Raw genomic sequence first — 72,089 nt, forward strand, 5'->3', positions numbered from 1 at the left:
GTAATAATATATGAAGAGTGGAGTTCATCATGAAAGAATCCTAAATCATCTTTTTTCCTCTGCTTAAGTAGTATTCCCAATGAGGTGAAGTCATCCGCTTATTGTTTGAATATAAAATAAAAGTACGGAAACTCATACAAAATCATGGCGACAGGATGGAAACAGAGTATGATCTAAATGTCTTTTTTAAGTGATCAAACAGGTAGTTGTTAATGATAAGTTCCCGAAAAGGCGATTGTGTTGTTGAATCACTATCAAGATGTCTTACAACATTCTATCAATCGAAATTTCCTTGCCCATGTGTGGTTATTACAAGAAGTGGTGAACCATTCTAGATAATGAACACAAAACGTCGGGTAGCTGTGGATTGTCCGCTCCGAAGCCTCAAGATTTTGCAAGTAGTTCAGAATTTAATTCATAGCGATTAAATCACTCACCAGGTTTTTTCTCTTTTGTACTAGTCTATACTACAGAGTTACCCACTATTCTACCATACATGGAACTCAAAACTAACATGAGCACCGCGAAGCCTCAGAAACATACAGTTTATCATTTGAAATACCAGATCAGTTCGAGCTCACCACTCAAGATGTTGTGGATATTTGGAACTTAACAACGGCATTTTCGTAACAACTTCATGATCAGGGATCCTTAAAACAGTCAATACAAGAGTTAGGAATAAAAACATTCGTTGATATATGTGGAAGACATTCGATGTGTTGAGAAGCGTAATAACCTGAGAGAGGGATGAGTTACATGGCATACTTAATGGTGGTCTGGGTTACTGTGTAAATGTAACAGGCGATAGTTACGCGCATTTATGAGTACCAAATCCAACATTTTGTTCTCCATGAGATCTCCAGATTGAATTATCTGCAAATTTACCAGTGTACAAGGTTATACTAAACCACATCAAGTGTTATGTGAAGGTAGCAAGTACATTTATTGGTCTAAATTGCACTATGCTTTGCATATGTTTAAGCATCACCTGGTTGTATGATATGAAACAAACTTTGGTAACCATAATGATCTTAGTAGGTCAATCGTCACTTGTCAGCCAAATCTGTAATAGCCCCAGTAGTCAAATGTAATGTAGCCGATTGTAATGAATGCCGTTGTTGATCTTAACTCTTTAGCAGCAATAAAAAGTAAATTGAACGAAATCAGTTGATTTAACCTAGGTCAACAAATGTATATTTGGTGCTTGAAATTCTCGTATGACCTTCAGCTCCTCAGGATTGCTTTAAGCGCATATTTTAAAGTTTTTTACACGAGGACGTCGGTAGAATCAATGGTGTCACACAATGCAGTTCTCAAGGGTGATATTGTTTATTATCTGCATAGGCCGACAAAAAGTGCATACATTGGCTCGGTTATAGCGTCAGATGTTCATCCAGCGAGAAATAGTAATGAAGTTACTCATGACAAATGTGAAAATGAAAACACGGTAATTTGTGATCTTTACAACACTACAGAGGTTTTTTCGTCTCTGGGTTTTTTTATTTAGGAAGTCGTCTGCTTCTTGGTTTGGCGATTGATCTAGGTCCGCGACCACTGTTCGCATCGGTACATCGATCATATTGACTATAGTCAATAGGGGGAATCCCAAGTGAAAATATTATTTATGGACGACCTTTGAGTGACGCTAAAGTGGCCTTGATAATGTCCACACACTGAATAGTGTTAAATGAAGTCTTTAAATCCATTTGAAAAATAAGGATTATTCACAGTTGATGGTTAGGGATTAGATTTAGGATTTTCATCACGAACTGACATCATTTACAATACCAAGACGTTATTTAACCAAATGGATAAATAATTTCGCGCCGAAATTCAAGACCTGATATCGTAAATTACATTGGTTCGTCCACAATTCATAGTCTTGCCGAATACCAATCTTCCTATCTTAAGAAAAAATGTCTGTTTTGGGTAAATGGCAGAAAAACCCCGAGAATTCGGAGATTCCCCTTAAATCGAGAGATCGGGATTCCGTAAAATTGAGGCGATTTCAGGAAGATATATGCAAAACTGGACACACTCCCCTGATCTCTAATTTATATGGAAGTAGATATAGAGCGCACACTTGGGATGTTGAGAGACGCACTAAATAAACAACTTGTTCTGATCTCTTTATCTTCGTCCACATAAAGATTCACACTTGGTTATGCTACTTTCTAATTGATGAATATAGAAAATTAGTTGTGTACAGATATTCGGATACGCATGCCATTTTCAATACTGAGAAGAGAGATAGAACAAAAACAAAGCTTTACTGAGCGTAAATAGGAGCATCTGAACATGACGCTCAAGACTTCATGAATTTTTACCAGTCAAACGTAGTTGTGAAATTATCAAAAACGTTTTGAAAGGCAGTAGTACCCGTATTAAGTCGACAGTTAGCCTTCTGTAACTTATCCTTGTCAAATTATTTTATCATCCCAATCCTATATGTTGTTATAATTATGTACTAATTTATAATAATGATCTAGGTTAAAGTAGATTGGAGGACGTTTGGATTTAAATCTAATAGTAGCTCCATACCACTCAATTTAAAATCAGATGAAGTTCACTTTTTGGACAGAAGTTATATGCCTGGAGAGGTCGTTCAAAACTTAGAAACCAATATGATTGGAACGATCTCAAATGTCTGTATGACAGCCCATGCAGAAATACTAGACCACCAGAAGGTCATGTTCGATATTCAGTGTGATCATTTAAGAAGTGTATATGTAAGCGACCCATTTTATTTTATTGACACCGTCATTGTATTTTTCATTCCCACAGCGTGTTTGTTGAATAGATTTGACATAGCTTATGTCCATGTCTGTTGTAAATATTCCGTAGTTTGGACAGCTTATTTACTTTGAAACTTATTTTTTTTTAAAAACCTCGAAAACCAAGGGATATATTATACAAAATGGCATTACGTTGTTATAATATAAAAGCGAACGTATAAATAGAAGTAATCTTGTAAGATGCATTCAAGAGGCATAGTGCTCAAGGGTTTACATAGAAATGTACACTCAATACTGCAGTATAACCAACATCTCTACTGGATGAAGTGACTCATGTTGGTAAACTGAGATCAACTTCTGCAAACTACTCATTAGTGTCGAAAATTTACCGGAAAAGTAATTGATATAGATAAAATTTAGTATGGGATTGTTTCACTAATAGTGAAGAGTTGTGGATGGTTTAACTAGGCGTTCCTACATATTGATTCGTATCATTGGATATAAAAAGAAGTCTTTTAAGTATTTCAAAGAAAAATTATTTTATTTAAACACATAGATATTGTCAGAATGGGTTTTGTGGAGAGTTTTAGAAATTTTCACAGGTTGAAATCATGAGTCAGTTGAAGCTAGACCACCATTGAAAACCTGGAAGCACTGGACGGCCGTTTCGTCCTGGTATGGGACTCCGGCAGTGCGCATCCACGACCCCGCACCACGCGGGGCTCGAACCCAGGACCTACTGGCTTCGCGCGCGAGCACTTAGCCACTAGACCACTGAGCCGGCATCCAACGGTGTTAATGTCTAACTTCAACCAAGTGCTCGCGCGCGAAGCCAGTAGGTCCTGGGTTCGAGCCCCGCGTGGTGCGGGATCGTGGATGCGCACTGCTGAGGAGTCCCATACCAGGACGAAACGACCGTCTAGTGCTTCCAGGTTTTCAATGGTGGTCTAGCTTCAACTGACTCATGATTTCAACCTGTGAACATAGATATTGGTACAAGGAGGCAACAAATACATATGCGCCACACAAATCTCATTCGATATGTGTGAGGACTGTGATACTGCCCGGGTGCCCAAACCGAAACAGGTGGTTTTCTTAGGGGACCACTGCCCGAGCCTTCGACCTAAAGGTCTAACCCACAAGGCAGTGAAGCATCGTAAGGAGATGCAGTCCCATGGAAGCCGGTGACCAACAACTGGTTCATACGCCATTTGTTCCTTCAGGATACTGGAGCCCATGTGCACCATTGGTTTGGGATCCGGTTAAAGCGCCGGAAATTCGCTTTTCACCCTTTCATTTTCGTAAACACCACGAAGGGACGAGAAGGCAATGAGTAGGACTTCCCTGACAGAGGCTGTATACGCGTAGCAATGTGAGAGCATTTCGAGAGGGAGAGCGGACATTCCCCACTCTCAGTCGTACCAGGGCATTTGGGGGCATGGAGGTGGTTACTTCGTCAAAAAAATTTCAAAGAAGAAAGTTGAATTTAATTTGTCACCGCTTCCATAAAAGATCGATTCCAAGCTTATTGAGTCTGGATCTGTAGTTTAAGGTGTAATCACCTCCAAGACTTCGAAGTGTAAATCGCATCTGGACGAATTCTAGTCTTAATTTAACCTCCATGCAAACGATAATAAGGATAAAAGTTCAGCATTCTAGGAATAGTCGAAGACATCCCGGAAATCATTGAGATCGGGGTCTGTTTAGAGACCTGTTTTGAAAAGCATAAAATATGAGACTACCTAGGTCGTAAGTCGACTACTGTATAAAACTCAGATAATACCTCACTATTTATGGTAAGGCTTAGGTTAAGTAAAAGATTACCAAACCAAATCCAACCACGTTTAGCAGTGTTAAACTCACCTTTTAGTTGTCAATCAGTAACAAAACCACTATTCATATGAGCTACACTATTATCTCATTTTAAATAAATTTACCTTTTAGCCATGGACCACACATGTTGACGAAAACTATGTGATTTGGAACAGTTGGCTCGGTCGGGTGTCAGATTGTCGTCTTATGGCAATCATCCGATTTTTGGATGGAGCACGGTAAATGATATCTGAAAATCCTAAAGTTTTCAGAGTAACTGGTAGTGTTTTCAATCCCAAGTTGATAAGTTAAATAACATAACTTTTAAGATTAGGTAGCTTCATTATCATTAATTAATATCTTTAAATAACTGGTGTTTCTACTTTCTAAAAGTTATTATATTTCGACACATTTCATGGTATATTTTTACTCGTTTTCCTAAGTTGCCCTATAAAATGGCTTGTAAACGTTGACATTGTGCATGGCAGTTTTGTCTGAAAAACGCCTAAGAACTATCATTTTGCACGCAATTAAATCAATATATATACTGTTTTATTTTACTAATGCCGTAAGTTTCATGTACAGCCTATAGCTTAAATTATTTATTTATTTGAACACACAAACATTGGTAAAAGGGGGCACCAAATACATTTGCACCACACAATAACAATGAGGCCAGTAGTACTTATCACTGATTTGTGTGAAGGCTGTGATGCTACCAGGGCGCTCAAACTTAAGCAGATGGTTTTCTTAGGCAGCCACAACCCGAGCCTTTGACCTGATGGTCTAATCCACAAGGCAGTGGAACAACGTCAGAAAATACAGTCCCACGGTAGCCGGTGACCAACAATAGGTTCGTACTTCATCTGTTCTCTCAGGATCCTGGAGCCCATGTACACCATTGGTTTGGAATCAGGGTTTTCCAACTTCCCTAGGTAGACCTTCCATATCCACCAACCTGGTGAAAGTGCCGGACATTCGCTTTTCGTCCTCTCAATTTCGTAAACAACACCCCCGCCACGAGGAGGCATTGAGTAGGACTTCTCTAGCAGTGGCTATATACTCGTGGTCATGTGAGAGCATTTTGAATAGAGTGGACTCTTCCCAGCCTTGGCCGTACCAGGACATTTGGGGGCATGGCTTAAACTAGTAAGTCCACAATGAACTTGTGATTTCAAATTATTTTAACCGTTGATCATGCGATATAGTACAGCACGACTAGGATATAAATGAACGGTAGCTATATAAACTTCTATACTTTCGACCGACAGATCCGAGCTTTGACTGTAGCTTTAAACAACTTGAAAGCATCTAATTATAACACGTGTTATTCGAAATTTCAAGCTTTGTGGAATATGGGAAAAGTTGTTAGGCCTCTAATTTTATGTTGATAATACAGCACATATTGTTTATTATTTAAATGAATAGCTTGGTTATTGAGTGTGTTTCTGCTTATTGCTAAGTTACCCGGATAAGTACGTAAACAGCGTTTGTACCCGCAACCCAGTTGTCAACACCTTATCTAATTCTGAATTTTCAGAAATTTACATTTGTGTAATGTTGAAATTCATATGGAAAAATCCTCACAGCAAATTTTTGTTCTTTTGTGAAAACGTAACTAATGGTTAAATTTACCCCTTCCCTCTTTTCGTGAATACTACATTTATTACTTGTCATCATGCATTGAAGCTTTAAAATGAATGTTTTGTCAAATATGACCCATGTACTGACAAAGTAGATCCGCTCACTGTCGATGATAAATTTCAGTTTTGAGTGAGATATTATTATTATCAATAATTATAATCTTTCCTGGTGTACTTGATATGAATAAGAATTATTTCGAAAAAGTTTTTTCAAATTTTTATGTTTTTTTAACGTAAAAAACTTTTTAATAGTATATTTCACTTAACTCATAGATCATAAGACCTATATATATATATATATATATATATATATATATATATATATATATATATATATATATATATATATATATATATATATATATATATACCTATCAACATTTTTTTCTCTTGTAAAAAGGAGCTATACAATTGAGACTTTTTTCAATTTTAGTGGAAATATTTGTGAATCGGTCACAAGGAAATCATTAGTTCACTTTCATCACTTGAGATTATGTTTTTTCATGTGGCCAACAATCATTTCGCTTACATCGTATTCAATTTCTCATAAAAGTTGTTCGAAAAAAACATCACATGGAAAAATTATAATGTATGATTAAGAACGCTTATTTTCTTTATAGGGATGTAATTGTTACCGAATAGAAGACAAATGGTCAAACATATTGGCGAAATTTGTTGCTTAACAAAGAATAACGAAAAACTGACACAAAAGTATAAAGTTAATGGTGACACTAAGTTTAGCTTGTTAATTAAAATACACTTGATCTTCAAACGTTTTACTTCAGGTTGGAATTCTGCTCCACATATTTTTTTATTTGGGCGATCGAAATGACTGTCGAATAGTGTATGTGGCCGTAAACTCCCGGCATAATTCTGTACTTCAGTCAGTCAATCTTAAGTAATGTAGAACCTACCATATATGTGTACAGGTTCAAGTTGACACCATAATAGTTCAGTGAGATTAAATTATCAATTCAAATACTTGAATAGTAGATGTAGTAACAGTATTATTGTTCGTAGAAAATATTAGGAATAGACAATACAACTTGAGAAGAATGAGTTTAAGCAATAAAATATCCAAGATAATTTTAAAATTCAAGATCTAAGGAAACACAAAGAAAGAACATTTGCAGCATTGAGAATAATTCTGGATCACGCCATCCAATATCTTCAATTATTCGTTACAATAATCGTGTTGACCCCAACTAGGTAGTTTATATCCACCTGCACAATCCAGTTTAACAATTAATAACTTCATGGACTGATGCCATATTTGGGTTTGGTCCTCCCTGACTTTTTAAAATCGTACTCTTGTCCTTTGTAAATCAGTTACATTATTCAGTTCAATTCAACAACTCATCGAAATGGTACATATATGTTAATTGTTTATCATTTCCAGAAATCTTATTCTCTTTACCTTTTAATTTCTTTGTGTTTTTAAGCGATAACATTACAGCTTGAATCGATCTTCTGTTTCGCGATATTATGAATATTTTTGTCTCTATTTAAGAACTTAATTTGTAACTCAGGATATTAGTGTGGCGTATTATAACTGTATACTATTATTTTTATTGATAAATCACTACTCTTAATTTCATAACTGTATTCCATGCATATTTTTATATTTAGACTTCTTGTTGGAGATAATTGCCTAGAATGTTTTGAGTCATTTTTATCAGTGCCAGATGAATATATGAATAACAATTACGAAGGTATTTGGTTGATCGGTGATGCGTTGGATTTAAGATCTAATGCGAATTCATCCAAATCAAGTAAATTTGATTTTCTCAGTTTACCTGTGGATTCGACCTCTAATAAATGTCGTAACACAGATAAGTCAACAAATTCAGAATCAATGCCACCGTCTGATGTATATAACAGTTCACATTCAGCCAACAAAACATTCCCACTTGGACATCCTATTAAATTTCTACAGGCACTTGCACAATATCCTATCACTAAAACATTCTCTCATCATCCTGAACAAATAACATGTCTTTTGAAACGTACACCTATTTTCTTAGTTGAAACACCCGCTCATAATGCTGTTTGGCTTTCTCGATTAAAATCTAGTGTAGATGTTGTATTTTGTGTTGAACATTTTGCTCCTGTTGAAGCCACTATTCATTGGCTCGCTAATCGGTAAGTTCATATATATATATTTAGGGGAGTTTAGATTTAGTTTGTAGAACTTAATTTTAAATTTACTGTCAAAAGTATTTTAAGCTTAGTCATATATTGTGGTAATGCCTCTGGCAAATGTCCTTAGACGACAATGTTCTATGGAAACAGTGAATAACATCTAGAAGACTTAGCTGGTTTAATCATTCTGAAATTATTGACAGATTGTTCGAAATGTATAGCGCAAATACATCACATTCTTCAGATCGACTCCGTCTTCTCATTGTTCTATCGAAATTCAATAATCAATGTAAATAATATTTTTAACCGAGAAATAATTGACGAAAACACCATTGACATTCAATTTCAGCCAACCTAACAGTTGTACTTCTATGTATAAATACATTCTTTCAAATGTTACTAGAAGTGCTTATTGTACTGCCCACAATTAACAGAGTTATTATTTCTCTGAAACATTTACCTACTGTTCGATTCCTCAAATACAATCCATAATAAACTGTATAAAGAGAAATATCAGGGATTTCATTTTGATCACATAAATCGTTTTTTATTTGTATTCTCTAATCCTTTATAGATGTGTTTATGGTATCCGGAAAATAAATTATGCAACTTAATGTTAGTCGGGTTTCTGAAAGTATTAAGATTCTGTCAATAAACCAATTGTTAATGTATTTCGTGTGCAGAAATGTTGTTAAGCCACAAAACTACTGTATTAACAAATTCACGGCTATATTTTCATTTTTTCTCTCTGATAGTCAGATGTTCGATCATAGGTGTCCTCGAAACATTGCTCGTATATCCTAGGACCATCGAGTAAGTAACACAGTTGTTAGGAAACAGGTACTAGGGAAGGATGGCAAATGGATTGATGAAGTGGTGAAACTTCATCAGTTGAGATGACTGGGACACGTGTTACGTACGCCCAACCACCGACTGCCTCGACGTGCTATGTTCAGTGGTATAGGAGTAGGTTGGAAGAAAGCTAGGGGTGGCCAGACCAAAACATGGCACAAGTCCATGAAGTCACTGCCAAGTGGACTGAGTCATGTTGGTAGGTGTAGACTACCTGGTTGGGGACCGCGAGATGATAGCAACCGATGGTTAGAGACCTTGAATGATATGGCTCAAAATCGTTTGCGATGGTGCAGGTGCATTCACTCTTTGTGTTCTCCCAAATTCCAACCTTCTGAATTCTTTATGTCCCTTTTTTTCCTCTTCCCAAATTTATTTCACTGTATTATACTCTTTAAATAACATCTCCAAACCCTAATCTTCCCGATTACTGCTTATACTCTTACTACCTCTACCACTACGGGACTTGAATCGACAACTGCATCTCTGTGCTAATGTGGTGTGGCAACTCGAACTGATGTACGTACGTACGAAGTTCTACGTTGTTACTGACTGACTGATAGTCAGATATGAAAAGAACAAAAAGTAATCCAATCATTTTACCTGGAAAAAATCCATATGTATTTGAAAATTATTCGTGGAAAGCTGATGTTCTTTCTCTTTTTCGTGTTTAATTATGGTGAATATAGAAATGATTTTATCGGTCGAATTCATATGTCAACTAATAGCAATATGTCGAGATTAAATAGCTGTCACTTCTCAGTATGAAGCAATATTCATGCATCATTAGTTATTGAACGGAACAAGAACAACAACGTTTGCAGAATAAAAGTTATATCCTATTTCATGGCTTCTCACCAGCTGCATACAAACTAAAATTACAATTATCAAAATAACGGTTAACAAATGCTTAATTTATTTGTTTGTTTTCCGACTGGTGTTTAAGACTGTGGTTGATCAGTCACTTTTTTGGCACATGTATGCATCCTGTGGGAATTGCCTCGATATTGCCACGGTCACAGGCACTTTTAAGCAAAAAGTACCAAGTTGCAGTGCTAAAAGTCAATGGCAGGATTCGAACAACCAGTACGTACATTAAAATTATTTCCATTGAACAAGTCATTAGCTATTTGGACTCAGTAACTAAGTGAAAAATGCAATGGTGTTTGAACAGAACTGTACTGGATTCCGGTCCTGCAATGAGCATCAGCTGTGGAATGCAGGTATCTTCAATTGATGAGTCCCAAATAAGATTAAGCATGCGTCCTAGATTTCATTGCCACCCACCATCTATCTCTGCTCGAAAATGTTTGACATACTTTGGGGCTGCGAAGTTTAGATGATTGTTCGAAACGGAAACATAATAATAAGAAGAATAGGACACAAAGCGTTTAAATGAACATAGTTAATATAAACGTGGATTTATACATTGGAAAATAGTAATGAAGAGTAGAATAGGTGTTATGATTACCGGTAATTATATTCAAGATGAAAGATTAAGACGTTGTAAAATCGTTCTCTCTGTCCTTCTTATGTACTTGCTACTGTAGGTACATACTAAAAACGATCTTAGTAACCTATGGCTGAAAGTTAGTAAAGCCTTCACAAGTGCAATTACCAGGCATCATTTTGGTAGTGGACACGGAGTCATTATAACTAATGCACTTAAAATGATTAACAGACAAAAAACAACAATCTTACTCCATTTTGCAGAGGCAATTGCTATCAAGCAATTCCAACCTAATGTATGTATACAGAAGGAAAGTGTGATTAGCTTTTCTCTGCCATATTGACTGAGTACTTATTAAATAACCTTTATTAATTTTTCCAACCGTCTCCCCTTTTTTTCATCTTCTGATATTTTTTTCTTACATAATCTTATTGATATTCACATATTTGTTTTGTTTTTCGTTATGTTGAGTAATTACACAATCAGTCATTAATTTCATTACCCTTACATAACTTCTTTTATCTTGACTATGATTACCAGTAACTATAACACTTGTTATACTCTGCATTACTATTTTCCAACATATAAATCCATGTCTATATTAACTATGTTTATTTAAGCACTTTGTGTCCTATCCTTATTATTATTATGTTTTCGTCTCGAACAGTTACAAGTACAAATTATGAGCTATTCTTGAACCTGATTGAATAGACCTAAGACTTAATCCTTTGCCCTTGAAATTCAAGAGATCACAATTCACTTCAGTTTATCTTCAATGGACTAATTGAAGCTGTTCTGTAGTTATTGGTTTTCACTTGGTTAGTTGATTTTAACTTTCAACAAAGGCTGCTCTCATGTTTTGACCCAAAGTTCCTGCTAGATTTAAAATCTGTATCAGATCTTGTTTGTATAACCGTGTACACCGATTCCGAATGCCAGTTGAGATAGGAGTGGGTGGGAAAAAGCCGTGAATGGACAGACATCCACATAGTTACTAACTTTTACTTCAGATCATGTCTGTAGGTGTGTACATTTACAGGTAGGAATTTGTTCATTAATAGTGATCTACGGTCATAGGTGTTAGATGACATTGTGCAGAATTACTCTCATTGGTTCAGTTATGTTTCTTCTCTGTCTTCCTCTAAATATTGAGTTCAGTGTTCTCCCATACTTTCATACTTCAATCTCACTTGTTACATTTGTACTATACTCATTGTCTATATTTTTATAACAGCTGATAATATTTCTTCCCTTCTGCGTATCTTTTGCATTTCCACTCTTGTTTTCTGGATTTAGAATATCTCAACTACATGTACATTCATAATAGTTCAATGCTTAAAAGGTTCGGATTTCAGTTGCTATGTTGGCGCTTCATTACACCAACTTCAGCTTAGAAAACTTCAAAGTATCACTAGCCTTCACATTCAGAGTGTAATTCGTAACCAAATACACGAATTTACATCTTGTAAATGAGTCAATATCTAAATAAATAAAGGGTTGATGACTAACTGACTTACGCTTGTCTACTTTTTCAATAGCATGATTTATATCTGAGAAAAACATTCCGCGATAAATGACGTAGGAAATACCTTTGTAAACTTTCACTTATGAGTCTTTTTTCTTTGTAAAAGAAATTCACAATCAGACAAACCGCCTCCGCGTGTGATTCATGGATTGGATTTGGGAAATTTAAAATCAGTCATTTCAAACTCTTTTATTAACTGTCAAGTAGGTGATATTTGGTACTACGAACTACAGGAATCTGATAAAATTTATAACATGTAAGCGACAAATTTTTGATTTTGTACGATTTTATTTTAAATAATTACATAATGCTATATTATGAAAAAAAGTAGTAGTACAGAATGTAATAAATAATACGGAAATTCCCAGATCTGTCTGGAACTTACTCTAATAGCTACAAATAAACCACCGCTTGTAGACTAGAAAAGATCGTGAACTGACGTGGACGTTACTTTATTGGAATAAAAGGGGTTGCCGTGTGGAAAGCTTGACGAATCGGGTTACGATTTGTTAAGAAGTGATTGGTTTACAAATCCTATATCCTCCATTAGCTTACGTCACTTAATCGTGTTTATTTTGACTATAAATATATTATTTTAACAGAGAGGAAATATCTGCTATTAGCTGTTTTGTTTTTCGATGTCATTTCATTCACGTTGGAAGAGAAGTTTGGATAGTTCGGTATTGTGATTAGTTATCACTCGGTTACATTACCATATCATCTATCAATCTGGACTCTATTTATTCATATTAATAATCTCATTCACCGAATCATCATACTGTAATCCACAACAAATATGTTATTCTAAATCATTACTAGGGATTTCAACTGTTTATTCTCGATTAATACCTCTAATTTATATTATAACTTGGTAACCATGTCTATATCCGTGTACACAGCTTCCAGCTACGCTCTTCGGATGAGATCCTCTTATTTTTAAGGGTTCCATCGTACAAAATAGAAACCATAACAAGAGTGATAAAATATTATTTCGTTGTTGATTCAGTTCATTTTCTCTCGTTTTATATTTTAATTTGATATCGAAAGAATTTTTCTTATAAATGCTATAAATAAACCGTTGTGATATTCACCATCTTGTTTGTGTATACATAATCTGCCTGTTTTAACTGATTTTATGCACAATTTGAAAAACAATAATTTCAAGGAGTAATTTTACTCGACCTGAGCAATTGTTATATAAATGGTTCACGAACGATATTTCCGGTCTTGGAGCAGTGTTTTCACTTCCACTGAATGATGACAAACAGGTGACAGATCAAGGCAAATTCAATGGAAATTGTGTCATTAGTAAAAAAGAACTAGGAAAGTCAATTGTTGAATCCTCATCAGTTACTGGTCTGAAAAGTTCAGGATTATTAGCAGGAGAAAAAATGCCAAGCAGGACAACACCGTTTTGGGTAAGTTTTTCTAGGTTAGAATATGCTCACACCATTCAAAAAACATTCCATCCCCCACTTATATCAGTAATATATATTTTTCATTCACGTTCAGTGTGAGTACGATGTTGCAGAGGTGTTGGATGCTCTAAGCATTCGGCATCTAATTACTAGACTGGAAGTCTCATGCCACGTCACTCCATCTTTGTTGAATGAATATAGATTGAGAGAAAAAAGGAGTATATCAGCTTTCCATATGTCAAGTAATTATGTATTTATTTATAACGAAAGTTTTAGTATAGTAAGGGATGGTTATCGTACAATTAATAGGAAAATAAAGATTAATGGTGTTTGATAAAAGATGCAGGTCAGTTAAAAATACACCCGAAAAAGATTTTTAGTTAAGGGAGCTGTCCTTATTTTCGTGAAGAGCGTGATAGATATTTAAAACAGATGGGTTGTTGCCGACGGTGGAATCCAGGACGCGCGCTTCTTCCTCTTTGGAACTCGTCGAATTGATGTACTTGCGTCCCAATGTTGATATAGATATTGAGACTGGAACTCAGTACCTTTTGCTTCAAACGCCATATATATATATATATATATATATATATATATATATATATATATATATATATATATATCACTATTGATAAGGGTTTAAGCTATTGCGTTGTTGATATTAAGGACTGAAACTAGATATAGTAAATGTAATGTCGTATGTAAGGAGGAAACATCTAGGTAGATGAATATAAGGATAAAAAACCACATAGTGCTTGAAACATTTTCCTAAATCCTGGAAAGACTTCAAAAAGCTTTGGAACAGATCAGCAATAGAGCTAAATTCGTCTGAAACAAGATATAACACTAACATCGACATAATGAAAATTAAAAAAGATTTCTTTTTACCGTCAAAGAAAGACTTAGCTGAAGCCCTGCATATACGGGGACATTCTAAGAATCCATATAGACGAAATAGGTTACAGTTAACTAGGTCATAAAAACCATTGATCAGTAAATAAAAGTAATAACTTAAAATACACTATCGTTTATATGACCATCAATTATTTTCGAAAACCTACTGGTTAACTTATGACCTGTATGCTACTTTCTGTTAACTTTTCCTTCGTCAAGTCTTTCTTTTTTACATTCATCTTTCCTATAGGCACAGGTAAATCTATTTGCTTCGCAACGTCGTCGTAGACGAGTAACTGTGGATCCACGACATCGTATTCCTCGCACAGACATTTTTCATTGGGCTCACAGATTTCATAGATCAACACGATCTTTCACTTCATACATTGATATTAGTGCTGATGTCTCTAATCACGATGGTGATGCCAATGTTGATGAGAACGATACACTAGAACAAACAAAAGACCAGTCACAAATACAAGATCAAAACGATCAACAACATAAAAAAATCGATCATGTGAAAGAGAGTAATCACCAACTGATAACGTTAACTTGTAAACGTATTTCTTGTGATAATTCAAATCTGGTTAATAAACCAGTTTTGAATCCCGTGGAAAATACCACGAAAATTGATTTATCTTTGAAATCTACAATAGAAGCACGTGTAGTCTCAGGAGAAGCAGTACCATCATCACCACCGATCGCAGTAACTCTCACTTCTTGTACCACTAGTACCACTACTACTGCGGTGAAAGATCTCAATGACACTAATAGAAATGGAAATTCTATTCTGTCGCCAGTGTATATTATTTCGTCAGATGCTTCAGTAAACAAATCTACAACAAATACCACTTTACCATCAGATCAAATAAATACTGTTGATGGTGATGATCATAATCATGATAATAACACTCATGTCGAGGAAAAAAGAGAACGCTTCTGCAAAAAAACTAGGTTATCAAAACATTCAAGGCGTCTACGTGTTCTTCGTCGACAAGCGGAGTATATTCAAGAAAAACGCGCTATTCATTTAAGAGCTGGCGATTGGGTACCTGTACGAATATATGCAACTAATTCACTGTATGATATAAAATGGATTGATGGATCTGTATCGAAAGGTGTTGCCTCTGATAAGATAATATCGTTTGGTGGACACATAGAGCATTATTTATTTCCTGGATTTTTAGTTTCTTTGAAAAGTGGTGAGAATAATTTGGGTTTTCTCAATTTGTATGTGTTATAGATTACACTAATGTTGTGTTACGTATATACAAGATATTTTTTGTATCGTCAGTATTCAGTTATTAGTTGTTGGCTAGTAAACACTACAATTTTAAAGCCGAGGGGTTCAAAGTTATCTTATGAAATACCAGTTGAATGGTTTGAAGTTTTCGATTAGACTTTAAAGGATATGTTTGAAGAACCCACCTGTGGTATCACCTTCGTTTTGGTAACTGGTGTTTATTGCTTTTAATCGTACAATATTTTCTATATTTTTCAATAGTCTATTACTTAAACCATTGAGGATGATTCTTATACAATAAATACTCGTAATAATTTTGACTCGTAATTTAGCGTATCAGAAGCTCGGATACTGATATGTTTTCTATATGATGGGACAAGAATTAAACCTGATAATTTGGCATCCATTCCCTTGAAGAATGAATAACCTATACTTCCCATATACTACAATCGTTTATTTGTTCAATGACTTATGGTCACATTTATCCTTGGGTTAAATATTTTGTATATAGCCATGTTATTTTGTTAGATGAAAGATACCTATTCCTCTGACTAGTGATCCTGTCATTGACCTCAGTTCATTCAAGGGTTTGGGTCAGTAGTTATATCTTGTGAGCAGCCATCTATCGGCCACATCGTATCATTGCATTTCATCTGTCGATCAACATTCTGTTTATTTACTTTAATAATCCAAGGCTTGTTCATCAAATCATGAGATTATACCTTAATCAGTTTTACCTTTATTTTGCAACCCTTCTACTACTTCAGTCATCATTATATGCAGGTGTTTGAGGTAACTATAAGTACGTCACTCAAGCCTTTACTACAGTATTTTCTCTGACGAACCTAATAATCGAATTCTGTGTATTTTTTAAACAGTAAAACAGGCTGAAATGTCCTAAAGTAACTTCTGCTTGGGATTCAGAATCCATTACATATTAAAAACGGAATTCAATAAGGGGATCTCTTGTCTGCGAATTTATTATGAAGCCGTATATGTCTGAAATTATAAGGGTAAATTTATTGAAAAGAGATCCCTTAGTTGAATTCGGTTTCCCTATTTTCTTACCTGGAATTATAAATCATCAGATACTGTTTGGGGTATCATTCAATAAAAAATTGGTTTAGGATAGGAAGTGAAAAATACATCATAAATGAAACATGGTTATCTATTAGCTAATTACCTTTGAGTCAACTCCGTCTGAATCCCTTTTATAGTCGATCTCGAACAAAGGAAAAGGTTTGGGCATGGGATTAGGGACCACATCTCGTTGAAAAGAACCTTATTATTATTGAGATAACTCAATATAACCGTTTAAACTCTGTTCTGGGATTTGAATGGTCTTCACTTAGAAGAACTATGTTGCCCTATGATAAAAGCTGAGATTCTTAGGAAATCAAGGGGTCGATGCGCCTTTTGACAACCAAAGCAACAATTAAGATGGGTATATAGAATTTTCAATGCAAACGTCAGAAAAAGTTCTATTGTACGTAGCTGACATTTGGTAAATTACCACAACCATCATCAAAGAAGTATATGTATTTATAAACAGTTATCTGTGACAGACACTCCACATCCTTTGACCAAACTCTAGGCACTCGGGAACAACTGGGAAGAAGAACCCTGGAAAGAGTAGGTTGCAGATCCCTGGTCGACGGTCTATCCCCTACAAGGGTTAACGGGCGTAAGTTTGTTTGAGCCTAAGTGTTGTACACATTTCTCAACATTGAAATCTATACATTGTTACTGTTTCAGTTACTCAGAGGACAAATTCTATTGCGGACCCATCAATTTTTGATTCACCTGTCTTGTTAATTTGAAATATCAAGTGTTTCATTAGTTGTAAGGGGTGTTTCTAATCGTACATTTGTCTTTTTTATTGTCGTTATTTTCACAGGATCTGCCCACACCTGTCTAACGTTTTGTTTATTTTCTGTATATTTTTTCAAGATAAAAATTGCCGTTCACAGCCTATCCCACCGAATTCAGTTGTGAATGACCCCTCCTCAATAGCAGTTACCGAAACGATTGAGAAACTAAATACTGTTCCATCCTCTACAATCGAATTGTCTTGTGATCACCCTAGAGATCTTGGAGTAGCCCTTGCTTATAATACGAATGATCGAACTTGTCTTGTTCAGTGGTTCAAAACTGGAAACTCTGAAACTGGTTCCTTGTAAGTGTGTAAAAGTAATATTAGTAAAAATAATTAACCTATGCAAAAAAGGTGAATTAGTGATTCTAAATCTTCAGAATATATTGAATGTTGCTAACGTTGGAATCCAGGACGCGCGTTTCTTTTTGATGTACTTGCATCCTAATGTTGATGTAGGTACTGAGACTGGATCCTAGTACTTTTTGCTTCAAACACCAACTCTTTATCCACTAAGCTACTGAGTCCTGATAACCACTCACTTGTACAACGAATATGAGATTTAATTCAATTTTTTAATGGTTCGGATTATCCCGCTGTTGATATTTCGACTGAAATGTGATCAGTCTTGACTGATACAAGTGAGTGGCTATCTGTCCTCATTATCTATGTGAATAACCCGGTGGTGTTTGAAGCAAATGGTGCTAAGTTTGAGTCCAAGAGTGAACATTAACTCTGCAACGCGGGTACATTCAGCTGTTTAGTCGCAAATAGGGTGAATCGCACGTCCTGGATTTAACCGCCAACCACCATCCATTTATATTTAAAAATGCTATTGGCATTATCATGGGGATCCTCACAGGATGCACATATGTCAACCAAGGCTGGTAGAATTACAGTCAAAAATATTAACAATCGAATAATCCAAAATCATTTTAAATCGAATATATGGATCTTTATTTGATGTTTGTTTCTCTCATTCACATCCATTTAAAGGTGTTAATTCGCGTTGTATTTTAAAGTCATAATTTACTTCCTGATTATTAGTGTGTCATGATTTGAAACTTCCTATATCTCCCTGCTTGATCGATCTCTTGATAATAAAGTCCGCTAGTCAGCTGATCTCTGTATACCTATCAGACTAAAGATGTACTCGACCAGTAACCTAGTGTTCATGAACAGTGGCTGGACAATCCTAATTCCAATTGATACACGAGTCCTTATCCCCAATAGGTAATCAAGAATCGAAGATGGTAAGCAGATCCACCTTCTGTTATTGTATTTTCCTTATTGTCATCATAACTTAAATATACACGAGCTTACATATATCAATTACATAACCAAAACGCACCACAAATAAGAAATCTCAATCTGTACATGACTAGGACATATATAATGCAAAACCAAGTAATTGGTACGTAATCAAGCAACGGTAGAGCATATAGCATCAGTTACTTCACGAAATGAAATCTTACCGTCAAAAGTGATATAAAATGACCATGACCTTAGGTATTTGGTAACAACACAATGTGTAATGATCCTCTGTAAAATAGTTTTAGAATTTCCATCTCTCAGTTATTCATCCCGATTGAAGATAGTAGCAAACTGTTTACTATGTTTGTTGTACCATATTGAGTAAATATTTGGATATGGTTAATTCTTGCATGAATTGCATGACTATCTATCAGCTAAGTGGGGTTTTTGTTGAACTGTGAAATTGAAAATAGTAAAATGTTTTTTGATAGTTAATTGACTAATGTGTATGATTAATTTGATTGTTCTCTATCGTATTTTATCCTTCCAATGGAAGATGGTGCCCTTTTAAAAGCCCAATTAATTTCAACTCCACTACTATTCCCATTTCTATAATTAACTTTCCATTGCTGACTATCTAAATACGAATTTATGTGACTACATTGAATTAAAGGCCAATGATTCCTCTTGGTTCTCCGGAAGAAATTGGTGTCTATGAAATTTCTGGATCTGGAGAATATCAAATGAATTATGGTGACATCGTTCTTATCAAATCTGCCAGTGAAACTGATTATTCAATTTATCCTGCTGGTGTTTTAGAAGATATTATTCCGGAATCAGGTAAACTAGTAATTCGTTGGATTGATGGAACTTCAAGTGAAGTTTATCGTACCGATTGTTTACAAGCAATTGAAGCTGTAAGTTAGTTCGATTTCGTTTTTGGAAAGCTAATTTCATACTGCACACAGTATAGTTAGTCATTCTTATTCTATGCATTGTAAGGCTTAAGTAAACGTTGTGAATTCGAGGTTGTTAGAATCTTCACCAGATTATAAAGTATATTTCTCTCCAAATAATGTCATGGAAAGTTATGCCGACTTTTATGTGTTGCCCAGTAATAATGGAAAAGTAACCATAAGGTAGAAATTCGTTGATAAACAACTCTAGAACCTGAAGTATTTTAGTATGATGCACATATTATTACACATAGCCAACTCTGAGTGTTTTTATCAGATAAACCTTAAATGTCGTATGGTCGTTTGGAAAACAAGTACACATGGAACTTGCTACCGTACGACTCTATTTAAATCATATATTTGTCAAAATCTTGAAAAAAAAACAATCGCCTACTAGTTGTAACATTCAGCTGTTATTTAGGTGCGACCGTACCTTCACCTACTTCGGTTTTTGAGATGCTTCATTATATTAAACATTGTCATCTATTTATTTATTTATTTGAATACATAAATATTGGTACAAGAGAGCGCCAATATATATGCGCCACACAAAGCAATGAGAATTCGAAGAAAAAGGAAAAAAAGGTAAGGAGCGTAAAAAAAGAGAACAATAACGAAGAGATTGGTGTAAGGTAATGTAGTAATAATAATAGTAACAATGAGGGAACGGAAAGGTACAATCAGAAGAAATCTTTCAGGTAAGGGAGACACAACCACTTTTTATGAAGTAAGTAAAAGAAGGTTACAACAGGATCGCCACTGGCTTCTATGCTGAGCTATATCTGATAACGTCTCTAGCCACTGTGTATTACCATCTCTCGGACTCCATCAGGGGGTCATGAAGGACCAACAGAAGCCAGTCCTTTGCAGCTTTCTTTCATGCCACGACACCATGTCATTCACTGACGACCTCTCTGCTTTTTCCAACCAGTCCCAGAGTCGGCAAATAACGCACGACGTGGAATTCTCTGGGACGGCATTCGTAGAACATGTCCAAGCCACCGAAGTCGATGTTTCAAGATAGTGACACCAATTGAATTATCGTCTCTGTACCCGAACACACGATGCCGAACCTCTGTATTACTGACATGGTGTTGCCACTGGATGTCAGCAATCCTTTGGAGACAACGATGATCGAACACAGAGAGTCGTCTAACTCGGAGAGGCCAGGTTTCACAAGCATAGAGCAAAACTGCTCTCATTGATGCGTTGTAGATCCGACCTTTAACAGCTAGACTGACATCACGAAGGCGCCAAAGATGGCCCAGATTGGCATAAGCCGCTCTGGCTTTCACTATACGTGCATTGATCTCATCAGTCAGGCCACCACCAGCACTTATGCAGCTACCTAGATACACGAACTTCTCGACTACTATCTGCTCACCATCCAGGGTGAGTACAGGATTAGAATCCTGCCAGCCTTGTCGAAGTACTTCGCACTTTGAAGGTGCAAAGCACATACCATACCTACGGACACTGATTGCCAACTGATTAAGTGCGGATTGCATGGCTTTGGCATTATCGCACAGTAAGACAATAGCATCCGCATACTCAAGGTTGAGAAGTCTTTCTCCAGGCAACAGATCCACACCACCATTACTTACATCCATCAGAGCTGTTTCCAGAATGTCATCGATGGCAAAGTTGAAGAGGAATGGTGAGATTGGGCAACCCTGCCTAACCCCAGTGCTCGAATGGAACAATGGAGAAAGGTGGTTGTATGCCCTCATTCTGCCTGAGGTGTTTGTATATAGGGCCTTTAAGATGCTAATGAACTTCTCAGGCACAACCTTCTTCAATATACAATCCCAGAGAACAGTCCTATCCAACGAATCGAAGGCAGCCCTGATGTCAAGAAACACTACGATTGTTGGCCTGTGATAAATATGACGGTGTTCTAACATTTGGAGGAGGGTGAAGATATGATCAATACATACTCGACCAGAACGAAACCTAGCCTGCTCCTCGCGAGTCAATCTTTCTCGGGTTTTGAACAACCTACGAAGTATGACGGAAGCCAATAGCTTGGACGCAATCGGAAGTAGACTTATTCCCCGATAGTTGTTACAGGAACGACGTGAACCCAGACGAAGATGCCACAGGGTCCCCGGATAAGCGCACGTAAAACAAGCTTTTTGAAGTGACAGATGGAGAGCGAATTTGTAGTACTTCACCAGAGTCTTGAATACGGGTCTCGGATAGACAGCAGACATCGATATTAAGACTTTCCAAAGACATAGCCAGCCCTATCTGTTGACCAACCTGCATAAGTGTGCGAACGTTGAAGGTAACCAGTTTGAATGGTGCAAGTGGTTTTAGAAAAACTGCTTCAGTACTCATATTCAGTAGTAACATACAATTTTCAACCGGACAGTGACTCGAGAACGTTTAGATAGAGTCGAATTTCCACCAAAGACGAGCCGCTGTATAAGTATAAAAGAGGGTGAATAATGTGGTAAATAATAATAATAATAATAATAATAATAATAATAATAATAATAATAATAATAATAATAATAATAATAATAATAATAATAATAATAATAATTTGAATCATTTGATCGTTAGTTGAGGCAAGTAAACTAGTTTCCATAATTATAGGCAGTTCATCATATTTGTGTGTGGGCTGTGATACTGCCCGGGTGCCCAGACCGAAGCAGGTGGTTATCTTAGAGGGCCACACCCCGAGCCTTTGATCTAAAGGTCTAACCCACAAGGCAGTGAAGCATCGTAAGGAGATGCAGTCCCATGGAAGCCGGTGACCAACAACTGGTTCATACACCATTTGTTCCTTCAGGATACTGGAGCCCATGTGCACCATTGGTTTGGGATCCGGTTAAAGCGCCGGAAATTCGCTTTTCACCCTTTCATTTTCGTAAACACCACGAAGGGACGAGAAGGCAATGAGTAGGACTTCCCTGACAGAGGCTGTATACGCGTGGCCATATGAGAGTATTTCGAGAGGGAGAGTGGACTCTCCCCACTCTCGGCCGTACCAGGGCATTTTTCATACAAAATGTTTGAATCAGAACTGAGTACATAAATCCTTGGTTGATTAACAAATTACATTATTATTCTTAAAAATTATCATATACATGAATATTTTATGGTAAGTGACATCTCACTACTCGGTCAGTTATAAAACACAGTCACTAAGTATAAAGTGATATTAGTCTAATATTGATCGGTCAATGGTTTCAATTAAGTCATATATGTTTTATTCAAAGGATTAATGGTACTACACCACCTGCTTATCCGAATCAAAGCGACTAAAGTAATGTTCCGATTTCTAACTTGTATACTGAAAGTGTGAAATTGTTCCACATCACTAAATAACTCAGTCGCTTTTACTGTTTTCATCTTTGTAACGACGAATAAACACATATTCCAGCCACCTCAATTGTTGAAGATTCAACACCTCATCAACAGACTTTCTGTCTTTACCTAGTATTGTATGTTTAGGGTTGACAACGCTCACTGATACTCGTCAACCCCATTCAAAGTTGTAGAAGATCTGTCAGTTCACCATTTAAGATTTACTCTTAGCAGCCTAATATATAGGATTTCAACAATATCATCATCTTGAGCTACAAATTTTTGCTATTTCAAACTCATTGTTTTCAATGTGTTATTTTCTCAAATGTTTTATTATTAGGATGATGATTCTACAGATTATGAAGATTCCTTCGACTCAGAATTCAGCGATTCAGATGATGAAAAAACCGAAAAGTGGGAATTGTATTCAACTTCTTCGGAATCTTCGTCTTGTTCAAGCTTTTATTCTACATCTGGTTCCTGCTCTTCGTCTTCTTCATCTAACGCATCTGATAGTAAAGATGATATTGACAGTGCGTGTTTACAAGTTACGCAACCAACATATGAAGATGATTTACGGTAAAAAAAATAATTCATGCACTAATTCATTCTTTTCCTTACTTATGAAATTATCACCTAAAATATAAAAGTGATGATACATTTTCACCGTTTTACAGTAACATAATTATTTTTTTAAGCAGCGATTAACATTAATCAACTCATTTCCGGTCTGTCTAATATATTTTTCAACCATTGACTCCGTGTATTAAGGAAATGGTATGTTCACTGAAAATTAGACTATATGCTATTGTAAAGCGTATTTTTGGAAATTGTCATTCAATATTTGTTAACCGCATGAGCCTTAAAGCTATCCTTCTTAGTGTCTGATTTTCAAAGACGCCTCAAACTTAAAAAAACACCTACAAATTTCTGTTGTGTTGGAGAAGCCCGATTATTTAAATAAGGTTTGTAATTGTTAAATGAGTGGATGGATTGTTGATCGGCAGATGAAATGCAATGATACGATGTGGCCGATAGATGGCTGCTCACAAGATATAACTACTGACCCAAACCCTTGAATGAACTGAGGTCAATGACAGGATCACTAGTCAGAGGAATAGGTATCTTTCATCTAACAAAATAACATGGCTATATACAAAATATTTAACCCAAGGATAAATGTGACCATAAGTCATTGAACAAATAAACGATTGTAGTATATGGGAAGTATAGGTCCTTCATTCTTCGATGAAGTTGAATAATTATTGTCCATCATTTCAATTGCACGCTTTCGTCTTCAATCCGTTTCGCAGTAAACTCGATTTTTGGTTAAAAAAAATCATTTGGTATAGTTTGAACTCGTCATATTGCATTCTGTTTCGAATATCTCCTTGGTAGTATCATATCGATCGTCGTTTTTACAATTTATTGTGTTAGTCATATGATTCCCCAATTCCAAATGTCATTATTAATCTTTATTAGATTTTTAAAAGTTTCTAATAGTTCAATAATAAACATGCGTTTCGTCTTATTTAGAACTCATCAACTACATGTGCCTGTATCCCAATGTCGATGTTCGCGTCGAAACTTCCGTATTAATTATACTTGAGTTACTTATACCCTACTATTTACTACATTAAGATATCCTCTACGTACATGCAATTCGAAGTGATTGCAAGCACACTGCCTCCAGGGAGGATCGAACTCCCGACCTCTGGTTTACTAGACCAGTGCTCTATCCACTGAGCTATGGCCCCCAAATGCCCTGGTACGGCCGAGAGTGGGGACAGTCCGCTTTCCATCTCGAAATGCTCTCACATGGCCACGCGTATATAGCCTCTGCCAGGGAAGTCCTACTCACTGCCTCCTCGTGGCGGGGGTGTTGTTTACGAAATTGAGAGGACGAAAAGCGAATGTCCAGCGCTTTAACGCGGTTGGTGGATATGGAAGGTCTATCTAGGGAAATTGGAAAACCCTGATTCCAAACCAGTGGTGCACATGGGCTGGTTCCAGTATTCTGAAGGAACAAATGGCGTATGAACCAATCGTTGGTTACCGGCTACCATGAGAATGCATTTCCTGACATTGCTCCACTGCCTTGTGGATCAGACCTTCAGGTCGAAGGCTCCGGGTGTTGCCCCCTTAAGAAAAGCACCTATTTCGGTTTGGGCACCCGGGCAGTATCACAGTCCTCACACAAATCAAATGAGATCTATGTGGCACATATGTATTTGGTGCCTCCTTGTACCAATGTCTATGTGTTAAAATAAATAAACGTATATACAACACACCTGAGAAATCATGATTTATGTTTAATTAAACTATTTGCCTCAGTGCTCCATTATACTCTGATACAATGTGATTATAACTCAGTAAATCCATTTCTCCCAATTATATAATGGTGATACATTCCCGGTATTTCTTTAGCATGTATAATTACATCACTATCCGATTCATATGGATCTGATCATTTTAACCTCATTTTGTATTGTTTTGTCCTTTGCCAAGTCCCCGCCTCGTCACTGAGTTCCATTTATTTTGAATCTGTACAGAGTTCAACTATCAACTTTTCCAACCATTGACTATTTATCGTACCTATTTGTTTTTAAACTTGTAAAATGGGTTATTTAAATGTTTTTACCCTTATCGTCAGTTGATTTATCGATTTTTTAGTAGATTATAATTTATATCTGATTTTCTTTTAACTCATAGACCTGTTGGAATTAAACTTTCACTTGCCAGTCAACACGTTAAATCTGCGCACAGACTATTTTCTGATCGAGTTACATTTGTTTTGTGGTTAATGCGGTGTTTTGTTACAATTTCTGGCATTGCAGATGATATCCTTGAACAGGTTTACTCAGCACTTCGTAATGCAGCTCTAATCGATCCTACGGAAATAAATACTGTTAGTTCTACTTCATTGAATACATCTCATACTGAAGATTCGACTAGTGATACATCTTTATTAACTAAGAGAGAAAACGTATGGAGTGACGCTGATGAAGTAGAAGCTATATCGTGTGTAGAAATGCTCACTACTGGACGGTCATTACTCTACGAAGCATCCCGGTTGATTAAGGATTACAGAATCAGGAAAATGGTTAGTATAATTATATATTACAAATTATGGAATATGCCTAATTTACTGGTATGCATTCATGTTAGTATTTCTCGAATCAGTTTCGATGTGCGGTATAAAAGTAATGAGCTTTTCCAAATTATGGCACAAAGCTGGTCAACTTTTTGTGAGGTATTCTCAAAACATTTGATCTAAGGCAAGAGAGAAAGTGAATGGATCTGCACCATTTCGATTCATTCTGAGCTGTCACCAAAACTCCTTAGCCATTGGTTACAGTAATCACGCAGACCTAAATCAGGCACTTTACATCTATTAATATGACTGTCCAATTACCAGTAACTTCAAAGATTGGTGTTATATGTTGGTTTTTCCAACCCTAACATTCTTCAAACCTGCTTGTGCACCAGCAAATATTACACATCATGGTATTTATTTATTCACATAAATACTAGTATAAATGAACACCTAAATAAACACGCGCCTCACAAACAACTGAATGAAATTGTTAAGATATAAAGGGAGGAGGGTTAACAACCAAAAATAATTAAACGAATGGTAATAAGTGAACAAGATCAGTATATAATGGCTCTTCGGTCCTTACACAAACTTTGGATAATTTTCTTACGCGAAGATCTACGTTTATTGCCGAACTCGCGGTTGGCCAGAGAAGACTGATATATCTTGACTAACTGTGAGAAACCTGGGCTTATAAACATGACCTTTTGCGAAGTAGCAAGCGACTTTACTCGACATTTTCATGGGACCATGCAAATTCAGCCAGTGCTTGTCCATAATTTTGGGTGGGTTGTTAGCTAGGTCTGAACCTAGCTCGATTTAAAGTTTGGTTCCAAACGCTGTTGCATCCAATGCGCTTAAATTAATCCTTTTAGGAAGACCAGTTTGCTGACTAATGAAATGTAAAATAAGGTTAGTGTGAACGAGGGCATGATCAGAGTTCAGACACGTACTTTGATAGTCTTGTACACAACCACGCCAGCGGTAGCTGATCTCATTGTGATCAATCTAAGTCCACAGTGAGATGGAGATCGAGAGTGTCATGTAGCAGATCGATGATGAGTGTGTTAATAATTAGTGATAGCCAGAAACTGGTTGTAATCTGTGTGAGTTGTGGGAGACAGTCGTTATTTAACCTGCGACTAGCAAGTCCTTAATGACCACCTAGACGCCCAATCTGCGCATCCGAATTTCCGGCTGGCACTAAAATATTTGCGAAACGTGCTTTCTTGAGAAGATTTCCCAATTTTTGATAAAACTCATCCTTGATTGCATCGGGGTTGCATTCTGTTTAGGGAATGGGCAAATATAACGAATAGATATCGTTTTCCAAACCGATGTTTTCTGACTTTGATGGAGCTTTGTAATCAAATTGGACATAAGCTACTGTTAATGGGGATTCAATTGATCAGTGCTATCTCAGCTCTAGCTCTTAGTACGATATTAAAGCCGGCCAAATCGGACGAAGATGCCATAGTGTCTTCGGATTAACGCTCGCGAAATAACCTTTTATGATTGACAGATGATGAGCGAATCTGTTTTACCTTATTTGTATTAGAAATCGGTCTCGAATTTACTGCAGACGTCTATATTAACTCTAACAAAGACAGATTTTATATTCACAATATTTCGTTAAGTAATACCGTAATACCTTTTTTGAAAACCCGTCCATCTGGTATTTCTGCGAAACTTTAAATATACGAAGTCCTTTAAGTAATATCGTTTTTCTTAATTTCCGTTCTAGTGGCACTTGTGTGATTTTCGTTCCAATTTATTCGAAAAACATATTGGCGCTATTCTACGTTTATTTGAATCTTTTCCATTATCCACACATGAGCAAGCGAAATTGTCCGATCCAGTCAATTTCGTTTCATTAAACGAAGATGTTTATGGTTTAAACAAGCCATCGGACATAGAATACGCAACAAAAAGTATCCCTGACGAGGAGACTTATGTGTCTGGCCAACAAAATCCTTCAAGTTAGTGTTACTCCAATATGTTGTCTCTTATTTTTACTGTTTTCTCATTCTAGACCTTTTAATAACGTATGTTGTAATCTACAGTTCAGTGCAAATACTACGTACCTCGTTAAATATTGAGTATGGGAATTAGATAGACTAATAGAAGATATTTGCGTAGGAAGTTGCATTCCCGAAGGTTTAATAACAGTGCTCACAGTTTATAGTTATTCTAGGATGGTTGAACTTCCTCTAAAATTCATTTGAGCTCTGATCGTCATTAATAGTGGAATATAAGAAACGCGTTTCATCCTAATTAGGACTCATTATCTGTATGTACTTGCATCGTAGTTTTGATTTCCACACAGAAGCTCAAACCCAGTACTTTTCGTTTCAAACCTCAAAACATTATTCACTGAGTGTAATTTACTTGGATAGAGTCTCAATATGAATGTTATTACTGGAATGTAGGTACATCTGGTTGACTAATCCCAAATATGACGAAATGTGCGTCTTATCCACAATACATCTGTTACATAAAACTTCTTTTAAGATTGTCCACCTGATAGTTTCTCTTGTGATGAGGTAAATTTAAAATTACCCACATCTGTTTCGTTTTTTTTCAGATAATTGCACACCCAGTGCTATTGAAGTACTAAATAGAAATGAAACAATTCATTTCTTGCTACGTTCCAACAGAAGAGGATTGAAAATTGAAGGCCTACGGAGTAATTATACCATAGCGATAAGGTCAGTAATACCTCTCATATTTTTTCAACTTAGCATACGATATGTGTATATCTGTATCAGTGTAGGATTTATTTCTATTTTGAATTTGTCTACACGTCAGTACAGTACTATTGCACTAGTTTATTTAAATTTATAAAATATTAGTTAATGGTAACTAAAAATTGAAATACGGTAAACTGCTTTTCATGATTAACTGCTACATCCCACAAAGTGACTTTCTATGAATGATTTCCTCATGAATCACAGAGATAATATATGCTATGTTCTCCGACCCGATTCAGTTTGTGTGGGAATTTAAACAAACCTACATATATATCAGGTTCTACTTTGCTCATGACTGACCAACAGTCAATCCACGCTTTTTAATGCATTTCTAACTACCAATGCAGAGTAAGATGACTTGTAATGTACAGGAAGTTTTAATGCCGTATCTGAATGACTGTATGCATATAAGTCATCCATACAGGGATATATGCGTTGTGGTTTTGGGTAAATGAAATATATACTAATCGTTCACCTGCTTACGTAATACATTCGTTACATACTAAATTATCTTGAAACATGATTATCGGTCCTTATTTAGCTGGTTTATCCCCCCATTTTGATAATTAATTCTTTTTTAGTTTCAGCACCATGAGTCTGAGTGGCTGGTGATTTACCGTAGATTTTCTTAAAGACTAACTACCGCATCCGATATTTGGGTCCCCTCAATCTGAATTATATGTATTCACAATACCGTTCAAATTAAATATAAATAGTACTTGAGATGGCAAAGTCTCTCTGCCCCATATTTGGTTTACATGTCGGAATATTCACTTTCCTTGCACATTTACTTCGTAAATGACAACATAGAACCGTCTTGTAATGATACCTGATAGTCAAACAGTATCCATTTGTAAAATGTTTCTTCTATCACAACCTGGTAACTCTACAGAATATCGATATGTTATCTCAGACCTTCGGTTACTAGTAATGTTTTATTATTTGTGGATATATGGGGTCATTTATTGTTACTAATTACTACTCACTTCAGTTAAATTAGGACAAACACAAATCCGTATCCTATTTCTAAATTTTTTGTGTGTTTCATTCTGTCATCCAGTGAATATTATTAAATTGTTATCTATTTAATTACAAATTTAGTACTGAGGTAATTATAAAATTGGCCAAATTTCTACATAATCTGCAAAAAGATATTCTAGAGCAATTGACTGATTTAAATAATGGAATTATGGCATGGCTTCATGAATGCGCTGCACAATGTATCCAAAAATCAGATTTGAATGATCTTCTAGTGATAACAAGTAATACTGATATTGCTGATGATCATCGACCTACAATAGATAAATCTGACTCTGATAAATGTACCATTGAACCTGAGTTTATTAACAATCACTATGCCAATAACCTAGAAGAAAATATGAAGTTAACATGCAAATTGAAGGCGATTTCTTCCTCGGATGTTACAACCTTACCCAGTGAAGCAGTAAGTCACCCTTTTTTGCAAATTAAGCTATTATCTCTAAAAGCCAGATGCATTACGCTACCATCGAAAATCCTCATATATAATTTGAATTTTGCGTTCCTTAGAATTAAGTTGTTTTTCATGATTTGCATAACTTACCACTGCAAACTAGAAAACATCAATCAGTTGTTTCGTTCTCCGACCCCATCTGCGACTGATCTCAGGTCCTTAAGGCCTCGTGACTGGAGGTTTGTTTTCAGACCACTGAGCCGGAGTCCGATGGTTTACAATTCTCAATTCACTACATTGTTTACATGTCTTCCATTTTTGAAATATATATATATATATATATATATATATATATATATATATATATATATATATATATATATATATAATTATTTGTGTGTTACCCAATATACTTTCTTGTCCACTCTTGTGTACTCGCTCAAGTAGTCAGTTGAAGTGTTAGCGCGTGGCACGTTGTGTATCATTATCAGATTTCGGACGTCGATCATTATAACACCATCTCTAAGGTGGTTTGCTCTCTATCTCAGTAGGTTATAGCTAGTGTCTATCACAGATAACTGTTTATAAATACCTATACTTTTTTGATGATGGTTGTGGTAATTTACCAAATGTCAGCTACGTACAATAGAACTGTTTTGACGTTTACATTGAAAATCTTGACTTTACTGTTGACTGATTGTTTTTTTGAGTCCAAAATATTCCTCCATTGCCAATCTGTAAATTCTCATATGCACCAGATTCCCTTTGTTAATCACTGATGTTTATCACTGAATATGTTTTTCATTTTTGTCCTGAAATATTTTCCTTGGTTTAATTTCCGTTTGATTTTCAGAGCAATGTTTTCTCAATGTGTTCTACTGGATTTTGAGCTTAGATTTTGTTATACCTTATAATATCAGATTGTTTGTGCCCAAATCAGTAACCCTGGGACTTTGATTACCAATATCAGATTCATTTTTTATAGAAGTTGTCCAGTTACGTGATTTACTTCACGAACTGAATTTAGTTAAACAACCATTTTAAACCGGAAACCACTGGACAGCTGTTTCGTTCTAATATGTTACTTCCCAGTGGTGAATGTCTACTACCTCACTAGTGAACGAACCAGGGGCATAAAGGCCTTTCATTTTCTATGTTAAAATATGACGATGTGTTTACTGTTTACTAACATCCAGAAGCAATTCTTGAAATCCTATTTCGAAGTCGTGACGGTGTCACGTGTAAGTCATGTATCACCAGTAACCAACGATGCTGGAAGCGTAATATATCCAATTGAATAAAGTTGAGGATGTTAAACATTGGATTGAATCTCAGTGGTCTCATGATTGAGCGTTCATCACGATGCCTAAAGGTCCCAGGTCCGGTCGTCTGTGTGATTTTGGCTGCTCGGTACTTAGGAGTCCTACATCTGGACTAAACGAGGTGCCTAGTGCTTACTGGTTTTAAATCGTTGTCTAACTACAACAAGCTGTGTTGTAAAACTATAAATTTTCTTTTGTTATCGTTACTCTCCGTTCAATATTTTGCTCTCATCAACTGCACTCAGGTTGCAGAAGACTCGAAAACCGCAAATGTAGAAAAATTTATGTTGGCGAGTTTGTCTTCAAATATTGAAAATATATCAATTGAACCGTTGTCTGTCAATTTTTCAACAAAATGTATTCTTTCTGATTCAAGTGTAGAGTCACTTCCAGTCGAACAAAGAGGTAAGCACTGTGTCATTGTATTGCAGTTGATTAAATTTTAGTGGTTTATAAAAGTGAGCTTATAGTAAGGTGATATCACTTCTTTGGACTCTAAATTGACCCATTTAGCTTAGTTGGTAATAAGTAAACGTGTATACATTCCAATCAATACAGATTTTCTAAGCAATATACATGTTAAACATAAAGCCCCCAGCATAGAGGTACACCATTTAAAAACTGATAAGCACATGAATAGGTCAAATGAAGTATCTTTTGCTAAAAAATGAATGAAGCTTCACTATATGTATAGTGTATTTGCTTGCGAATTTATCAAGCTTGTTAATCACTTTCTAATCTTGAAATTTGTGAATTTTCGATGTAAAAAATCCATCCATCTGAGTTTGAATCAATTTCTTTTCGTGATCCTGTCATTACTTGTTTTTATTACAAAATATGCAATGAATTATTGTGACTTCATTCAGTCATAATCAACACAGAGCCAGATATAAATGTACATTGACTCAAGTTGCTGCAGCATATCAGCACAAGGAAATGAAATCAAGCATATACGTAATCGAAGAGCATATAATATTAAGAAAAATTGAAGATAAAGATTATGCGGCTTCGAAAAGGAAAGATTTTGCAAATTAAGTAGAATGGTCCACCAGGGTCCTTGATATTTGCGTGGTTGCGGTACATGATTAATGTGTGTTATTCAGATTGTAACGAATGTAAATGCTTAGTTCTTTTGAAAACCAGTGTAACACACTCTCTTGCAGCGTGTGTTTATGGTTATGGGCCCTGAGACGGTCGAGGTTGAGGAGAGTTCTGTCACTCTGTTAAAATTTTCTCGTAGGAATTTGCGTTTTCAACCTTTGCTAGGGAGGTCTTTCTCGTTGTCTTCAAGTGGGAGGATGTTGTTTACTAAAGTGAGAGATGCAGAATTTCCACCGAGGGGAGTTAGAAAACCGTAGTTCCAAACATGTAGTGTACTAGAGCTTCAAGATCATGAGGGAATGAGTGGCGTGTGAACCTTGTTTTAATCACCTGCTACCATGAGACGAGAGCTCGTGACGTTGCCGCATTGTCTTGTGGATTAGACCTCTACGTCAAAAGCTTAATCAGTGCCCCTAACAAAATCTCATTGGTACAAGATTTCATGTAGATTAAATGAAATAAAATGTACAATATTCAGGCCCATCCAACGACACTCCACTCCAGCCTGTTTATTAATTCAACATAATTAGCGGCAATATAACAGGAACTTGTTGCAACATTGTGTATGATTGATTTTTTGCGATTTCTTTTCTTTTTCTGATTATCGCTCAGTTATTTGCACAATAATATTAATATTTCAATGTCCTTGCCATATCTCCTCTTTATGCTAAATTTGACGTGACAACTTTGTCCGACTCACATTTGAGTTGGATCCTACGTTATATTGTCTAATTCCAACAACATACACATCTATTCTCATGATTTTGTATTGAAATAAATAGGTAATATTATTATGAAAATGCCGAATGCTAATATTTTTTTAATTTTAATTTGTAATCTTATACACTACGTATCTTTGTGATTTTTCATTCGTGGAAAAAATTAAAATGTGTACTAGTAAATAGTGTATGCCTCATAAAATCTCTAAAAGAAAACGTGTAGATGATAACAATATCAAAAATTGTGTTTTTTAACCAATACTCTGATAACATGTATTGACAAGCAACAGCCTTAGAATTGGTTGACTTATAAAATTAAAATGACCCAGAAAACTACTTAAACATATGTAATTATGTTTTATATTTATAAACATAGCTGAATGGTATTCAATTATTTCGTCAAACTGTGCAAACCAATGCTCTTTTGAGGTTTTGGTTAATGTTGAATAGGTAAAACCATTCGAAGTCACATATTCACATTACTATTTTATTCATCATGATCTTTGTTTCTTATTAGTTAATGAACACTGAATATTGCTTTTGTTTTAAATATGACTCGCAGTTGCATTTTATACACATATATTAGGCTTTTATATGCTTCTCTTACTTTTAGTTAAAAAGTCATAAACACAGTAGAAGTTGCTTTTTTACTGTTCTCATTAATATAGTCTCAATCGTAACGTTTCAAACTGTGAAGTTTGGTGATACGTATCCAAATCCCATGGTGAGCATCAGTTCTCTCAAGATTAGTCAGTCAGTCAGGTCTCACCTTGTTGACAATTGCCAACTAGCATGAACGTCCAGTGTTTCCTGTCGACTACTTCCGACCACTTACCGTCTCTACATGGTGTACGTGATGTTGAGGTATTTAGACTGATGACGACACTGCAACTTCAAGAGACTTCTGTTACCACTAAGGAGATTAGACAAACATGACACTAGTTACCACTCATCGATCAGTCATTTGTGCTCGTGATTATATATTTATAAATTGACAGATTTTCGTAAATTCTCATTATATCTCCATTGTGTTGCTCTGGTGTCATCATATCTTAACACTGTTGAGCTATTTTTTTATCACTTTATACAAATTCTTTCATTTTTCAAATTATTCGTTTAAAATAGGCCAATTCATTTTGGAACCCACTGCCCCTTCTTATCATCGATTTTATAAATCAAGCCAGAAAACGCTACCGAAAGCATTCCATAAAGCTTTACGACGTGATGTGAGTTATTATTTTTTTAATGCCTTAAGCTGATTTTTTCATATTTCAGATTTGATGATAAATGGTTATCAGTTTCTGTTTTGCATCGTTAAAAAATTTTATAACAGCTGTTAATCGTTTGTGAATAATTTGTGTAAAAACCTCAAAAAACTGAAACCTTGACATTTCAACTAACACAATTTCCTAACTTCCTTCATATTTTGTTTGTTACACGGACTATCAATAGTAAATTCACGAATATCGTTCCTTTATTCGCTTCATGATCGACAGGTCATGTAAATCCACAGATTTCTCAAAATTCCTTAGTAAGTACATAATAAATTCAAATGAATGGTCTGCAGCCCCTCTTTAATAATCATAACTTAAGTAATTGTGTAATTAAAAGTAACTGACCATGCAACACCACAAATAATAAATGTTCATTAGTTACTAATTAGGACTATATTTTGGTAGAATCTGTGTTATTTGCTCTGGATAGTTTATTTGCCAAAGTTTCATTATCATTTTGGACATCTTTAGAGCTTATTCCATTTATAAATTTCCAGGACATTGATTAGAAACTTCGTAACTACATCACGTAGCTCAAAGAACACAACCACCACCGAAAGGTGGATACACGTGAACTGGAAATCGTCTTTATTTTAATCGACTTTATTTTGTGATCAGTAAGTCGATTTAATAACACTTAGTCGAAAGAAAGCATACAATTAAAATTAGTATTTAGTGAGAAATAAATGCAAAGTAAAAACTACCCAAGTATCTTATTACTCTTTTTAGTCCACCACTTTTCATCATTCTTTAATAAATTGTAATCGCGACTCGTCCATATTTCCGTCTTAGAGTTGTATTTCACAATATTGTGTGTATTTACTTTTCTTAGTACTGTCATTAATGTTTACTCCGTTGTTTATACTAACATGAATATGATATTAGTTGTTGTGGAAAAAATCTCTAATCACTATCAGATTTGAAGAAGTTAATCCTTATTTGTGAAGATGATATTTGACATAACTACACCGCATAGAATTTAGATAATTCCAACGTTTCGTCCAGCAAACTTGTCTGAATGTCTTCAGTGTAATAATCAAAGTTAAAATTATCAAAGAATACATAACATTTAACAATCAAATCTACACTAAATACTTATTTAATCATATTCAGATAGATGTCGACTTTAGTTAGTAGGAAATTAATTTGAGTCAGTAAGATATGAATCACGTGAAAAGTACAAAATGTGAAAATAAACGAATGAGTGATTGTGTGTGTGTGTAAGTTAATAATAGTTGTCATTTGGTGAATGACTATTAATCATTTGTTTATTCAACGGTAAAAATAAAAGTGCAAATTGAAAATATCTTCAAATATCGTTAGAAACAAGACACAAGATCAACTTTGAAGGGACCGAAATACTTCAGAATGAGTTTGGTGTGCATCAAGAAACATTGACAACAGGAGCACTATATATATGGACCATTCAGAACAGCCTGATCAGAAGAGATGGCATTCAACTAGCCTCCTCCTAGCAAATGATCATCAACAAGTAATTTGAACCTTTTCTCTATCCACTCTGTTTATGTTACGTGCAGCCCTTTTTCTGACAGAAATTAATTCGAATATTTTAACATCATAACTATGTATTTGAAGATATTTTCAATTTGCACTTTTGTTTTTACCGTTGAATAAACAAATGATTAATAGTCATTCACCAAATGACAACTATTATTAACTTACACACACACACAATCACTCATTCATTTATTTTCACATTGTGCACCTTTCACGTGATTCATATCTTACTGACTCAAATTAATTTCCTACTAACTAGAGTCGACATCTATCTGAATATGATTGAATAAGTATTTAGTGTAGATTTGATTGTTAAATGTTATGTATTCTTTGATAATTTTAATTTTGATTATTACACTGAAGACATTCAGACAAGTTTGCTGGACGAAACGTTGGAATTGTTTAAATTCTATGCGGTGTAGTTATGTCAAATATCATCTTCACAAATAGTGTGATGTTTGTTTTTCACTATTTCGAGAACTACTAATATATTACTGATATGTTGTCTCTTTTTCGCTTACTCATCAGTAAATAAATTATTATGGATCTAAGCACACTTTAAAATGAATGTTCAGGTATATGAATTTATATGTAACAGATTTTACTTATCAACATGATAGTTTAGAATATACAAATGATATAGTTTATTGGTAAGTTTATGTCATCAACTGTCTATATTCATGTTATAACGAATTCATAATTTTAAACGTAGTAAAAATCAAATGTTTAGTTTACAAAATAGCACATGATTGATTCTAGCTCCTTATGAATAGTAAAGTACACATATTCTTCTGGTAATATCACAGCTTTGGATTAAACGAGGATTTGTAATGTTTTAGAATCGTTCGTTTAATATCTTTCAAAAGGAATTCAGACCAACAAAAATTTAGATTGCACAGTTATTACTATTATTAAATTTTTATTGTTCATCCACTGACGTACATCAGAAGCAGAGTGATGAATACATGTAAAACAGTACCTTATTTATTAACATCATAATTCATTTTTAAACGTCGACTGAACAATTCAAACTTCTATTTACTGTGGTGGTCTTTAAAACCCATGATGACTATTTATTTATGACTATTTCATTCAATCATTTTAACTATTCGAAGTACAGACAAATAAATATATCTAAAGGTTAATATATATCGTTTTAATCTAGTTGAAAGTGATATTGATAAATGGAAATAAGAAGAACTATATTATTACGTCATATAAACCAATTCAGGTTATGAAATAGATTGTTTAATTGATATTTTGTTCATTAAAGTAATATCTTTATAAAAATATCGATAAGGAAATTTTTAAAAATAAAGTCTCGGTCACAGTGATACAGATTAAATTAATGTCAGTCAGTAGTAATGGATCTAAAATTTGTGTACTAGACAGAAAAGAGGCAAATTAAGTTATTCCTCTGTTTTTGCTTTTATTTTAAATTGAAACATAATCCAAATTTTGAGTTTGTGGATTTACATGACCTGTTGATCATGAAACGAATAAAGGAACTATATTCGTGAATTTACTATTGATAGTCCGTGTAACACAGAATACGAAGGAAGCTACTCCACCATGGAAAACCTGGAAGCGTTAGACAGTGGATTGGTTGAGGTTAGAAATTAACACGGTTGGAAGCCGGCTCAGCAGTCTATAGGTTAAGCGTTCGCTCGCGAGACGGGATCGTGGGTGCGCACTGCTGAGAGGTCCCACAATAGGAAGAAACGGCCGTTCAGTGCTTCCAGGTTTTTCATGGTAGTGTAGCTTCAATTGACTCATGATCTCAGCTATTGAAATTCCATATATATCACGTAGTTTATTTCTTTTCTTTTTTTTTCGATTCTGGCATATGTGTTAACTAGTCGATTGCTTAATATCATTAGTTAGGTATGTTGTTCCTCATTTTTGGGTTTCAGCAAGGGCCTACAATACTTGCGGTATAGTAACGAATGATGAAGTTACTTTCTTACGATCGGTTCTCTTCGTAATCGATAATAGCAATTTACAAACAACATATCAACACCCCAAGAGAAGACGACTTATAGTGGTAGTGCAAGAAAATTGGTACAACTTTTATGTATACAGTAACAAAAACATGATCTTCATGTATAGAGAAATTTAGCGAAGCAAAAGCAACAATAATCAGTCAGAGAAAGCAAAAGTCCTTGCGGAAGATTACATTAAAGAAAATACACTTGTGGTTATCGTTTCTGAAAAAAATTTCAGCATTTTTAACAAAATCTAAATATTCTAGTGATCCTCTGAGCAAAATAATAATCAGTTGTTAACAATACATAGATGTTCTGAGGTCTATTTAGCAGATTATTTCTCTTGTGTCCGGACTATAATCACCAAAAATATTATTGATATAATTACGATTTCAAATCGATTTAAACTGTTTCAAGTAGTGGAATCCAGGACTCATGTTTAATCCTATATTGGATTCGTTAGCTGTTTGTGTATGGATCTCATTGTTCACTCATTGACGCAATCCACTCAAGCTGCATATATATTAGTAGAGACCAATCAGTTGTAATGCTTAATATTATTAACAACCAGGTAATATGAATCCTTACAAACTAGTCTAAGTTTAAGCAACGTAGGGTATTTCACACTCCATACGATAATAAAAAAATATAAGATTAGAAAATTTTCCAAACATTTGCTTTTCTGTACGTATAATTTGAAAATTAATTCTTTCTATCATTATAATTGCTTCTGATTGTCAACAGATCTCTCTTCTATCCACCATTCTTCCAAATGATATTATTGTTAAAGGATTCGAAGATCGGATAGATCTTTATTCAATAATGATTATTGGTGCATCTGGTACACCGTATGAACATTGTTTATTCTTTTTTGATGTTGGTTTGCCATCAAGTTATCCTACAACCCCACCGCAGGTAGATTATTGTTCTATTCTATGAATAATATTATTACCATATTGGCGATTAGAATTTATTTGCGTGATACGTTGGTGTTAAACTATAGATTTGTTCTCCTTTCTCGATCTAGCTCATCAAGTACAGGTTTATGTGTTGTGCTTTAAACCACTGTTTATAAGAGACCTAGTGATATCATTCAGTCACCAAAACCAAACTATAATTAGTATATCACAAACTGACCTATCTTGGCCATCCATCGATATTTGACAGGTCAATTCGTGATATCAGTATCATTTAATAATCTTCACAATTCTGTATACTGAGAGTCGAAGTAGTTGTAACAGTTTTTGGACGTGCAACCTACTGATTTAGGTAGTTCGCCACTGTCCTGCGGTTTAAATCCATAATTTTTCTCTAAGTGTTACTGATGTGCTACTCAGCCGCTGAAATTAAAACAGGTAAAGTGGCGGGCATCGAACCTAGCAACCTATTAGTGGACAAAACACAAATGCTTCAAAAAGTAAACTATCGTATTTATTTATGTTGGGAAGCCCTCAAATTATTTGCTTTTTGTCTCTCTTTATAAATTGTAGTTCTAACGAACAGCAAAATCTACGATAACTTTTTATTTCGCATAACCCTACTGATTTTTACACTTATCTGATTGGTTACTTCTGATTTGTTTGTTATTTTCGTGACTTGTCTTAAAGTCATATTTGTTATCACATAAACAAAGCTGTTGTTTTACACTTTTGATTCCTTGAGATATTAAACTCTTCGGATCCTGTAAGCATGTTTATTTACACCGTATATTATGGATTATCTTTTGATATTGGCAGGTAAAACCAAAAATGGGAATCAGAATTTGTGAATTACTGAAATGTATGTTTATTATATTTTTTAAAAATTAATACCATGAATTGATCAATATCAGACCACCATTGCAAATTTGGATGCACTGGATAGCCATTTCATCCTAGTATGAGGTCCCTCAACAGTTCAGATCCATGACTTCGCACTCGGGGAGCAAACCCAAAACCCTCCGTCTAGCACACCTATATTCAACATCTAGACCACTGAGTTGGCATCCAGCGGTGTTTCGCTATATTCGAGTATACGTTGATGTTCAACTTTCGACCACTAAGTTACATTTACTAGTCCAGCTTCATTTACGTCGGTTTGAGCAGTTGGGTAGTATCATTGTCCCTCACTCATAAAGTCTCTCAAAAGTGGTACACGAATCTGTACTTAATTATTTATTTACAGCATAGTTGATTCGTTCAACTTCAAACCATCTGCTACATTTTTGAATCCTCATGCTTCCACTTAGTTCGAACAGCCGTGTAAAAGTTTTGCTCCTCTACATAAACAGTTCCTTCAACGAAGTACATGGTCGTACGTATTCTTGGACTAAATAAATACATTAGTATTGAAATTCTGTACTTTTTCTAACATGGTATTCAGTTTTACCAAAAATAAAAATCTTACTATTGCATTAACTGACAATATTTTTTTAAATAAATCGAACTTAAGTCCCTTGGAATATGCAATTACAAGCTTTAAAATGGAGTGACACTTGTCTTTCTTTGGTTACTCAGTTATTGAACAATTTGTATATATATATATATATAATTCAAGTTGTTTTACCATACACACTTTCAATGAAATAACGATCAATGAAGAAGGGCATAAGGTTAGTGTGAAAATCGACATATACTGATTATTTTTAGTGATTATCGTCTCCATTTTGAACTCATTATTGCGATTGATTGAGAGAGATTCTCTTAATACAATATCGAATTTACATGAACTAGACGATAAATACACTAAAACACTTCAAAAACAATTGCGCCTGTGTGATACACTTGGGAAAAACCTTAATGTTTAAGGTGACATGTTTAAAAGGGGCAGTCCTCTGTTTTTTTTAGCAACAAATGGATGATCTTTGAGACGCAATAACATATACAGGCAAAGGACGAAAACAACCGGTCAGATAACCTCGAAGTTCAGTGGTGAATCAAGAATAGGAGAAAAGCTACTGTGGATTTCTTAACATGTTCAAATTAGCATTCAACAGCGAAAATTAGATAATTTGATGTATTTCTAGTACTTTTCTTAAGATATAATATTTTATGTGAAAAGTTTTACGAAATAAGGTAACAAAATGTATTTAAAGAAATTAGTCCCTTTTATAAATTTCGATAGAACAATGAGAAGACGGAGTTGATCTGAAAAATGTGATGTATTTGCGCTATACATATTCATAGCAAGATTCATGATTCACTTTACCACCGATTGATAGTGTAGTCGGGTAAAATGTTTTTTTATAGGTTCATTTTTTCTCACTGTCATTGACTTAGTCTTTAATGTGTATACAGTAAGAGAGACTGGTTATTCGAAGTTCTATTCGAAAATCATGATCAGTAAAGCCAACCAAGCTAATATTTATTAAACATTAACTTACGGATATACCTAATGTACTGTATGGTCAAGGAGTGAATTCAAAAGACTGGAATACCAAATTAAGATTCAGTGGTTTAAATTCAATGTGCTCACCACGAGAGCTAAATCTTCTGCGTCCAGTCCTCATTGTGGTCGTGAATATACATTCTTGCAACGTCCTAAACAACAATTACGAAGTTGTTTTGGCACTCTACTGTTTTTCATTAGTTATTCCACCTTAAACACTACCATTGCCTTACTTTTTTGTGTAGTACTCCAAGATATTTCTCAATAAATTTTCAATTAAAGGTACATTATTACAGTTTTGGCAATGAAAAAGTGAATCCGAATTTGTATGTTGATGGACATATTTGTCTGTCTTTACTGGGTACATGGAATGGTCAGGGCAGTGAGAATTGGAGTGCTGAAACGTCCAATTTATTACAACTAGCTATATCAATTCAGGGTGAGATTGATAAATATTTCTCATTATTAGATTAATTGTTTTATTACAGCTTTATACCATTAAAAAGAAGGATATATTTGTAAAATCTCAGCGAATGAATTTTAAGTAAATCCAACGTTTCGCCTGGCAATATGGTCCAAGCTTTTTCAAGGAAAATATAATCAAAAAACAAAATTATCGAATATAAATAGGTACATGGTTCTTCGGTTTACTGTATACTGAATAAGTCATCCAATCAACGTGAAGAATTTTTTATAAATAGGTATTTGTATTAATGTGTAAGAGACATGTTTATATGAAAATACCATGATTATTATGTGAGTGCTTTAATAGTTTGCATTACAGACTGGCTTAAACTAGGACAATACTAAAAACCAGAAAAGATTGCTAGGCGGCTATGTTTTCTTAATTTTTGACGGTCTAACATTGTGTACCCCGGATCACCAACTAATTTCTCGTCTAGTGTTTTTTTCTTTAACATCTAGAAAGGATGAGATTAAGTTTTGAGCAATTCGTATGACTACTACTACTTTCGTTGTTTTGAGTAGTTTAGAATTCATCAAGAAAGTTTTCTGAGTGATAATGGCATTTATCATCGAGTCAGCTGATTTAATACTTTAAGTATCTTGAGAGTGTGAAATAGTCAAAACGCAAATATCCCACTACTTTCTGTCTATAATTTATATTGTATTAATCCGAATCCGTATATTATATTTAATTCAGTCCACTGTTCATGGTAATACACAAAATTTGATATATTGAGTTTCCTACCATCTTTTCTTTCCCTACAGGTTTGATTCTTAATTCAGAACCGTATTTTAATGAAGCTGGTTATGAAGAGCGACGTACGGATCCAATCTATCAAGAACAAAGTCGTATTTATAATGAGGCTGTGATAGCATTAAATCTGCAATCAATGATAAGTATTGTACAAAATCCTTTCCCTATTTTCCGTAAAGAAATTATCAAACATTGTGTTGATAAATGTAAAAAGTAAGTAATTTGTATGTAAAATCTAGATCAAATTTTAAGTAGTTTATTTCCTATTACGACAAAAGTGGTCTATACTTTAACGCTAATTCGTCCGCATTTCAGCCTCCTATCTCACAAGCACGTCAGAACACATGAACTGCAAGCAGATAAAACTTCTATTCCACTTATAACATAGATTAAATACCCAAAACCATCGTAACATAGATAGGAAAAAACGGCATTTTTATGGCTACGTATGCGAGAGAAATATTAGTAATGTTAGTCCCATAGTTAATTTGCAATAGCTTTAAGAGTTCAAACATATGAAAACAGTTTATATGTCAACTGAAAGCTTACAATATGGGGAATATAAAAATATCCTAATTCAAATATTTAATAGTTATGTAGTAACAGTGTAAATTACAATCCTCCACAAGATAGCACCGTAAGTTTTACTTTCAAAAATTTACTTCGTTATAACAATCATGTCACTATAGAATCAAACCATCGAGGAATAATTATGCAATTGTCTATGCTACGTTCTTATTACTTAGATAAAGTTCACTAACCACCCTTTTTTCGAACTCTTAAGTGTGTTATCCTTTTTATTATTAGTAGTTATAAATTAGACGTGTCGTCTCTGTTAGTGGTTCATTGTTTTGTAAATATTCAATTAAAACTTATGATATAGTCATGTCTAAAATATTTATGTTTTTTGGTGGACAAAGCAAGTCAAATGTACCATGTTCTTTTTCGTCGATAGACTAATCACATAATTGCCCAACTACAATCCGAATCTTAAGTAATAATTTGATTCATTGGTTATTGTACTTTTTTTCCTGAATGTTTTCAAAATCTGTAGCTGAATAACTGTACAGTATTTTAGGACAGTCAACAGTGTAGTTGGAGCTAAACTTAAGACAAGGATGAAAACGGCAATAAGTTTCTAGTCACAAAGCTTATCGATGCTGTCTGCGAAAAAAAATTCCTAAATATACAAAGTGGTTGAGATACTGACATATAAACGTCTTATACGCCAGCTTCCAAACGGCTACCGAGTAAGAAGACTGACAGCGGTAAATAATATTTGTTGAGATTAACCTAATCAAATCAATAAGCACTTATATATATATATATATTCTTAAGAAACGAAACCATTTCGCGGCTAATGACATGCACTTGTTATTAGATTCTTGAACGACACAATGTGGCTTTTTCATTTGGTGACTTGTGGTTGGTCCACTGTATCAACTAATACCATGATTTTCCAGTTGTATGGATTTAGCTTCAATTGACTCATGATTTCAACCAATGAAATTTCTAAAAAAAATCTCCACAAAACCCATTCTGATAATATCATTAATTGTTGGTCTGAACTATGTTAGTAGATACAGACTACCTGGTTTGGGGTGGTTATGCTCGATAACCCAGGTCATTGATTGCAGCTATTGAGTGGCATTGCGCAAAATAGATTGCAGTGTCCCAAATTTATTTACGTTTTGTTCTCTCCTTAATTTTGAGTTCCATTACTCCATCATGCATTTAATTCTGGCTTTTTGAACCATATTCTCAACATTTAGTCTGACTCATTAACATTGCTTCCTCATTATTTAAATACACTTGCTAATCACTGTATTTAATCTTGTTTTTCTAAAATGGTATGTCAAGTTGAACCAACGTTAACTATAACTGACTGATTGTATTGTACTTTTGACCTTGTTCTTTCGTGTTGTTGATCCACTGTCCCTGTGTTTAATATCAAGTTGTATACTTTATCTTCAAAAAGAGTGTTCATATTTTAAAACATTGAATTGCTTACTATGCCTATTTATTGACTTTTTTCATAGATATCTATCTTTATTAGAAAATTGGGCCTCACTGGATTCTGTAGAATATGAACGTATCAAATCAATCGATCAGTCGTCAAGTTCATCTTCAACTGAAGAAAAGAAACTTCTTTTACCAGGATTTTCATTACCACCAGTGTCAAAAGGTTTCCAGTTATCGATTAGACGACATTCAATTGTATTATCAAATTTAATAAAATCCTACATAGATTTGAATTATACTACAAATACAGAATAGTGAATTTCGAACTAACTACATTCTATGCCTTGCTTACGTTTTCTTTGTAGCCAGGTAATATTTATGCTTTCGACTACTTTGTCCTCTCAGATTCTCTTTATTTACATAATTTGGTTCTGTGTCACTATGTGTGTGCAAGCACTTAGTCATTTACACGAGATTTTGTTTTAAAATTTCTAACTTTCCTGGTGCTTCCTTCTTTGTGTTCATATCTTTACAAAAAACATATTTGTACCGTTGCATATATTATGTAATATAGATACTTGTTGGACGCTTTTTGTAAGAGAAGTATGAAACCCACGGGCGTTTTCCTAACAAATATGCATTCTATCTGGTACGTCTTTCACGTTCAGTTCCACTTCCAAGTGTGTAATTGGTATGATTGTTATTTTTACTCCTTGCTTTTAGTTGTCACTTACTAAACTCTTTTGTTTTGGTCAGTGTTCCATTGCTTTTCTACTCTTTTCTGTTTCGTTACTCTACTCTTATTTACTATTATGCATTGTTTATTTTGAAAATACTCTATTCTAATACTACTTATTACAGTAACAACAAATTAATGTTCTTCTGCCCATTCGATGTTGTTTTGCAACTGTGTTTATGAGTACACTTGGTGTGTAGCGATTTATTGTATCCTGCCTTTATATATACATATATAAGAAAACCGTGTTTATGGTAACATTCCTTTTCAATTTGTGCGTATTGACTCTCACACTTTCCATACATATATATAATTGCCTGATAATTTCCCATTAAAACATTTCAACCATAAATTGTTAAACGTTTTGTACAAGAAATATGAAACCCACGGGTAGTTTCATAAACAATATGTATTCTTTCTGGGATAAAATAAGAATAAAATCATTTGCCGTTCGCCTCCCCATGGCGCTGCTGGATAGTAGAGCGAACCTTGCTAGATAACTTGGGAGGTCGGCAGAGATCGGACTAATCCACCGCTCTGCTGTAAACCGGAACCATGGGGTTCCACTCTTGGGGCTAACAATCTCGTGGGCTTCCCCATGTGTTTGCTTATGTATATGAATTGCATAAGTTTCAGTTTGTGTGAATAATGTACATAGGTATATACAAAGGACACACACGTGGGTCGACTCGAGAAACGTTAACTGAAAAGTGTCTGTCTTATTTCTCATAAGATAAACCACCTAATCCCTCAGGTGGAAGAGATAGTAAAAACATATGGTAGTAAGTACTGCGGAGAGGTGGCCATCAAACCTCTATGTAATAGGCCTTATGCCTATGTATATGTCATGAAGTACAGGGACGAAATTCTTTGTACCAGTGATGTGCAGATAATACGTGACAGTCAGTCGGGGCAAATACATTCGAATAGAACGGTCAGGATCTGCCTTCACAGTTGGGTTTATATACCTATGTGTATGCTAAGTGACTCATGAATGAAAACTATACTTGCCCTTGGTGCGACGCCTGCGCTCCAAGACATGAGCTTGATGATTTCCGCACAAAATCACATCCACGCGGTTGGTCTGTGACTCCTTCGAAGTGGAACTTATTTCCAGAAAAGTCTATCGGCCTAATCAGATAAGACTGGAACAACCCTAATACGGTACCGAAAAAATAACCGTCCACCACGGCCGGTAGGTAATATGATAAATACGCTATATGTTTCCAGTTACAGCGTAAGCATTACTGTCTTGTCTAAATAACTAAGTCCATACCATTTTCTCAACGAAACATATGATTTTTTCTAACAGGAAGCATAGTATTATTTGTGAGATTCCAGAAATCGTTCATCAGCAATTTATTAAAGAGTGATAATAAAGTAATATGTCAGAATACATTATCGCTCAAATATAGTCAATTAACATGTTTTGTCATATTTACTATTACGTAAACAATGAACAAAACCATACGACGGTTTCATAAGAAAAACTGAAGCGTTTAATAAGTGGCTGAAACAATTGACATTACAAATGTCGACAATGGTCATAAATAAAGCAACTATTAAGGAAGTCTACAATTGTATAATTGACCATACCAAAAGATTGATTGAAAAATCTTCAATTGGTTAAAAATTAAGTCAAGTCGGAAATGAACATAGTTCTAAAAGAATTGGAGCCTTCTATTGGCGTCTTCATAAAAATTAGTTTCAATAACACATGATAAAAACTATATCGGCTTTATACGAGCACAACGTAATTCCAAAAACTCACGCAAAATACAACCCAAAATGGATTTCATAAATAATTCCACATATACTCTGCCAACATATCTTGGTGGTATACTAAAGATACCTCAATATAACCTTAGTAATGTCGTGAAGTAATCATACGAATATAAATCAAAGATCTCGGAATTATCTATTAACAAAAATGAAACAATAGTAAGTTATAATGCTGTATGTGTATACACTAATATTCCAATTGATCGATCTGTAATTGGTTTAATAGAGATTGAGTATAATTTATCTAGTAGATGTCCACCGAGTACTAATTTATTCGTGAAGTGCATCAAACTGCACATCAGTTCAACCCTTTCAATCTTCAAACAGACTTGATATAAATTAACAAATTGAGTATCCATCAGATATGTGCGGTCTCCGATTACTGTTAGTTTATTGGTCTCATATTGACTCGCTTAATTTTGCCAGTACCATCACACAAACCATCTGTATGACCATCCACCTAGATGTATGCAACAATATAATAAGCATCTTATATTCCACTGCTATCCACGGTACAAATACACTCAAACATATAAAACCCAATATTCATCCACTCAGAACATACATGACCCGACAAGGACTGGTCAAAACTTCAGACATGAATCTCAATAACATGATAATACATGCACTTACAGGTAAACCTAACAACTCGTTTCCAATGATGCATTGCAGCTGAAATACAGCCACATTTGTCATATCCATATGATAGACATTCATGGTTAACATATACTAATGACAGACTGAATTCACGTATGACGATTTAATCACAAGTAACCTCGAACACATTAGCCATCCATTCAGTGGCCCGTCTGTTATTAGCTAACGAAATAATAAGCAACAATAGACTGCAGACATCATTATCAACATCACTATCTACAGAGATGAACAAAAGTTATTTATTCGACACGATCTAATATTGGTGAAGCATGGGAAATGTGATGAGATCTCGGGAACTCCGAAACGGAATAGAATCTACTGTTCTACGTTTGCTGCATTACTGACAATATCTTCTCACGATTCCCTTAAGGACACTATTTCGAAATATAAATTTTGCAACACCTGACATCAGTCAAACAATCCATCGAATGTTGTGATCAATGGACTGAATTTCATTTGGATTTACAAGGCTTTAATAAGACATGGTGAGTGGTAACGATGAAGCATCAACATATTGTACCGTGACATTGTCACATTTGAAAATGTACATCTAATCACTGGAAGATTCTTGGTTCGATTGAATTCAGAGTCGTTGGGAAGCCCTATTGATGAGTCTCAGACTACGATGAGACAACTGTTTGACGTTTTTCCTTGCTGTCAAATTAGATGTGACAGATACTGATAATTGAGAATCTCTAAACATACTCGAAATTATCACTTGTTGTTTGGGTCTCACTGATTGGTTGTAGAACAAAATGTACTTGATAAAATGGAACATTAAGAAACACTTTATGATCAGAGTCGTGTCACCTACAAGTTACCTTCATGACCATACAGGAAACACTGTACGTGCAATCATCTCGTTGATGAAAATCCATTAAACTCACATAACATAATCATGGTCAAATGAAAATCTTGCACATTTCGTTACGTTAAATACATGCAACCGATGTACATTTCAAACAATCTATTGTTTGTATATTGTAAATCAAAAGTCGAACAGTGGATGGAATAATGTACTTTATTATCGAGTTCTACGGTTATAAATACAAAGAGAATTTCACAATGTTAAAAATGAATTTATGAATATTGAAATGACTTAAATATGTGCTAAATATGAAGATGACACATAGAACGTAGTTGTATACAATACTTTTAGCACAGTAACTGTCTACTTGTATTCTCCTCTCAATTCTAACAGTACGAATTGAATACAATGGTCTTAAATTCTCACCCTTTATGTGTCATGTTCCTGTAGTTCTTCATTTTCTTATCTGAAGTAGTTAGAACGTAGTAAGTTCTTGTGAATCACTCTTTGAATATGTGATCTTTATATACCGTTTCTCCAAGTGTCTGTTCTCCACGACGTGATTTATTTCGATGCTATTGAAATTTCACCTATATGTCATAATAGATTATATGAGATTCGAATACCAGTTCTTTTGCTGAAGCTTCGCCCGCACTATCATTTGTTAGCCACAGAAATTCGAGACAACGATAAGGTGTTGATTGTATTTATTTTATAGTGTCAAACAAGACGTCTGAGTTCTAAATGAATATGATATAATTTATGTGATGTATGAAGTAATCATGAGTTTCTAAATGTACTAGTAATAAACTAAACAGACGTAAAATGAAAGGGTTACTTTTCTTTTGTAAATTTAATTTTCATTTGCTTATCATTGGATAAGTTGGTTATATGCAACATAGTTATTATTGTCTTTGTCATTTTATTCTTTTATTCTTCTTAACTAATGTAAGTGAAAACCAAAGAAAAAAGACATTTTTCCAAAGTGAAATGCACCTTATCATCAATAATCCAATGAAAAGAAGATAGTTGAGGAAAAGATCATTGAAATAATAGTAAAAATAAGAATAATTGTTTGAATTAAAACCGTCTAACTTTTACCAACGCATTATACATTGTTCTTTTTTAATCAGTGATTTCCCTTTATGTATATTATTTTAATGATGCATGATCTGACGTGTTCGGATTCGATGAATGAGCTATATTGATAATTTTTTTAATCTTATACAATAATATTCGACGTAATGGTTTTAAATATATAAAATACATGATTAAATCAATTAATTCTCGTGTAAAATGAAGATTCCAACCAATATCTGCTAAATTATACATAAGTCTTATCCATACTTCATATACTTCATCAATCACCTCATTTGTATACGACCATAGAAACGCTAATAAATAAACTGTAGTTTGAGGTAGTGCAGTCAATACATATGACATTGAAAATGCTAAGAGAATAATAGAAATAGAGATATGTTTTAATTCTTTCTTGTTATGTGCCATAGTATGACGTGTTCGTCTAGTCTGTATGATAAGACGTGTGATAAAAGCAATATTTACCATAACAATTAAAATGCTTTGTACTAAGCCTAAATTAGCGAATAATGTATGATAAATTTGTAAATGAAATAACGATTCCTCTATCCAACAAATATGAAATTGTCCAACTTGTATCCAATCAATTACAATTAAGAATGGTGACATCATAATGCTACTGATAATTAAAACGATTAAGCATATATACCATGCATGACGATTCGATAAATGTAATAATTTCACTGGGAAATATATACTCAAACAACGATCAATCGCTGAACATAATATTAAATTACTAGTTAATGTTGTACTCAGTGAATAAGTGAAACGACATAGGCGACAAGCAATTCTTGATGTATTAAATATGAAGTAATAAATTTGTCCGTTGGTTATATATGGTAAACCTTTAGCGGGAAATAACCATAACCAAGCAAATAAAATATTCGTCAATATATTGGAACAACTTAAACAACCAGTATAGATTAACTGGCGTGGTGTATATTTTAAACATTTAAATATAATTGTTATAACAAGACTGTGTGTAATTAAACCAAGTCCACATATGATTGGTAACAAATATGCCGACCATATCCCAAGAACTTTCGTAACAATACATTGTACTTTATAGACTTGACTGGAATTCACATTTAGTTGCCCACATGTGGCGAGTAAGTCCGTAGGTGTATCGTAGAAAAAGTATTCATCAAGTTTATCGTACGGGAACATATATGGAAAGTTGTTTCGTTTACTGTATATAGAAATTTATAAAATGAAAATGTCTCAGTTTTCCAGAGTATATATACGATTCAAAAAGACCAATCCCATAAAAGAGCTGCCTAAAACAAAAAAGATTGCATGATAACGTGTTTTAAATTACCAAATGGATTATAATAAATTTCACTAATAAATAACAAAAATTGGTGAAAAATACAACAGTTGAAATAATTTATCAAAAATACTAATACTACTACGTCAATTAACATTCCTAATAAGTTTACTGCCAGTAAATAAATATTTTAATGGTTGAGATCATGAGTCATTTAAAGTTAGACCACCATGGAAAACCTGGAAGCACTGGACGGCCTTTTCGTCCCATTGTGAAACTCCTCAGTAGTGCGCATCCACGATCCCGTCTCGCGAGATTCGACCCCGCGAGCGCTTAACCACTAGACCACTGAGCCGGATGACATCCAACGGTGTTAATGTCTAACTTCAACCAATCCACGAAATTGAGCGACAAATCCACCATTGTCTTCAATGGGTTACTATCTCACAACTGACCCGGTTGAACTCCATTGGTCACTGCTTCTCACTAGAACTCTAGGAAATACCTCTTGAAGCCAGTCACTAATGAGCATATGTTGATTAATATTAGAAGGGCTTTTGTGGATATTATAGTAATTTTACTCGTTGAGATCATTATAATATACACAAAAACCCTTCTGAAAATGAATATTTCTTTGATAGATTCATTAAATTATCTGACAACTATAATAAGTGCGAAGTAATTGTTGGGTGAACAGTTAAACGAGATATGTTAATAGGTATCATCACCAAGGTTCACGCCATTTTCAAAAACCACCAAATCTATTTTAAAAACATCAAAACTTTACAAAAAGGACTTTCCAATTACAAAGAAAGGAGAGTACCTGAAGTGTTCCATATAATGATTAATCCCATTGTTCTCAATAGAAAAGAAAGCCTTACGATACGTCCTACTTGAACCAACTATCCCAGAAACCTAGTCGGATATTATTCAAAATTCACATTATAATCATACAAATTAAACTCTATCCTTTCTCACCATAAAGGTCATACATTTTTCATTCTTAACCATGCACACATACACACACAAATTTACATACATGTCTCTTATGAATCACCTTGACTGAAACGGCATGACAATAATTTGTCCAGACCTGCTTTTGATTGTTAGCACATAATAGACTTGTGTAGTATTTAAACTTGAATTAATTGTGATTTGGTCTTTATTCCTTGAAGAAGTGCCTTAAACTGAGTCATGAAATGTTAGACGGTTTTAATTCAAACAATTATTCTTATTTTTACTATTATTTCAATGATCTTTTCCTCAACTATCTTCTTTTCATTGGATTATTGATGATAAGGTGCATTTCACTTTGGAAAAATGTCTTTTTCTTTGGTTTTCACTTACATTAGTTAAGAAGAATAAAAGAATAAAATGACAAAGACAATAATAACTATGTTGCATATAACCAACTTATCCAATGATAAGCAAATGAAAATTAAATTTACAAAAGAAAAGTAACCCTTTCATTTTACGTCTGTTTAGTTTATTACTAGTACATTTAGAAACTCATGATTACTTCATACATCACATAAATTATATCATATTCATTTAGAACTCAGACGTCTTGTTTGACACTATAAAATAAATACAATCAACACCTTATCGTTGTCTCGAATTTCTGTGGCTAACAAATGATAGTGCGGGCGAAGCTTCAGCAAAAGAACTGGTATTCGAATCTCATATAATCTATTATGACATATAGGTGAAATTTCAATAGCATCGAAATAAATCACGTCGTGGAGAACAGACACTTGGAGAAACGGTATATAAAGATCACATATTCAAAGAGTGATTCACAAGAACTTACTACGTTCTAACTACTTCAGATAAGAAAATGAAGAACTACAGGAACATGACACATAAAGGGTGAGAATTTAAGACCATTGTATTCAATTCGTACTGTTAGAATTGAGAGGAGAATACAAGTAGACAGTTACTGTGCTAAAAGTATTGTATACAACTACGTTCTATGTGTCATCTTCATATTTAGCACATATTTAAGTCATTTCAATATTCATAAATTCATTTTTAACATTGTGAAATTCTCTTTGTATTTATAACCGTAGAACTCGATAATAAAGTACATTATTCCATCCACTGTTCGACTTTTGATTTACAATATACAAACAATAGATTGTTTGAAATGTACATCGGTTGCATGTATTTAACGTAACGAAATGTGCAAGATTTTCATTTGACCATGATTATGTTATGTGAGTTTAATGGATTTTCATCAACGAGATGATTGCACGTACAGTGTTTCCTGTATGGTCATGAAGGTAACTTGTAGGTGACACGACTCTGATCATAAAGTGTTTCTTAATGTTCCATTTTATCAAGTACATTTTGTTCTACAACCAATCAGTGAGACCCAAACAACAAGTGATAATTTCGAGTATGTTTAGAGATTCTCAATTATCAGTATCTGTCACATCTAATTTGACAGCAAGGAAAAACGTCAAACAGTTGTCTCATCGTAGTCTGAGACTCATCAATAGGGCTTCCCAACGACTCTGAATTCAATCGAACCAAGAATCTTCCAGTGATTAGATGTACATTTTCAAATGTGACAATGTCACGGTACAATATGTTGATGCTTCATCGTTACCACTCACCATGTCTTATTAAAGCCTTGTAAATCCAAATGAAATTCAGTCCATTGATCACAACATTCGATGGATTGTTTGACTGATGTCAGGTGTTGCAAAATTTATATTTCGAAATAGTGTCCTTAAGGGAATCGTGAGAAGATATTGTCAGTAATGCAGCAAACGTAGAACAGTAGATTCTATTCCGTTTCGGAGTTCCCGAGATCTCATCACATTTCCCATGCTTCACCAATATTAGATCGTGTCGAATAAATAACTTTTGTTCATCTCTGTAGATAGTGATGTTGATAATGATGTCTGCAGTCTATTGTTGCTTATTATTTCGTTAGCTAATAACAGACGGGCCACTGAATGGATGGCTAATGTGTTCGAGGTTACTTGTGATTAAATCGTCATACGTGAATTCAGTCTGTCATTAGTATATGTTAACCATGAATGTCTATCATATGGATATGACAAATGTGGCTGTATTTCAGCTGCAATGCATCATTGGAAACGAGTTGTTAGGTTTACCTGTAAGTGCATGTATTATCATGTTATTGAGATTCATGTCTGAAGTTTTGACCAGTCCTTGTCGGGTCATGTATGTTCTGAGTGGATGAATATTGGGTTTTATATGTTTGAGTGTATTTGTACCGTGGATAGCAGTGGAATATAAGATGCTTATTATATTGTTGCATACATCTAGGTGGATGGTCATACAGATGGTTTGTGTGATGGTACTGGCAAAATTAAGCGAGTCAATATGAGACCAATAAACTAACAGTAATCGGAGACCGCACATATCTGATGGATACTCAATTTGTTAATTTATATCAAGTCTGTTTGAAGATTGAAAGGGTTGAACTGATGTGCAGTTTGATGCACTTCACGAATAAATTAGTACTCGGTGGACATCTACTAGATAAATTATACTCAATCTCTATTAAACCAATTACAGATCGATCAATTGGAATATTAGTGTATACACATACAGCATTATAACTTACTATTGTTTCATTTTTGTTAATAGATAATTCCGAGATCTTTGACTTATATTCGTATGATTACTTCACGACATTACTAAGGTTATATTGAGGTATCTTTAGTATACCACCAAGATATGTTGGCAGAGTATATGTGGAATTATTTATGAAATCCATTTTGGGTTGTATTTTGCGTGAGTTTTTGGAATTACGTTGTGCTCGTATAAAGCCGATATAGTTTTTATCATGTGTTATTGAAACTAATTTTTATGAAGACGCCAATAGAAGGCTCCAATTCTTTTAGAACTATGTTCATTTCCGACTTGACTTAATTTTTAACCAATTGAAGATTTTTCAATCAATCTTTTGGTATGGTCAATTATACAATTGTAGACTTCCTTAATAGTTGCTTTATTTATGACCATTGTCGACATTTGTAATGTCAATTGTTTCAGCCACTTAGTAAACGCTTCAGTTATTTAAAAACCAAATATCAGGCAAATATTGTTTTACACGTTCTGTACTCTGTTATATCTCTGTCTCCTGTTTCCTTCTAGTTGTTTTTGTTGTTGTTGACTTTGGTTTCAGATATTATTTGTCATACATTATATACATGATCAGATTTTTCTAAATGTCTTGCTTATTTATATATCACATAATTCTAATATCCGTGTTCTTATCTCATTAACTAAATTATTCCACAGGACCGATCTGTTTTATATATGTAAGTCTTTTACTTTGTAGCTTGGATGAAATGAAACAGGTTGAATAGTTATAACACAATTCATATGTTCTCTATGTGATATTCTAATATATTTTAATAAAATATCTTTTCTTCGAATACTCCAAAAATATCGTTGGTCAATTAATAATTTATGTGCAGTCGGGTTCGTCTATTTTTAATTACAGCTTCTGATTGATTCCGTTTACTGGTCTATTAGTCTTGTTCGAATTCCAAATGCCAGGAATCCTAAACGAGCTGGTGTACGAGTACATTATGGGACGAGACATCTATCAGACCTTCTTCATTTTCACTAGTTGCCTAACCTAAACTTTAATATCAATAACCTTCAAATACCCGTCTATGCCAAAATAATTCAATTGATTAGTAAAATATTTGTTTATCAGTAAATATTTTGCACTCAAAACAAACAAACAAACCAAACGTTTATCGCAATAAAATCTCCGCATTATTAAGTTTAGGTTTAAAAATAGATTAGCTTAGTAACTAGATTTGTGAGTTATTGTTTTATACACATGGTTCCCTTTATCATTTTGTTGTTTTGTTTTTTTGTTTTTTTCGAAAATTTATTTATGAAATCTCCAAAACCATAAAAAAATTTATTCGAAACATGTGACCATTAATTAAATGACTGATTAGTTTGTTTAATAAAATACCATGCATGAATCTACGCCTTTATAACTTTGTTTATTGTAAAACCTATTTGAAAGGATTATTATTCAAAACCCGAGATATTTATCTATTAGGTTCTTTGTCAATAATTCAAATTATTAAAAATATAATATAAAATGGTGATCTATTTTCTAATTTTTCTAAACAATGAATTATTGTTTATAGAATGATAAATAACAATTGGAAAATTATTCACTTAGTGGTGTATTACTTGTATCTTTCCATTGTTATTTAGAGGACTTCAAGTGATCAGTCTGTTATTGGCAATATATGCATTCTGTGTTGATTATCTCGATATTGCCTCAAGCCATAAGCATTATAAACAAGGATGGATGGTGGCTATCAGTGGAATCCAGGACACGCGTCTCCACTGCTAGCCAGTATCCATTTTTGCCTAAAAGCTTGTGACTTAAGGCTATATCTAGGCAATCCGCATAAGATGCACATATACCAACATAAGACTGATCAGTTGCAGTCCTAAACATCAATGGGAAGATACAAGTAAGACAACACTAAGTGAAGTCAAACTTCACCCCATTACACAAGCAGGCGGCTATCAGGACTCAGTAGCTAAGCGGATAATGCGATGGCATTTGAAGCGAACGGTACTGGGTTCGAGTCCCAGAGCGAACATCAACTCTGAGATGCAGGTACATCTAGCTGACGAGTCCCAAATAGGACGAAATGCGCGTCCTGGATTCCATTGCTAGCCACCATCCATCTTAGAGAATTATTGTTTGTTGACATTTATATTTTCCAACTGTTGATATTCAGGACTGTATTTGATTTGTGTTATGTAACCTTGAAACGTCTAAAGCATTTATCTTAAATACTACTTTCACGTACAAATTAATTACACTTATAATTAGTGGTTAGTATTAGATTTTAGAATGTATGTTTCAGGCTACTAGTGCTGTTATTACTACTCAGTGGTTTTGAGCACAACTTTTGAGTTATATAATTAGACAAAGTGAATATTTTAATTCGAACCACTATCTAAATGCTTATCAACTACTTGGTTGTTGTTGTTGTTAGTTACCAATATTATAGTTTTATAATTGACATGAGATTATGTTTATTATATCGACCAATCTATCAAAAAACTTGATGAAAATTTTGTCAGTTTAAAATAATTTCTTTGAAGATCCCTCAACAATGTCTTAAAGTAGTCTTTATATACATGGAAAATGTTGGAGATAGTTTGATCGAGAAAATCCTGAAAAACTATGTATTCCATTCTGCGATAATTATCTATTTTAAATTTGTTCTCTATAAGCTTTTAGAGTTTCAAATTGACATACAACCCTTAACTAAATCCTCATATTATGCACAACATTCGAAATTAATCCTTTTTTTATACCATTCGTATTCTATTTGTGTTCACGGTACAAACGCACAAAATGTCCAGAGACTTGGAAGAAGTTAGAATATTAACTTTTAACAATTCATGTGTAAAACTTCATAATTTCTAACTTAGATGATACATTCTATACAGAATTTATCAATCGTAATAAGGCACTAATTGAAAATTAGATCCGCCAGTGATTTGGACTTTATTATATCTAATGAAAAATGACGAAACCTTTTCATTATTTTATGTAAAAATAAAAAGTTTTGGAAAAATTTATTGACGTTACTCCTTTGAAATGATAGTTAGATTAGTCAATAATATTGATCATCTTAAACGGTGAATATCTTCAAGCTTTTCCCTATTTATTGATCAATAGCTTTTCCATTTTGATGCATCATGTTTAACAATACTGTATCCTTTTATGAACAAACGCTCTTCTTATAGGTTCCGATTATTTATTTTTTAAATATGCTGATTCTATACAAGATAAATTTATATTACAAGGTTTAATGGTAAACATTTGAATAATTGAATTCATGAGTCAATTGAAGCTACACCACCAAGGAAAACCTGGAAGCACTGGACTGCCGTTTCATCCTAGTATAGGACTCCTCAGCAGTGCGCATCTACGATCCCACCCCGCGAGATTACAATCCAGGATCCACTAGTTTCGCACGCTAATGCTTAACCTTTATATCATCCAACGGTGTTAATGTCTAACTTCAACCAATGCACGAAATTGCACCACCGTACACCACTATCTTAAGTGAGTTACTATCTCACAAAACATTTTGTTTCTACTGCATATTGATTTATTATTTCGATTGAATTAATAACTCTACAGTCCAATTCTAATTTTTTGAAGATAACAACAAAATGTGTAAGATAAGAATCAAATATGAAAAGTTTTAATAATGTATACTTCTTAAGTTTTATGGTTCGGTGCAATGAAAAAAAACAATTTTGAAGTAGTGATTTTACATAGAGGAAGAAGGAGAGAAAAAAACTATGAAATGTAATTTATTATTAATAACTATTATTCAAATATTTAAGCGTAATCATTTAATCAGGAACTGTTTTCAGCCTATGAAACATTTATTCAAGGGTTGTGGATTCGAAATTGTCTAGGATATTTGCTATACACTGTCAATAAATAACGACATAAAATAAAACAACTGTTTAGGACTGAATGTTTCCCAAATGATATCAATTCACAAGAGACATTACCACTGAATTGTACAAAATCTTTTAAGAAATCATTTCAGTAGACCTATACTGATTTTCTAATCTTAAACTCTCCATTTTGATATATCTGTTATATATATATATATCACTTTGCGAATTTAAACATATGACCAAAGTATTTTGATGAAAGTATTTACGTAGTGACTAGGCTTAAGAGTAATATGAGTAGTTTTTGAGTTTATTTTCTTGTACATTCTTTCAGTAGTAGTCAGTTAATCAAACTCTTAAAATTCATATTTCCTTCATTTTATGAATTTATTTGGTTGTTCTTTACTTACAACAAAATGTTGCTTTTCTCATAAATTTTTCAATTTCACGGTTACGTATTGCAACTAATCATAAAATTGTATGCGATTAATAGTAATTAAAGCATGTTTAAGTTATGTTATGCTTTCGAATGGTTATTTTTAGTTGGCGAACGTTTTACTGTTATTCGAAATCAGAAGTTATGCATAGTTCCATAATTTGGTGTGTTTGTTAAATACAAATGAATGAATGAATGAATGAAATACCTTGCATTGAATATGTGGTACATTTATGAAGGCACCATGAAGCCAAACCGATAATTCAATATATTTCAATCAAAACACTTAGTTATTATAATCATCGTTTTTTTCCCGTTATAGAAACTCTACATACTTATTTACGCCTGTTACCTCCAATGGAGAATCGGCCGCCAAAGAGCGTTTTCCAACCCAATCTGTCCTGGACCTTCTTTTCTAGTTCTATCCAATTGTTGTTCATTCTATCCATTTCTCCATTTCTCTGTGTAATGTGTTCTTTGGCCTCAAAGTGGGCACAATGTGGATTTTTGAAGTGTAAATATGAATCATGGGTGTAGAAATCATAATTCGAAATCAAATAAATTTTTTCTAGAAAGTCAAATATTAGAGACTTATATCACACAAAGAGCATAGCAGAACCATTTACGTTTACTGTTTAGAATGTTCATAATTGCTAATAATAACTTGTGACAGAGTAAAAATGACCATTTTAAACACTCACTTCCTTCTATATGGATTGTACATTGCACATAAACCAATCAATAGTTTGTTTTCATGTACTTATCGTTTATTTAAATAAATGGTGGGGATAATTGTACTCAATGTTTATATAAATCGTTAGAACTGAGCTATTTGTGTGTGCGACTTTGACTGTTAGTTTTTTAAGTACTCCGAACACATCAAAGTCTATTTTGTGTAATGATTCTACTGAATAAAGTAATGAATCAAGTTTTCTGATGATTTAGGAATATGTTTGAAACCCCTTCAGTGTTACATCACTCTCCGGTGCGACCATATTGACGTCACACCTACATGTGCAGTCAATACATTTTATTTCTGAGACACCATTAAGTTGTTCATTCATTAATATTGTGTCATTCATGTTTGCTGAAATAGAACTAAGGGTATCATTCATTCTACATTGACCTTGTCATATAGCCATCTGAGATGTGGATGTATAGTTTCCTTGTGCACTGCTGTGGAGTCGCACGATAGGACAAAACGGCCGTCCCGTGCTTCCAGGTTTTCCATGATGGTCTAGCTTCAATTGACTCATGATTTCAACTATTGAAATCAATAGTTATATGGAAAATGATGTGTCTATAGAAGGATAAAAAAGATCACATCATAAATTGATTCGAGACTCTTATTATCAAATGAGGTTACACAATAATCAAGGGGTGAGAAAAGAATATAAGGATGAATATAATTTACGGATCAGATAATTGTCCAATTGACAGATATGAAGAAAAACGACCAACATAAGGGTCATAATAATAAAAAGTGAATAATAATCAAGAAAACTTAAGGTAATAATAATAAGGGATTAGAGTTTAAAACTGCAAAACAATAAACCGAAAAATCAATAACAATCAAATAAAAATGGAAGAATATCGAAACATACTACTAAAGGGAATTAGGGCCAACGAAAGATGAGAGGTTGAACGAGTCGATTTCACACTCAGAGTTCGGCCTAGAGTTGGTGGATTGCCAATGCCTCAGTAGTGAATAAGGTTTTGACTTGACTTCCCCTCGATCGAGTTCCTTTGAGTGTGTAGATTACGTTCAAAGAAGACTTATTTGGAGCGATGTGTTCATAGTTTTGTGTCCATAGGTTTATGTTAATTTTGTTGATCAATTATTATTGGATACCGAAACCAGGCTACTATGGCTTAGCTTTATAAAGTCGCTATCTTCATAATTATTGATTGTCAGTTGTTCAACTGTCAGTACTTAATCTTCACAAAATTCAACAATGTCTTCATTTGTGCACTCCATTTTAGCAATGCTCAGTTAAAGTCGACTTTTCTAGATTATTCCATTAACTATTCTTAATTTTGAAAATTAAACAAATATTCTTGATTTGTTTCATCAATCACTTACGGTTAAATATAGTCAATTTGAATAATCGCTATAAACAAGCTAAATAACTTGACTGATTAGATTTAAATATTTGTCTAATAAATAACCCATAACTTTGCAAGCTACTTGAACATTCATTTAGTAATATAATTAGTTTATTTAATATTTTGCACGTATAGAATGTGATGCTGAACTAAAGTACAAATGTTTCCACCTTGGATAAAGTTAACACATTTAATACTATACGTTTCATAGGTGTCCCAGTAAATACTGCTGACACACATCATATATGACTAATTATTTGTATGCTTATTTCGATAGTACAAGTCCTAATTAATTTCTTTAACACTGTCAGTAACCCATGGGGGAAGTTATAGCAGCTCACGTGCAATTGACTTTGCTCACATTTAATTTGGTTAAGCCCTTTCGTTAACTTATTTAAAGGACAGAGACATTCGTACAATAACAACCATCTATACCATTGTACCTTTATCATTGTTGCACTTGTATGAGTATGCATACTTGAGCATTGCTTACTGCCTACGCACATATTCATTCTGCTAGCCTTACTAACAGTCGCTTAATTGATTCAATGATTCACTCATTTCCTCATGTATATATAGTACATTTTAATCCTATTCATTTTGACCGACATGCTTGCTCGCTTGCTTTTTGGCATTAGCCTTTCATTCTTGTTTTGCATATCTGTGGTTTTGGTGATCTGTAAGTCGTGCAATAGTAAACGAGATCAACACTTCATACCCGTCTCTTGGTTTTATACACCGTTGGGGATATTATCTAGTAACGGTTATCAGGACGAACTGTTTACGACATTTAAGGACTACATCGAATATCGACCACTACAAAGTGTCAAAAATTACTCAGTAATTCTAGGGCGGATGTGAATAATATTTTTGAATGAATTAAATCCAAACAAATATGGTTTGAGTTTAACAATGACACCCACCCAAGCGTTTTTATGCAATTTCTCATAACTCCCCAATTTGCAATCCTCAAGCCTGATATCCGATAATATCAATAATCTTGTTAGACTTACTGACTTATTCATGCTACTCCTCGTGGAGGAGAATATGCTGACCAGTAGGATTCCCCAACCAATTCCGTCCTGAGCACTCCTTTCCATTTCTTCCCAAATGCTATTTACTCTTAAGGTGTCGCGCTACAACTCCCGACGCAGTGTGTTCTTTGATCTTCCTCTTGTCCTTTTTCCTTCAAGATTCCGAGCTAGTGCTTGCCTCATTATGCAGTTTGATGATTTCCTCAATGTATCTCCAATCCACCCCCCGAGTCACTTCTTAATTTCTTCCCCAACGGGAAGATGGTTTGTTCTCTCTCACGGTAGGCTGTTGCTGATGGCATCCGACCAACGGACATTGAGTATCTTGCGAAGACAACTGTTTATAAATACATGTAACTTTTTGATGATGGTTGTGGTAGTTCTCCGACTTTCAGCTCCCTACAGTAGAACTGTCTTGACGTTTGTATTGAAGATTCTGACTTTGATATTGATTGACAATTGTTTCGATTTCCATAAAAATAACCGATAAGTTAAACCATATGGCGACATGTTGACTGTAAAGCGAAAACCGGGGACTATAAAATCATTCTTCTATCATACTCTAAAAAGGGCTGTGTTCAATGCATTCTGATATCTATTATGAGAGAAACGGTATTATTAAATATGATATCCATAAGAAATCTCAATAATACTGTTTTTAAATATAGAATGAGCAATATTATAGATGTAGTATAACCGCAGATAACACTATCTCTACATCAAACTATGTGTTTTTTAGACTTCTATCATTTAGCTTTATGAATTAAAAAATTACATAAAATTTCCACTGCAATCAAATCGTTGAATGAATGACTTAACTTTCAACCTACTTACAAAAGCGTATTCTTGTATAGGCCGACATGTATAAAGATTTTCAAGTGAAAGATATTTACCAAACAATCGAAAGTCTATAAGAAGAATCCAAACAATCTGGAAAAGTGAACATGATGTTCGAATAGTGTTTATTTAATGTCAACTTATCCGGAAGGTGAATAATATCCTTACACGTTACTTTACGTCACATAGATGTTCCACAAAAAAATAATGTACTCTTATATTCTGTTGTTTAAACAAGTAGACTTTCATCATCTGCAAATATATTTTACGTTTAGACAGTTAATGTTTAATGTGACAGTAAATATTTCCAAATATTTTGAAATCTTGAATAAAGAATTATAGAAATGGACCATGAAATGAGATAAATTATCAGATTCTGACAATACTTGTAAGAATATGGGATGATTTATGAATTGTGAAGGAGAGAAGATCCGTAAAAATAAAATAAGGACATAGATAATAAATGATGCGACTTATGTTTGTTTACGTAGCTATATTCTACTCAAATTAAGTTGTAACTAAATTTACGTACTTCATAATGCTCGCTTTTCGTAATTAACAGTTTGTTCAATAAAAGAGAAATCCAATCAGCTTTGTTGTTTAAATTCTCTTACATTGTGTAACTAGAATTCATTACCTTTTGGTTTAACAATAAAAAAATTTAATAGTTGAATTCATGAGTCAATTAAAGCTAGACCTTCATGGAAAACCAGGAAGCACTGGACGGCCGTTTCGTCCTAGTATGTCTAACTTGGTTGAAGTTAGACATCAACATTGTTGGATCCCGGCTCAGTTGTTTAGAGGTTAAGCGTTCGCGCGCGAGGCCGGCAGATCCTGGGTTCGAGTCCCGCTGGCGAGAGTCCCATAATAGGGCGAAACGTCTGTCCAGTGCTTCCAGGTTTTCCATGGTGGTCTAGCTTTAATTGACTCATGAATTTAACTATTAAATTACTAAAACCTCCACAAAATCCCCTTCTGATAATAAAAAATAAATTAATAAGCATGTCATCTATTATCGGATAATGAGTGTCCGACTTGGTCGGTGCAACTCGACTATCGATAAGATGCGATCAAGAGTAAGATAATTAATTTATTCAATATAATAATCTCTCAGTTTAACATTTGGTTTTAGTTCAACAGGATTACTATATCTAAACAGTTTCTAATGTGTTCACCCAGGTTTTACGTCTGCTTGGGATGAAATTCTTTTTCAAATTATAATTGTTTAAATGGAATTAATAATCACTGAAAGATGAAACTATAAATAGCAATATTTTTCAAGAAAACTTGATCTAAGAAAAAAGGAGACAGGTAATTTAGGGTAGGAATATTGACCAAGTAATAGGATTTCAGAAGCAATTTTGTTTGAGGTCAGTCAGTAATTACTTGTGAATAAACAAAACATATTTAGCTAAAAATCGAGACCTACTTTTGTTGTACTCACTTATTCATATCTTCAATTGTTTTAATATAAAGTAGTAGTAATTATAAACTATATTACTTCTATTATTAATTTAAGCCTTAGGAAAGATACTTAAGCTAAAAAACACTTTCTTTGAACAATATGATGAATTCGCCTACAAATAAACGAATTTTAATCAATAAAAATTTTATGAAGTCCACCCAACAAGTAGGTATATTGGGGTAACAAAAAGTTTCATTTTAACTTACAATACACTAATATTATCCCTTTCAAAATACTCTGCATTTATGATAATATGTTCTGCATTGCGGTCTGATGTTAGTTTGATAAGCAATTAAACCAGGAAGCAACGGACAGCTGTTTTGTTCTTGTAAGGGAATTTTCAGCAATCCCCAATCGTGATCTAACAAGGGGATCGAAATAAAGACCTTCAATCCCGTGATGGAAACTATGGAAATTCAAAAATCTTGAAAATATATTTAACATATCACCATTTTTATTATTCGAAACTACATTATAAGTTCTTCAATTTCAGGTTTTTCAGGGGTTTCGTCACCTCATAATTTATATTCACCACAATTATTTGAATCTTTTAATGTGTATTGGGATTCGGAAAAGCAAACGATTGTTCATGTTTTATATTTTTGTTGATACCAGTAATGGGTATTAGTCATAGTCTTGCATTGCGCTTGCAGCTTTCGCATTTACCACTGTAAATCTTGATTTACATGAACAAGTGCTGTTTTCTCCCTTGTTTTACTTCAGTATGACAAGAACTTTTCCAGTTCTATAAGTTTCATAAAGAAATTTAGTAATAAAGTTTGTATACTTGTTGGACAGGCTATGAATGAGAGTATGATATTCGAGTTCAATGTTTTGTTTAACAAGATGAAGATTAACTTTATAGAATGGAACTTTACTTCAGAAGTAAGAAATAGTGACTTCGTCAACAACATTTACTTTTCCGCTGCATGTTCACGATTGTATACATACTACGGTGTTTGTGTAAATTGTTAAAAATGATAAGGTCCTGTTTGAACAATAGACTGACTATCAAATGAGCACTTATACTGATAATCTGCTAAGGAAATCGACTCTCTAAACTAAGTAGAGAATAACTGAAACCTCTGTATTATTTATCTTGAGAACACAAATTTATTTACATTAAAAATGTATTCAGTTATGAATGTATGACTATTGAGCTATTTAACGAATAATTAAATAGCTAACTAATGAAGGCTGAAAGAAAGGTCATTCAACAACCAATGGGACTTCATTACGGATCATTTTATTAATTGTTCAACGGATAGATCTTTTATTCATTCTTTCTTTCCTTCTCTTTCTCTCTGATACACACAAACGCACACATGTACAAAGAAACAGAAATGGAAGCATAAAAACAAATATCTAACCTATTTTTGCACTCAATGATAAACAATCAGTTCTCAGTCTATGAAAAAAATTTCTATTGTCTTACAGTTCATCTAAACGGAATGCTCCAATCGATAATTAATTTCATTGCTTTCCTCATTAAATGAAACCAGGTTGTGTTTTTTTTAAAAAAAAGGGAAATAACTTTATACTTCATCTTATTAAGTAACTATATCCATAACCTAGGATATTTTTCTGAATAGTAACAACTGAAATCCACATCTACATAAAGACAAATGCCGAAATTGCACATTAGAACAGGTATATGATAAATCACATCTATTTATGTAAAATATTCATACATTCGAGAAAAAATTAAATCAGAGAGAGTCATTTTTCTCGATAAATTTACATAGAAAGAAGAATTTTGATGGAGTTTTCGAACACTTCACTTCTATCTGAAGTTTGTGCTGATGATGTCGTTCAGAAGAACGATGAAAGCTCCAGCTCAGAGACCAAAACTCCATCAAAATCATCCACCTGAGCTACAAATCTTCTCCACCATAGAAAGAAGAAGGAAGATGAAGAACTAGACAATTTACACTTACAATTTAACTCTGTGAAATTTATCAAGAAAAATTATTTTGTGAATGATATTTTTCCAGTCGGATTGTTGTATAATTTAGTCTTCTTTCTTATTACTGGAAGTAACCTGTCATCTTCAGCTATAAAGCTCGGGTTGTCGTCCGAGGTTGCTTTCCAAATAGAACTCATGCACTGATCAATAACAGTAGCCTTCAGTACATTGTGTAAAGTTTTTAAATATAAAATTAAGTTGTAATGATAAATAAGTTGAATATTTTATGAGGTTCGCAGCAATATACATGGCATTTTTATGAATACCCAATGAAACAAAAAGGCAACTCATTAGTGATACATCCAATTATGACTACTAACAAGTAGTTAGAAAACTTGCGTATGATAATAAAAACAAAATTTGGAAAGTCAATCTAGATATTGGTCGATATAATTTAAACGATACTAGAAATGTCAATGAAAATTAGTTCAACGTAATATTAAAAGTTTGTAAACAGAGGATGATTACCATGATACTTATTCTTGTAAATTTGTACTTAAATAGCATTTACATACAAAGCTGAAGACTGGTAACAATTTGATGTACTTATCTAATACTTAGTTAAGGTTCGTGTTTTGTATTAGCTATTCAGAACTTGACTATTATATATATATATATATATATATATATATATATATATATATATATATATATATATATATATATGAATCCAGTGAAAAAATGTCGAACTTTTCTATTCAGTAGTCGGTCACTTGAGTTGATGGATACTGGCCTTGTGCTTCTATAAGATCAGCAACATGAACGTATTTCAATCCACTTAACAGGTTTCAAACAGATGAAACTTACATCTTTACTTTGAAATATGGAATAAACTTGATATCCGCACTGACGGATATAGTAGTGGCTTACATTAAGTTAGGAAACGTCAGAAATATAATTTTCCTATTCGTTGGAATATAACAAAAAATAAATTTTTATTAACTCTCTATCCAATCCTCAGTTTATTTGAAGCAAAAAAGATACTACAGATTTGATATTCTATGTACTTACTTCTCATAGTCAACTGTAGGTCTACTTCATGTAGGCAATATATCTATTACCACTGGGAATATTTGCTTAATGCTTGTGTTCTAAAATAAGGATAAATAAGGATAAAATTTCTAAACTATTTGAATGAAACAAATTTTAATTGACTTCTTTTTTGAGAAGATTCATTGAAATTTGTATTTGGTAACAAAAAACTAGTTCCCAACTCAGAAATAATAATAATTACTAAGTGATCTTTTGTCTTTAATATGTAGTCACAAATTGATTTCAAATTGATTAAAATGACACAAATATTCCTTACAGATACTGGTTGAGTACTACTGATCAAAGAATCCAACAAAAAATTCCTAACTGGTGGAAATGAAGAATATTCTAGACCTTAGGAATTTAATTACTACTTATTGATATAGAGCACCTAAAGATATGAGGAAATTTGTTTTCTAAAAATAAGTAATTTTTCCAATTTTGTTACGATTAAACTCTTCCCTCATCTCAAAACATTTTCGGTGAATTTTTTCAGTTACTCGCTGTACATTGTGTAGTTTGCTTTGCATCTAAGCGGGTATCTGTATTATAATTTGCGTAAGGCAACTGACTATTGATTTAACTGTCTAAAAACCCTTCCGATTATTTTTTTTTAGAAGCTAAGGGCTATATCTGCTTATTCATTTTGTGACAGTTTTGAATCATAATCCTGTTGTTTATTATCGGGAGAAGAAAACTTCCGTTGAGTTTATTTGCATGTGGGTGGTGTGTATTTCTCAAACTGATGTCTTGTATTAGTTTAATTTCATGTTAATCATAAAATCTGTTGATTAGTTGTTTCTATATGATTCAGTGTTTAAAAAAGTATAATGTCAGAAATTTTATCAGTTAGGTTTTTAATAGTTATTTTTAGATGGTTTTTTTCTAAAAATAAGAAGGATTACATTTTAAGATTATGCAGTTTACATGATATTTAGAAATATAACATTTCATCATTTGGAAGGGGTTTTATTGAGACTATAAGTAATTTATTAGTTGAACTCATTAGTCAATTAAAGCTAGACCACCATGGAAAACCTGGAACTACTGGACTATCTTTCACTACTATCCTGCATACATTCATCTGTCATCAAAATTTGGAGATATAATGATGCTATTATTATTATCATTATTATTATTATCTGCTTTATTCAATATTATATTTTTGGCACAATATAGAATTCTCAGCGCGAAGTATTTCAACAAGTTTCTGTTTCTTTCTTCTTGGTCGGTCCTGGCGATAAATATTGAGTGATCGCCAGTTAGATGTTAGCACTTCAGTGAATGAACATCTGAATAATGTGCATTCTTTTCGTTGTATATTGCCAGCAACCACATTGTCTCTTATTGAGTTTTTTGTAACTTTGACAACGAAAGGTTGTACACTTTTCAGAAACGCAGCAGGATAGGTTATGCGATTCATAAACATAATGATGTATTAAAACAAACAAAAATCTATAACTTGTTGAAATATCTACATGGCAGGAACAGGTAGCCCAGATGCTCAAACAGGCCGCCCCTCACTGTTAATAGAAATTTATCTGTTGTGTTCACATATCACTATATCACTGAGTTTTTGGACCGTATTATGCATAGTTTACGAAGGTTGTGAGGCACATCAGAACTGCCTGATAAATCAAAACAAATGTACGTATAAGGTTTAACAGGAACAGATCATGTCAAAGGTCAACGTTTAAAACAATTATTATTATTTAGGAATGCATCTTCATACATAGTTTATATTGTGAATTGCTCTGGTTGGACTGGTTAAATATTAAAAGTATTCGTTCATAGCTTAATGAATAGTTAGATCGTATAAACGAACAACTGGTCTTGTGTAAGACCGAGGTAATTATTGGGCAAAATGACATAGTTTTTAGTATGTTACTGTTTTCACTGAAACCATTAGATCTATATCTTTCACTTCATGTACACAAAAAGTAATCCTACTTTGTAAATGTCTGAATGTACTTGATAACATACTGACGTCTAGATTTTACTTTTTCTGATATTTAGAATAAATAAGTTCTTCCGACTTTCAAGGCACATGTTTGTTTTAGCTTTGTTCTAGTTCACATTTATCAGCGCATAAGTTATGACTATATATATGTTGTTAATAAGGTGGCTGTAATCGTCATAATTCACATGTGTGGTGTGATTAAAGTTATATTTGTTATCTTTTCTTTAATCTTCTTAACCTTCTGCCACCAGGCATTTCACTTTCGATTGATGATACATACATTCTCTAACAATCAGTGATGAATAAAACACAAATCCATAAAATAAAAAGACATAATAACTGAACCCATATGTGTGTGATAGGAAAATGTATTTGTTATAATAATATTTACTTGAATATGAAGTGGTGCGAAAAGTAATAATTTCAACTAGAAATAGTTTATCATGTATATTTCTTTGATGAAGGAGTTTAGTGAACATTCGTTGAATTTGTGAGTGGTATTCCTCACTGACTGAACCACTATGGACTAGAGACTACTTAACAATGTTCACACAACCCCACCAGGGATCGAGCTAAGAATCTACATATCTTTTCGAGAGCCATTAAACAATAGACCAGTTGGTTGGCATTTTATTGCCTTATATATCTTTTAGTCGTTGAATTCATGAGTTAATTGAAGCTACACCACCATGGAAAACCTGGAAGCACTGGACGACTGTCTCGTCCCAGTATGGGACCCCTCGTCAGTGAGCATCCACAATCCCGTCCCACGAGATTCGAACCCAGCACCTATCAGTCTCGCGCGCGAACGCTTAACCACTAGACCACTGAGCCAACGGTGTTAATGTCTAACTTCAACCAATCCACGAATTTGAGCCACCGTCCACCATTGTCATATATCTTCATTAAAAGTTTCCAACAATTGTTTTCATTTTTAATAAACTAATACCATATTTTGTCTAATTTAGATATTGTAATTGAAATAGACTTGGACAAACTTTTGTTATATATTAGACAAAAATATTTGAGTAATAGGCTGACTTCATAATAACTTTTTAAGTTACATAAACTAATGAGGAGGGTAAACTAAAATCCAGCGTAATATTTTGTTGAACGGTATTAGTTAAGAAGAATTCAATTTTTTTTCTTTAAAACACACTTATGACTAAACTGCGTAAAATATACGAAACTTAATCGATTTTCGCACCGGTTATCTACACATCATATTGTAAATTTATTAATGAGACTATTAAAACGTGTTTAAAGACGTTTCTTTAAATATTTTCCTAAAGATCCTTTCGAATTTACCGATTATTTTACCAATAATAATATCAAGGAAAATACTATGTTCTCTATTCCCAGTTATGTCCCTGAGAAAGATTGACAGTGTATTTCACGCTTTGAAAACTAGTGTTACCAACGTATTAATAATGTCACTGTAAGTAGTCTTCTATGGGCTTTTCTAACTGATGTGAATAAATTTTAACAAAATAAATTAAAAAGGAGGTAGGAAATTATAGATGTAAGAGTTTATAAAAATGTATCTCCTTTATGTTCAGGATGCATGAAATATGGTTAATATAATAAAAAGAATTAAGCTTGTGACAATGAAGGTGATCGTAATGATTCTTCTTTTAGATACAAATCTGATTTCATATCAAGTGAATCCAACAACTCAATTGACTCATGATCTCAACAATTGAAATTACCAAAGCCTCCACAAAACCCCCTTCTGATAATAATCAACATATGCTCACTAGTGACTGGCTTCAAGATGTATATCCTGGAGTTTTAGTGAGAAGCCGTTACCAGTGGAGTTCAACCGAGTCTGTTGTGAGATAGTAACCCACTGAAGACAGTGATGTATGTGTCTCTTAGTTTCGTGGATTGGTTGAAGTTAGACATTAACACCGCTGGATGCCATCCGTCTCAGTGGTCTAGTGGTTAAGTGCTCGCGCGTGAGACCAGTAGGTCCTGGGTTCGAATCCCGCGAGGCGTGATCGTGGATGCGCACTACTGAGGAGTCCCATAATGAGACGAAACGGCCATCCAGTACTTCCAGGTTTTCCATGGTAGTGTAGCTTCAATTGACTCATGATCTCAACAATTGAAATAAATAAATAAATACCGTTTGGTAGCCTTGGTTTTAACTTACGAATACTACCAAGCGATGGGTCCAAGCTATATGAGTGAAATCGATGCAAATTATCATTCACATTCTTGTCTCAGTATGCTTTTCTTTTATCAGTTGACCTAATCGGTTTACCTTACGACTTAAAATAATGAGAAAAAACAAAACCTAGACAGTTTCATTCTAATTTTATAGGTCATCCAAGAATAAATAAAAACATAGAATGAGGTCAGTTTTATGATGGCTTTACATTATCACACCCACATATATTGTACTTTTAAACAACATTTCAACACATTTTCTGTCAGTAGGAATCCAAATGTTATTTAATATATGAATCATAATTTTTTATTGAGATCATGGACTGATCAATGTTTGACCATCATTAAAAACCTAGAAACACTATATGGCCATTTCGTCCTATACAACACCATGGGTGAAACATTTTTTTCTCTTCTGGCA

General features: G+C 34.0%; 2 protein-coding genes across 4 annotated transcripts; one reads left to right on the forward strand and one right to left on the reverse strand.

The window, feature by feature from the left end:
- Positions 1–1,230: 1,230 nt before the first annotated feature.
- UBE2O_1 (E2/E3 hybrid ubiquitin-protein ligase ube2o) lies at positions 1,231–46,212 on the forward strand (the record flags this gene model as incomplete). 3 transcript variants are annotated; one of them, XM_012936977.3, is made up of 20 exons in its annotated part: positions 1,292–1,447; positions 2,490–2,729; positions 4,680–4,786; positions 7,820–8,332; positions 12,266–12,415; positions 13,325–13,577; positions 14,722–15,673; positions 17,665–17,890; positions 19,515–19,758; positions 23,453–23,691; positions 25,825–26,215; positions 27,954–28,188; positions 28,794–28,917; positions 30,061–30,403; positions 31,959–32,118; positions 34,659–34,759; positions 39,055–39,225; positions 41,959–42,115; positions 42,907–43,108; positions 44,935–46,212. In XM_012936977.3, the coding sequence occupies 20 exons, from the start codon at positions 1,292–1,294 to the stop codon at positions 45,170–45,172; spliced, it is 5,202 nt and encodes a 1,733-aa protein (XP_012792431.2). In that variant the 3' UTR covers positions 45,173–46,212. The 3 variants fall into 3 exon arrangements, with proteins under 3 accessions (XP_051070616.1, XP_012792431.2, XP_051070617.1); XM_051210609.1 differs by having other exon boundaries at positions 1,231–1,447; positions 19,398–19,758; positions 40,047–46,212; XM_051210610.1 differs by lacking the exons at positions 1,292–1,447; positions 2,490–2,729; positions 4,680–4,786; ... (4 more) ...; positions 17,665–17,890; positions 19,515–19,758 and having other exon boundaries at positions 22,500–23,691; positions 39,055–42,115.
- Positions 46,213–49,992: 3,780 nt separating this feature from the next.
- Positions 49,993–51,105, reverse strand: MS3_00010318 (uncharacterized protein; the record flags this gene model as incomplete). The annotated part of the gene is made up of 1 exon (XM_051218680.1): positions 49,993–51,105. The coding sequence occupies one exon, from the start codon at positions 51,103–51,105 to the stop codon at positions 49,993–49,995; it is 1,113 nt and encodes a 370-aa protein (XP_051070618.1).
- Between the last annotated feature and the right edge of the window lie 20,984 nt (positions 51,106–72,089).

This window comes from Schistosoma haematobium, chromosome ZW, assembly GCF_000699445.3.
Source record: "Schistosoma haematobium chromosome ZW, whole genome shotgun sequence".
In the NCBI taxonomy this organism is placed as follows: Eukaryota; Metazoa; Platyhelminthes; class Trematoda; order Strigeidida; family Schistosomatidae; genus Schistosoma; species Schistosoma haematobium.